The sequence below is a fragment of the Rhinoderma darwinii genome, chromosome 10 (genome assembly GCF_050947455.1).
Source record: "Rhinoderma darwinii isolate aRhiDar2 chromosome 10, aRhiDar2.hap1, whole genome shotgun sequence".
In the NCBI taxonomy this organism is placed as follows: Eukaryota; Metazoa; Chordata; class Amphibia; order Anura; family Rhinodermatidae; genus Rhinoderma; species Rhinoderma darwinii.
Window position 1 is genome coordinate 57,948,332 of NC_134696.1, and position 72,089 is coordinate 58,020,420.

Consider the following 72,089-nt stretch of genomic DNA (forward strand, 5'->3'; position numbering starts at 1 on the left):
CTGGCTGTAGACCTAGAAATACATAGGTCCAGCCAGAATGAAGAAATGTCAAGTTAAAAAAGCAAGACGGATGCGCAGCACACATAACATGTGCATGACAGCTGCGGACTTCATTGCGGAAATTAGAATCTCCATTGAAGTCAATGGAGAAATTCCGCCATGAGTCCGCCACTGCTCCGCAACAGACAGAGCATGCTGCGGACACCAAATTCCGCTCCGCAGCCTATGCTCCGCAGCGGAATTTTACGCCTCGTCTAAACGAACACTGCTAAATTAAAGTGTAAGTCAATGGACAAACGGCTCCGCTGCGGATTAACGCTGCGGAGTGTCCGCAGCGGAATTTAAGTGAAATTCTGCCACGTGTGAACCCAGCCTAAAAACAAAATGCATACCCTTATGGTACAGTAACATGCGGCAGATTTTTTTGCAGAAATTTCTGCGACTGAAAATCATTTCCATTCATCTGAATGTGGTTGTTTCTGCAGCAGGTGTTTGGATTCCTGCAAGTGCTATCCAGATGAAAGGAACCGATTTTTAGCTGCAGAAATATTTGCTACAAAATCTGTACTTTTAAAGTTAAACAGCAGTGGTGTCGCTAGCATTGGGCATCTGGGGGCCCAAGCCCTGGATTTTTGGCCTGATGCCCAGGGCAATTGCCCCAATCAATTGTATCTGTGTCCTCAGGTCGCAGGTACAATTGAATTTTATGGCGGAGCATGGAGCTATCAGCTGAGATTCCCGTGCTCAGATTCACTAGGCTACAGGCAAAGTCCAGCCCCCTAGGACAGGATGCCTGCGCAGGCCGATACGATACCCTCACTGGATCACGCCGGCCTACGCAAGGGTCCGTCTCTGCGTCTCACAGGCTTCAAGACTGAGGAGACTGAGACTCTGCAGCTCCGTTCGTCGTGGGAACGGGGCTACGTTTGTATAAGTTTTTTTTTTAAATTTGTCTACTGGGTGTGCTATATACAAGGGGGGCTGTGTGGCACTATCTACAAGGAAAGCTGTGTGGCACTATCAACAAGGGGGCTGTGTGGCACTATCTACAAGGGGAGCTGTGTTGCACTATCAACAAGGGGGCTGTGTGGCACCATCTACAAGGGGGGCTGTGTGGCACTATCAACAAGGGGGCTGTGTGGCACCATCTACAAGGGGGGCTGTGTGGCACTATCTACAAGGGGGGCTGTGTGGCACCATCTACAAGGGGGGCTGTGTGGCACCATCTACAAGGGGGGCTGTGTGGCACCATCTACAAGGGTGTGTGGCATCAACTAGCTTAACAAAATGTGACAAATGCCCCTTTCTCATCTATCAGCTGAATCAGACCCCCATCGATCTGATATTGATGGCCTAGCCAAAGCAAAGTTCATCAATAAAAAATGTCCGGACAACCCGTTTTATCACCAAGGGTCATTGCTGCTCCTGTATCTTTGCAACCGCTTTGAATATCACAACAAGTTTTACTTTGTTTTTTTTTACAAGACTTATGAGGCTTTCATTTTCTAGATTAGTTTAATTAAGTCCGTGGTTTTAATTTTTATTTATTATGAGCAGACAAAAATTTGAAAAAAAAAAACTTTTTGGGTAATTTTTTATATATATTTATCTATGTTATATATATATATATATATATATATATATATATATATACATACACTGTACAGCTCTGTAGCAATTAGTCTTCTTCCCCCTCCGTCACCCTGGATCGTTGTGAGGGGAGAGTGAAGAGGGCTATATACACACGGATCAACTGTCAGTTTTTCATGGCTGTTTAGCATCAATGTGTCTCAAAATTTGAATCCATTTCCGGGCCGTCTGAACTTTTTTAACCGCCATTTGCCATCCGTTTTTCATGGGCGTTAAAAAAATGAAAAAAAATTATGAATTTTAATTGTTAAGAGTTTTTTTGTCCCAACCCCCGGAAAACAGCACAGTGCCCACGTAGATAGTGAAGCAATACCACTGTAGATAGTGCCACATTGTCCACATAGTGCCAGAGCCCACATAGATAGTGCCCACTGTAAATAGTGCCACAGTGCCCACATAGTACCACAGCTCTCCCTGTAGATAGTGCCCACAGTGTCCACTGTAGGTAGTGGCAATATAATGCCACAGTGCCCATGTAGATAGTGCAACACACCCTGTATATAGCACCCCCTGTAGATAGCACCACACCGCCTGTATATAGTGCCACCCCCTGCAAATAACGCCCCCCCTGTAGATAGCGCCGCCCCTGTAGATAGCAACATCCCTCCTATATTTAACAACATCCCCACTGCAGATAGCGGCACCCCCTCCCCGTAAATGGCACCCCCATCTTGTAAATAGCACCACTGTAGCTCCCTGTAGGAGCAGAATCCTTCTGGCTGGAGATTTCGCTCCTACAGGGAGCCCTTGATGTCACTATCCATATATGGACAGTGACGTCAGGGGTTAACTCTAAAAGCAGAATCCCTGACCAGTGCGTTCTGACACCGGGGAATCCACTCCTAGAAGGAGTTCAAGTGGCGCTATCTACAGTGGGGGGTGAACGGGTTAAACTCCCTGCACACAAGATGTAAATACTCCGGTATTTCCATGCGGAAATTCCACAGTTTATTACAATAAAAGCGAAGTGGATGAGATTCGAACTAATTTCATCAACACGCTGCGGAAAAAAATATGTAGAAAACAAGTGCAGAAATTGACCTGCAGTGCATATTCTCAATTTGTAGCTTGCCAATTTATCTACCATAGACGCCAAGGGAACTTCTGTACGGAGTTTTCACAGCATTTCCGTCCCGTGTGCATGTAGCCATAGGGTACATTTACATGAGACATTTTTGGCGGTGTTGTAAAGTGTAAAAACCTAAAATTGTGCCTAAAACCGCATTGCAAAATCTGCAGCAATTCGGGCTAAAGTCACGTGCGGTTAACCTGCAGTTTTTAGGTCTACTTTGTACTTTCCCCCATTCTCATCACTCATTGCAATTGATGTCAATGCTATATAAGGCCTCATGAACACAGAGGACTGTCAGCCGCGAGCCGCACGCAAATCGTGGGCCATGCACATGGCCGCGGCCATTATTTTCAATGAGCGCAGAACACGGCCGTAATGCCCATTCCTTCTGCGGTCCAGGCTCCCGGGCCATGCACGGACCGTGAAAACCACGGTCGTGTGCATGGCCCCATAGGAATGAATGGGGCCGCGATTCTCCCGTGGATTCTCACTAAGGCTCCATGCACACGAACGTGCTTTTGCAGCCGCAATTCCCCCGAAAATCCACGGGAGAATTGCGGCCCCATTCATTCCCTTTGGGGCCATGCACACGACCGTGGTTTCCATGGTCCGTGCATGGCCCAGGAGCCCGGACCGCAGAAAGAACGAGCATGTCTTATTACGGCCAGGCTCATAGCAAATAATGGCCGCGGCCATGTGCACGGTCCGCGATTTGCGGGTGACACTCCGCCCCCGGCCAACCCGAAAAATCACAGCCGTGCACATGGCTACGGTCGTGTGTATGAGGCCTAAGCCTGCTATGTGTGCTAAAATTTCGTATTACATTGTTTTAAAAAAAACAAAAAACCCTGAATAAAACGTGAATAAAGAACGTGAATCCTTTTTATGCGTTTCTAAACCTCAGGTACAGTTACGTCATTGCAGCTATTGACTTTGCGCAACATCACGTAAGTGGCGTGACAGGGATGGAGCAGGCTCAGAAACTGAGCCAGCGCCATCACCAGCGGGTGTCAGCTGTATATTACAGATGACACCCTGCTGTAAGGCCAGGACCGGATCTAGCCTCTGATCCGGCCGATTAACCCGTTAGACGCAGCAATCAAAGGCAATCGCGGGGGTGCCGATGGTTGCTATGGCAATCAAAGGCCTAATCATGGCCTCCTGGTCTGCCATGTACGGAAGCCTATTAGTGCGCGCCCAGAGGCAGAGCCTAATAGACTTGAAGTCTGTGTATGACTGACACCTCTCATACACTGCACAATGCAGGTAGTGCAGGGTATTAGAATAGCGATCAGGGCTTCATGCTTTCAAGTCCCCTAGTGGGACAAAAAAAATAATAAAAAAAATTATTAAAAATGTTGTACAAAAGTATAAAAATAAAGCTTCAAGTTAAAAAAAATCTATAACTGCCTTTTTTCCCATAATAAGTCTTTTATTCTAGGAAAAAAACGGAAAACATTAAAAGAAGTACACGTATTTGGTATTGCCGCATTCGTAACGACCCAAACGATAAAACTATCATGTTACTTTTCCCGCACGGCGAACACCGTTAAAAAATAAAATAAAAAACAAATCCAGAATCTATTACGTCCGGGTGCGGCGGGTGATGTTTGGAGCGTGCTCACGCACTGAGCACCCTCCATATGCTGCGGGTGTCGGCTGTATTTTACAGCGGACACCTGGGAATAACAGCCGGGAGCAGCGATTGCGCTGTTCCACCCCTCAAATGCTGCGGTCAATCGCGACCACAGCATCTGAGGCGTTGAAAAGAGGGGGGCGGCCCCCTTCGACAGTTCATCGTCACCCCCCCCCCCCGCAGTGAGATCGGGGGTGACGAAGGTTGTTATGACACCCCAGGACTTACTTCACTCTGCCTCCGATAAGCCTGTAAAGTAAAAATGGCAGCCTATGAAAGTGTATGAGCCCGTACTCCGATACATCGGCTTTCCAGAAAAAGCCGAACAGACACGAAGCGGCTGAGCGCTCACACGAGCACTTTAGCTGCTTCATTTTAGCGATCGGTGGGGGTCTGAGGGCTCGGACCCCCGCCAATCCAAACTTCTGACATGTTACTATGACATGTCAGAAGTTTGTCAAACGTTTAGCTACACTAAATTACATTAGTAAGTGACTTCTTTCCACATAAAAATATAGATCCAAAGGAATTTTTGGTCGCCAGATAAAAACCCTGTTCACACAGAGTTTTTTGACGAGTTTTTTTGACGCGAAAACCGCGCCAAAAAACTCCTCAAAAACCGCCAGAAAATGCCTCCCATTGATTTCAATGGGAGTTGGATGAGTTTTTTTTACCGCGAGTAAAAAAAACGCGTCGCGGTAAAAAGAAGCGTCATGACCCATCTTGAGGCGGTTTCCACCTCCAAAACCCTATTTCAATCAGTCAGATAGAGGAAAAAAAAACCTTGACGAGTGTTTTGACGAGTTTTTGTCAAACCACTGTGCAAAAACCTACTGGAGCAGTTTTTGCAGGAGGAATTTTCCTCCTGCAAAAAACTCAGTGTGAACACAGGGCTGACATGAAGCCGCTCCTCAGCGCAGTTACTTCAAAGTTTCCCAACTATTCCAGCTATTGTGAAGCTACAACTCCCAGCATGCCAGATGTGAGGCAGGAGAACCACTGTGTCACTACAATGTACGAGCTTCAGAGAACCGTCCGCACATAATACCTCAGCTTTCCCTCCAGACTCCCTGAAGAATAGATGTTGCTCGTGTAGGGACAGTGGGTAATTTTACTCGTACGTACAGCGCTGAAGTAACGGCAGCAGTTCTCCGCTCTGTGTGTGATGAGTGATTGTCCCAGTCCCTGGGCTATGTGTATGTGCCTAGTAACCGCACCCACTCAGCCGCAGGTTCTGCTCATTCTCGTCTTCTCCTCCGGCAGTGAGCACGTTATCCGGGCGCAGGACAAGCAGGTAAGTCCTCGGTATCCAGTTGTGGCTTGTTCTAGACTCCTGATGTGCGGAGAGTGCTGACAATGTGCGTCTAGTGTATTACAGAGAGAACCTAGTGCTATGCCGCACTTCTCTCCCGCCATGTGAGCGCCAGTGGTTTCTAGGTGCGGCTACCAGTGTCGTACAGATGTTGCCAGCTGGTAGAGTGGCATGCGGACTCACCCTGGTAGAACTTTAAGGGGTTTTCTAGGATTTTCATATATTGTTGTATGGACCTAAAATATACACTACATTCCCTCACAACCCTTCTCCTGGGACTTCTGCCATCCTTCTGGGACTACCGCAATCCTGACTTCTGCCACTCTTCTCCTGTGACTTCTGCCACTCTTCTCCTGGGACTTCTGCCACTCTTCTCCTGGGACTTCTGCCACTCTTCTCCTGGGACTTCTGCCTCTCTTCTCCTGGGACTTCTGCCTCTCTTCTCCTGGGACCCTCGCCTCTTTGGAATCCTGCATTACAATGTGATTTCACATGACCGTGCCATCGTTTCACCCATCACAAGTCTTGCGGCCACGGTCATGGGACACCACTTTGAATGTCGATCGTCGTGCAGGATTTCAAAAGAAGACAGGAAAATCGTGGACTACTCCTCAAGACTCCATGCGCACGGCGGTATAACGTTTCCACGCGGCAGTCGTATATTTCATGCCAGTGAGTTATCTCGTCTTGTCTCCTATACGGCACACGCGTGGAGCCCTGATACAGCCGTGTGCATGAGCCCTTGGGTTACAATCACACAAGCAGTTTTTTTGGGCCTTAGCAAGAAGTGGCTCCAACAGGACGTTTCTAAGTCCTTTCTTAGGCTGGGTTCCCACGTAGCGTAAACCTGCAGAATTTCCGCAACGGAATTCTGTGCGGCAATTCACTAGCGTTTATAGTAGCGGCAAAGTGGATGAGATTTTGAAATTCTCATGCCCACGCTGTGGAAGAAAATGCAGTGTAAACGTTAATAAACGTGGGTACCCAGAACTCTCTCCTTCTTCCTGCAGTCCGGCCTCCTGGCATGACGTAAAAACCGCAGCAAATAGTGTGTTTTTGCCGCAGCGGAAAGTCAGCAATTCCATTGTGTGTGGACAATCCCTTATTCTGCGTATTTTGATGTGGTTTTATTTTTTTTTAGATCTAGTCAGATACAATTTGCAAGTGGAAACGCAAGATCAATTGACTTGTTGCAGATTTTATAATCCGCACCGCAGGTCAATTTGCGTGCAGAAAAATTCTGCAATGTGTAGACGAGATTTCTTGAAATCTCATTTACTTTGCAGGTACAGTACTACACTGCGGATTTTCTGCACGAAAATACGCGTGTCAAATCTGCACGTAATACGCATGGAGTGCATTTGGCCTTTCGCTATTTTTTAGACCCACTCCTTGCTTTGTCTCCAAAACTTCATGTGTGACCCTTACCTAATATTGAAAGCTGCACAGAGACTTGTCTTATGTTAATGTAATAAGTTGTACAAATGTGGCCAAAAAGCGCACCAAAAAGTCTGTAGCATTTCTTACAAGTCATTATAAATTGTTGTGTGACTTCTGCTGGGAGAAGAAGACATTTAAATAGCGTGAGATATATATATATATATATATATATATATATATATATATATAAACCATGTGGGAAATCCTAGCTGTAGCCTCTGGCCTGCCCACTTCCGTTATTATCTTCAGGGTGCTATCCGTTTTTTTTAACGGATAGCACCCTGACATTCATTTCAATGGGGCCATTCACACTTCTGTTGTTTTAATGGAACCGTGCGGCAGTTCCGTCAAAAGTAGGGCAGGTCCTACTCCTCTCCGTTTTTTATGGAACAGTCTCTGCCTTTTCATTGATTTGGTCCGTGAAACAACGGACTGCACACGGATCCGTCATTAGCGGCCGTGATCTTTTTACATCAGTGACCTGAAACTGGCTTTCTGGCTATGGACGTTGGGGCATGCTGGGAGTTGTAGTTTCAGAATGGCTGGAGAGTCACCTGCTCTGAGATGTGAGGGTTGTATTATGTCCATGCACTCGCACACTGTCCCTCTGTGGTATTATAACCATATGATACAGCCCGGCTATCAAGCGCCGTCGTTCGGACGAATAGAGTAAACCGTTCCCGGAGCATATTTCCTGCTGCATACAAGTCTCTCCATCACACACGTCCGTCTGGATTGTTAGCCCTGTCTCTGAATACGATTATGACCATAAGTGGACAAGTAATGTGATATGTCCCTGGCAGCCGGCCACAGCAAGTCCCGTAATAGGGATATTACACTGGTCATGTACAACTAGAATACACATGTTATTATCTCTTTATAGATGGCTGATAAACAGGAGGTAATCTGCCTCCCAAATAAACCCTTGTTTTGTAATCTATTCATATCATGTGATCCGTAACTGAACAGAGGGAAGATTCTTAACATATATTAAATGATACACTTTGTGGCTTAAAAATATCCTTCGTCTATCTAAGCTGAAAAACATTACAAAGCTGAGGTAACGTGGATGCTAGACGTCCGCATTGGACTGGAGGAGTACATTGGGCACACCCTGGAGCAGTCGCCCGTAGAAAACAATTGCGGCTTTTATTTAACCCTTTAATGACAGGACACTTTTTGTATTTTCATTTGCGTTTTTCGATCCACGACTTCCGAAAGCCCTAACTTTTTTGCATTGACATAGCCGTATGAGTCTTTTTTTTTTTTTTTTTATAAAAATTATTTTATTTTTTTGCAGCACGAGTTTGTAGTTTTTAAAAACACCATTTGATATACTACATGATGTACTGGGAAACTTTGAGGCCGGATTCCGACGGGTCGGCTAAGCTGCGTAAAAACGACGCAGCTTATGCGACCTGGAATCCGGAAAAAAGGAGCGCTGTGAAGAAAAAATGTTCATACTTACCCATTTCCTCTTCCCTGCACGTAGTCCGGCCTCCCTGGATGACGTTGCGATTCTGCCGCAAAAGTCGCAACATTTGGCTTTATGTTGCGGGTTTTGCATTCCCATTGAATTTAATGGGGAAAACCCGCAGCAAAAAATCAACAAAAACACAGCATAAATTGACTTGCAGAATTAATTTCCACACCGCAGGTCAATTTATTAACGTTTATGCTGCGACTTTTTTCTGCAGTATAGGCATAAGGTTTTCTTAATCTCATTCAATTTGCTGCTACTGTAAATGCTGTAGAATTTCCACACACAATTCCGTTGCGGAAAATAACTATTTTGTGGGGTTGAATGGAAACAAAACAGCAATTTTCCCCTTGTTTTTTTGGGTTTTGTTTTTACGGTGTTAACGCAGTGGTAAAAATAACATGTTCTGGTCAATACGATTACCAAATTTGTGTAGTTATTTTTATATTCTACTGCTTACACAATAAAAACTATTTGTTAGAAATAAAATTTTGATTCGTGGCACCATGTTCTGAGACGTTCAGTCAATGGAACTGCGTGAGGACTTGCTTTTTGTGGGACGAGCTGCTACCACTTTGTTTTGCTACATATGACTTTTTGATCATTTTATTCCATTTTTTGTGGGAGATAAGGTGACGAAAAAACAAAAATTCTGGCGTTTCTATTTATATTTTTTACAGTGGTGACCGTGTGGGGGTAAATCATGCTATGTTGTAATAGTTTTTTTACATTATGTTTTGTAGAAAACCAAAAAAAAACTGCTTTTTCACACGTTATTTTATAGTTTGTATGTAAAAAAAAAAAAAAGTTCATTTTTTAAATTATTTTTTTTTATTAGTCCCCCTACTTGAACAAGCGATCTTCGGATCGCTTGCAAAATATACTGCAATACTTATGTGTTTTTTTTATCGGCCCCTATTAAGCCCTATCTCCAGCAGTGCTTAGAGGGGTTTACCAGGTACAAAATATGTATTAGCCGCTGTAACTGTTTTAGGGTGGGTACTTGTACATGGACGCTCCGTCTGTCAGATTTGTAACTTCACAGTTTTTAGTGTCTGTCACGTGACCACATCAGCGCTGCACTTAAATGGTAGTCAGTGGTAACGACCATCTCTTGCCTACGTCACCAGGCTAAACACATCCTGAGTGGTCGGCATGTCACAGCCGCTTGAGACCTCTTTTGGCGCTTCAGTTGTGTGGGCTAAAAGGGAGGGGGTTCAGGCTGTGCTGTCGGGATGCAGAGGGAGGGGTTCATGCAGTGTGGATGGACAGGGGGGGTTTTGGCCAAAAAAGACAAAAAACTAACCTACCTGCCCACTTAGTCGGCCCAACACTGAGTTTGATGCTCACGTGACAGCCGCTAAAAACGGGGGGATCCAGCTGGTGGGGAGTCATAAGGGCAATGCTGTCTGTGTATTACTGTCAAATATAGTATTCGTGCCTATACAGTGACCAGACATCAGTACATGTTTTGATCATCTGGGCCCTTTACCCCCTCTACTGACATACCGGGGGGGGGGGGGGGGGGTTATGGAGATCTGTACTTTGGTAAACAATAGTAAACCTGATAATAAAGTTAGAAAAGACAGTTTTTACACCAGAACTGGAGCCATTTGTCCTGAAAAGTTCATTATACAGGGTGATTCAAAAAGGATGGTGCAAAATGATAGCCTCTATATTCAGAACCGAGAGAACATAACACAAATTTATTAATCTGAAAAGAAGCTTGACATGAAGTAGAAACTCCACTGTTTCCGTGATGCATTGTCACAGGTCATTCAGGTCCTCTGGCCGGGGGGGGGGGGGGGGGGGCGGCGGATACACTTCGTCCTTGATGTAGCCCCATAGAAAGAGGTGGCAGGGTGTTTTATCTGGTGATCGTGGATGCCAGCGCAACATTGGTGAATCGTTGTTTTGGCACAGCCGATCCAGAGTTCCGGTAGTTTTATTGAGGTATCGGCGAACATCCAAATGGAAATGTGGACGTGTACCATTCTGCTGATAGTCTACATTTGGCAGGTCTTTCTCTATCTGTGGTATAAGCCACTCGATTAACATGTCCAGGTAGGAGTGGCCAGTGAGTGTAGCCTCGGCAAAAAAAGAAGGGATCGTAGACTTTGTGCCAGCTCAATGCACAGAACATTCTCGATAAGGACACATGTTTTTTTTGAGCCCCAAATTATAACGTTGTGGCGATTGACCTTCCCACTGCAGTGGAAAGAACCTCATAGCTGAACACCAGCCTGTCGAAATATTTGTTCGCTTCCAATCGGACCTGCAAGTCAATGTAAATGTCACCACGTTTCGGGTTGTCTAGTTTTAACTCCTGAAGGCTATGTAATCTATATGACTTACAACGCAGACGTTTTCGTAAAATACGCAATACCGGGGTTTGTAGCACCTGTAGTTCCATACTAGTTAGCCTGGTCGACTTTCTAGGACTATTCTTATACACGGCTCGAATACTGTTCACTGTCTCTTCCGAAGTCTTTGGTCGGCCCAGACTTTTCCCATGACATAAACACCCAGTGGTTTCAAATTGCTTCACCCAATGCGAAATGCAGTTTCTATGCGGAGCATATTTACCAAATTTATTCTGAAAGTTTCGCTGTACTGTCACAACAGACCCTGTTCTTGCAAATTCCAACACGCAAAAAGCTTTTTCTTGCTTCGATGTCACCGTCTTATGTCACACTGTGTAAGCACATTTCACACTTGGATCTTGAAAATGAAAGCTGTGCTGTTATTGGTTGCCATGGGCAACTAAGCCAGTTTTACCATTAATGTTATTTAAACTACAGCCTTTACTTTTTCACCGTCTTGTTTGAGTCCCCCTGTACTACTCCTCGTATAATGTTTCTGTAATCTCGTACTGTGATCTGATTGGGTTTACTGTGTGAGGTTGGTAAACAATTTCCAGATAAGAAGTCCTAGGGCCCATGTTTTCTAGTCTATTAATTGGTACATTCTTTGGTTCACAACTGGCAGTTAAAGGGGTTATCCGGGGACCAAAAATTGCATTGCAATAATATGTTTATGTGAAACTAAGAAACTTACTAATATATTTTAATTACAAATTCTGTACAAAATGGTGCAGTTCAAACCTCATGAATTATTCAGGAAGTGCTGGAGCTTTTCTAACAGTGATGACTCTTCGACACGGCCCCACGTGACTGAGCTCTTCCTTCATGTGCTGTTCGTGAACATGACCGCATGGGCTATCACATTGCCTATTGCTTGAGTCCTGAGCAGAGCATCAGCTAGCGCTTTGCTCGGGACTCCATCCCTCTTCTGACCATCAATATTTGGTCAATTCAGGGGTTTCCTATCACTGGATTCCCCGAGCAAAGCAACTTCTGCCGACGTCACTGTCCATATATGGACAATGACGTCGGTAGCAGTAATGGAGTCCCCGAGCAGAGCATCAGCTGATGCTCTGCTCTGGGACCCCAGTACTGCTACAGATGTTTAGGGTTCCTTTTTTTTTTTTTTTTTTTTTTTTTTTTTTTTTTTTTAGTCCCACCAGGGGACTTTACTATGCGATCACTAGATCGCTTTTATAACACACTGCAATAACTCTGAATTGCAGTGTATTATGCATGTCAGTGTGGCCTAACAGGCATTCACTACAGGCAGATCTGGGGGCTTTTGTTGGACACCCGGCTGCCATAAAAACCATCGGCACCCTGCAAAGGGGTGAGAGCCCCCTCTAAAACCACTGAGACCACAGTCACTATTGACCGCCGCATCTCAGGGGTTTAACGCGCGGATCTGTGATCAGTGTGTTTGTTGCAACTTTCTAAATATTTTTTATTCTAAATGATTTGAACTTTTTGAGATGCAGTTGCTTTGTATCCTGTATACAGAGCAGCTGTATCTAGCACTTAAACCTGTATCTGTTAGGTCAGCGGCACTAACTGGTTCAGTGTAAGCGGGTCCTGTGTGTCTCAGACATGCAAGACCCGCTGACACTGAAACCGTCAGTGCCGCTGACCTAACAGATACAGGTTTCAGCGCTAGATACAGCTGCTCTGTATACAGGATACAATTTAGCTATATCGTAAAAACAAAATTAATAAATGTCAATTAGAAAAGTGATTAACAAACAGTAATTTGATTTAAAAAAAAATCATTCAAAGGTGTACATAGCCTTTAAACTGTTGCAGCTGCTGCATATGCAGAGACCGTTTTATTGCTTGTATCGTATTCTTTAAAGAGAACCTTTCATCTTCCCATACATGTGCAGCATGTAATAGGCAGGGCTGCACAAACCCTGTCTCACTATAATTTTTTTTTGCTATCTTTCTCCATTACACACGTATGAGCAGCTGAAAGGTTCTCTTTAAATCTTGAGGAATATATTGCTGACGATATAAACAATTCCGCAATGCGAGGTGAAAATGATGATGATGATGATGATATAGTAGTACATATGGGAGCGCTTCACTTCAGGCAGCGTATTTGCCTGCCCCTACAAGAACAGCCAGAACATTAAATTACAGCTTCTTGCTTGAAACTTACTAAATAAGGGCCTGTTCACATCACGTTTTTTCTTTCTATCGGAGGTATTTGTTGGGAGGAGTCATGACGTATACCTCCGATGGAAGGCACTGACGTATCCCACTGTATAGGCATAGAGTGGGATACATCGCTCAAACACCCCGGGCACAGCGTCACATTAAAGAGGCTCTGTCACCAGATTATAACTTGACTATCTCCTACATAATCTGATTGGCGCTGTAATGTAGATAACAGCAGTGGTTTTTATTTTGAAAAACGATCATTTTTGATCATTTATGCTAATGAGTTTCTCAATGGACAACTGGGCGTGTTTTTACTTTTTACTAACTGGGTGTTGTACAGAGGAGTGTATGAGGCTGACCAATCAGTGACTAATCAGCATCATACACTTCTCATTGTTCCAGCCCATTGTTACAGTGTGATTGTTCGGTGAATGAAGTTGGGCTGGAACAATGAGAAGTGTATGACGCTGATTAGTCACTGATTGGTCATCCTCATACACTCCTCTGTACAACACCCAGTTAGTAAAAAGTAAAAACACGCCCAGTTGTCCATTGAGAAACTCATTAGCATAAATCTAAACTAGCTCATAACTTGCTCAAAAATGATCGTTTTTCAAAATAAAAACCACTGCTGTTATCCACATTACAGCGCCGATCAGATTATGTAGGAGATAGAGCATTTATAATCTGGTGACAGAGCCTCTTTAAGGCCACGATCACACATACAGTTTTGATGCAATTTTTTTCCTGTTTTTTTTAAACAGACGAGTGAACACAAAAGAAAGGAGATGCATCAATTCCTTCTTTATACTTTTCCTTTATTTTGGACCCATTTCTGTCTTAGACTACAAGAATTGAGCCAAAAACAGCATCAGAACTCTGTGATTCTGGCTTAAGCGTTGAGGCCGTGGAAGCCCCTGACGTCACTGTCCATATATGGACAGTGATGTCAGGGGCTTTCAGTTATGGAGTCCCTGGCCAGAGCAAGGGCTTTCACAAAACTCTTGTCTTGGGAAAGCCCATGATGTCACTGCCTATATATGGACCGTGACGAAAAACCTGGAATCCATGGCCAGAGCATCGGCAACCCTCTGGCTGGGGATTCCGCTTCTGTAGGAGGCCCTGACGTCGAGGCTTTAGACTGGATTCACACGAGCACTTTACGTCCGTAATGGACGGAACGTATTTCGGACGCTAATCCCGGACCGAACACACTGCAGGGAGCCAGGCTCCTAGCATCATAGTTATATACGATGCTAGGAGTCCCTGCCTCGCTGCAGGACACCTGTCCCGTACTGTAATAATGTTTTCAGTATGGGACAGTTGTCCTGCAGCGAGGCAGGGACTCCTAGCATCGTACATAACTATGATGCTAGGAGCCCGGCTCCCTGCACTGTGTTCGATCCGGGACTTCCGGCCGAAATACGTTCCGTCCATTAAAGACGTAACATGGTCGTGTGAACCCAGACTTAGACTACGGAGTCCCTGGGCAGAGCATCGGACATGCTCTGGCCGGGGATTCTGTAGTTGAAAGCCCTTGACACCACTGTCCATAAATGAAAAGTGACATCAGGGGGTTCCCCAGGGCAGGAATACCCATGCCGAGAGCTACCTGATGCTCTTTCTGGGGATCCCGGCCCTGGGAAAACTCCCTGAGCTATACGTTCTACGTATACCTGTGACGGAGGCCATACAGTAAGATCCATTACACGTAGGTTTCCATGTTAAAAAAACCTAATATATAATTCTCGGCACGATTCTACGGCACATACACCTATCCGTAGCGGTACGGAAAGGTGTCCGCAGCCGATAGACCTGGGCTGGTCCGTAAAAAAAAAAAATGTTTTATTGTTTAAATCCAAAAATAAAAATAAAAAAAAACACCTTGCAAATCCTCCTAATTAAATATTTCCTACTGTTTCGTGTCTGCTTCTCCTTTACGGACCAGTAACAGACCACAAACAAACCTGTGTAGTCTGATCCTGTAGTCATATTGCTGTCCGTCAATCCCCTATTTCTTCTAGCATACATTTGTAGCAAGAAGTAAGGGACAGATGGACAGCAATATGACAGCAGGATCTTGTGTGTTACCATTGTTGCTAATGTATACAATCCTCTATAAGACCCCTCCAGAATGTGTCCAAGTCAGGTTGCCCATAGGGAGTATATGTGGACTGGGATATTTTTTAATTTTTTGTCATTCACTATAGATTGCTCTGATGATGTAATCCGACTCATGTAATTCTTCCTAGCAGTCCCTAAGAGGAAGTTGTCTGAGCTCATATGGTCAATGCATGGTTTTCATAGAGACCTCAAATGCAGAAGTCCCATGGTTTACCAGGGTTGTGACATGGGACACACAAAAAAAAAAAAGTTATCTATTAAGTTCCAAGGCTAGATTGCATTAGAGGATGATCTGGTTTCAGCAAAGTCCAGTCGGAGTAGTGACTGCAGTGTTTACCTAATGGTATGTCATCAAGTTGTTAAAAAAAAAAAAAAAGTACCATTTTTTTTTTCTTGTCCTTTTAAACGTAGATTCATGTGTCTAGTAAACCGCAAGTGAACCTACTTTTTGTGTATTAGGGACATGCATATATCATACTTGTCAAGAGTCCCGTGAACCAGACCACAAAAAAGGTAAAGTTTATGAATATGTGCTTGAAAAGTGGGTGTTTCTGGTCATTTGTGGGGGCATTCACAGTCAGAACGGTGATGTGGCTTAAAATGTTTCGATTTAGATGTTGGATGATATATTTTTTTAAGAATCTGGGGATTTTTAAAATCCAATTCACTTAAATTTTCACAGTGTTTATCCATAGCGGATTTTTACCTCTTCTACGTTGAAAATAATGAGATCTGCAGTATGCTCGAATTTCCTTGTGGAAAGAGTACCACATCTTGTGGCTTAGATTTGTTCAGAGCTCATCCACATGGCTGGTACTTTGATCCGCAGCAGTTCCGCAACGTGTGCAGTGAGCCTCTTGTGCTGTGTTTTTTGCAGGCAGAAAAAATCTGCCTCAGAATTCCTTGGAAACGAGCGCCGCAGGTTTTTTTCTGCCTCCTATTTATTTCAATGGGAGGTCAGAGGCGGAACTGCAGCAAGAAAGGACATGCCGCTTTTTTTTTTTTTCCTGCGAGCGGCTAAAAGCTGCCCGGGGGGGGGGAAAAAAACTCCTGCCTCCCATTGAAATAAATAGGGCGTGATTTCGGCCATTTATTTTTGTGCGGTTCCAGTGTCAAAATCAGCACCAAGAAACTCAGTGTGAACACTGGAATCCACACAATCTGCACTGCATCCTCCGCATTAAAACAAGTGAAGTAAAATAAATCTGATAAAGTGAAGATTATGTCCCCCTGCGTTCAGATATTCCAGTCAGTTGTGCAGCTTGTTTTTTAGAGGTTTCCAAACACCAGAGGTAAGTGATGTGTAGCCACTTTTTCAGAAAGATGTGCGACTTTTCAAAGAAAGATCCCGTTCTGATGGATACACGTGATGATGCACAGCGCTTGTAAATCCACTTCCAAGAATATTCATGAGGTCATTGGCAACGAGCGGCGATCCAATGCAGAGGTTGATGGCAGTTTCACAATTAATAGTGCTGTTTCATGAACTCTATGACATCGCTTTTATTCATACCAGCCATAATAGGCTGGAGTGTCTTCTGAAAGATGTTGAATCGTTTTAAGGGCAACTAAAAATTACACTTAAAGAGGCTCTGTCACCACATTATAAGTGCCCTATCTCCTATATAATGAGATCGGCGCTATAATGTAGGTGACAGCAGTGCTTTTTATTTAAAAAAAACGATCTGTTTTCACCACGTTATTAGCGATTTTTGGTTTATGCTAATGAGTTTCTTAATGCCCAAGTGGGCGTGTTTTTACTTTAGACCAAGTGGGCGTTGTACAGAGGAGTGTATGACGCTGACCAATCAGTGACCAATCAGCCTCATGCACTCCTCTCCATTCATTTAGTCAGCGCATAGGAATCCTTTTAGATCGCTATGCGCTGTCTTATACTAACACATTAACGATACTGAAGTGTTTAGACAGCGAATAGACATTCCACGGGATGTCTATTCACAATCTCTGCACTTTGTTACTGTTTCTGTGGTAGATACAGCAGAGGAAGCGTAATCTCGTTGTAACCTGTCATTTACAGCGTGATCTCGCGAGATCACGCTTCCTCTGCTGTAACTACCACAGACAGAGTAACGAAGTGCAGAGATTGTGAATAGACATCCCGTGGAATATCTATTCACTGTCTAAACACTTCAGTATCGTTAATGTGTTAGTATAAGACAGCACAGAGTGATCTAAAAGGATCCCTATGCGCTGACTAGATGAATGGAAAGGAGTGCATGACGCTGATTGGTCAGCGTCATACACTCCCCTGTACATAGCCCACTTGGTCAATAGCAAAACACGCCCAGTTGTCCATTAAGAAACTCATTAGCATAAAGCTAAAATCGTTAATAAAGTGGTGAAAATAGATAGTTTTTCTGAATAAAAAGCACTGATGTCACCTACATTATAGTGCCGATCTCCTTATGTAGGAGACAGGGCACTTATAATGTGATGACAGAGCCTCTTTAATGAGGGAGATTTATCAAGCTATCTTAGGGCTTATTTAGATAAATGTGATATACGTCCGTGATTTTTCACGCGCCTCACACGGACCTATGTTAGTCTATGGGGCCGTGCAGACTGACCTCTGGTTTCCATTCGTGTCTGTTCAGGGGTCCCGTTCTGACGTTCCGTCTGAGCTTTCCGTAAGAACGAGACCCCAACGCAGATGTGAACAAAGCCTAAATTTTGGTTTCTATGTAATGGTATGTTCACACGCACTGTTTTCAGATGTAATTCGGCCGTTTTATGCCTGAAAAAACTGCTCCATTACGCCTACAAACATCTGCCCATTGCTTTCAATGAGTTTTACGATGTTCTGTTCTCACGAGGTGTAATTTTACGCGTCGCTGTCAAAAGACGGCGCGTAAAAAGACGCCCGCGTCAAAGAAGTGCATGTCACTTCTTGGGACGTTTTTGGAGCCATTTTTCATTGACTCCATTGAAAAACAGCTCCAATAACGTCCGTAAAATACGGTGCGAAAAACGCAACTTGCTACAAAAACGTCTGAAAATCAGGAGCTGTATTCGCCTGAAAACAGCTCCGTATTTTCAGACGTATTTTGCTAAGCCGTGTGAACATACCCTAATTGTAACGAAATCCAAAATAAAGTTAACGTGCCATTTTTACTGCACAGTGAACATAGTAAAAAAGAAACCCAAAAAGCAATTGCGGGTTTGTTTTCTTTCTATTCCTACTTTTTAAAAAAAAAAATAAAAAAATAGTTGATCCATTTTTTAGTAGGTTATATGTACACCACAATGGTTCTATTAAAAAGTACAACTAGTCCTGCAAAAACAATATGTACCCCAAAAAATAGCCACGTCCCCGAGGCTGAAAAGAGCTGCGTCCTGAAGGGGTTAACCTAAAAAATTGAGCAAATAGAAGCAATAGTGCTACACTGCAGGTAAACCGGGAGCATCATTTATTACACTGACAAGCAGTCAGTCATTTACTGTCCGCAAATACGGATAAGACGGCTACAGATCCTAAACTTCTATGGGCGAACTCGTGCCGCAATTGCGGACAAGAATAGGACATGTTCTATATTTTGCGGATCATTTCTATGGCACAGACACATCCGTAAATATACTGAAAGGTGTCTGTGGCTTATAGAAATAAATGCGTTCGTAATTACGGATGAAAACTATGGTCGTGTGCTTGTGGCCTTAGGCCTCATTCTCATGGTAAGTCCTTATTCACACAAACGTGTCCGTAAAAAAGTGACACGTTTGTCATGCGTTGCAGTTCCGTGTGGCATCAGTCGGTGATGTCACTGTTGGTGCACATTTCTTTTAAAAAAAATGTTTTACTTCATTTGTTATGAACTTGTGCGTGAATCACGGACCGCACACGGATGTGTCATTTTCACGCACCCATTCACTTCAATAGGTGTGTGATGCACAAAAATAGTATATGCAGTGAGTTTCACGCAACGGAAACACGCTGCGTGAAAAACACTGCATGTCTGAATGGCCCCATTGAATTACATAGGTCCGTGTGGCAGCCAATGTTTTACCGGCTGTCACACGGACGTATTACACATTCGTGTGAATAAGGCCTAAAGTTGTGTGCAGAAGGCTGTTTGGCGGTGCACAGAACTCCATATGCTGCTGTGTAGCTCTCTGTGCGCCACTTTTTGTCCTCTATAAGCATCGCTCCCAATACAGCGTCTGATTGAACATGCAACAACTTTTTTTTCTGTTGAATTCATACAGAATAATTCTGAAAATAAGGTCTTGTTCAAAGTTTTTTTTCAGGCAGAAAAAATCTGCCTCCATATTCCTTCAGGAATTTTCAGGCAGATATTCACTTGTCTGCACTTTTTTTTGCTGTATTTTTCGCTCTGCAAAAAAACGCTCAGAAACCAGCACCGCGGGTTTTTTCTGCCTACCATTGATTTTAATGGGAGGTCCGAGGCGGAAACTACGGCTAAAAGCCGTTCAGGGAACAAGAAACGCATCTGCCTCCCATTTAAATCAATGGGGCGATTTCAGAAATTCTTTTTTGGTGCTGATTCTGCGTCAGTCAGCACCAAAAAACTGTGTGAACAGGGCCTAACATCTGTATGCCTTTTCTCCCTATAAAATCTTAAGCACATGTATGTACAGTATGTATGTACAGTAGACCCTATACATTTCTAGGTGCCCTAATATAGCTCTGTAAAACTCTGAGGTTGTACCGCGCTGTAAACGCCACCATGTGCTTGTGGCCTACAGGATATTATACAAATTAGGAGCCGCCTCTGACATGTACTCAGATTTTTACTCATAAACGGAACTGAAATTTTTGCAACTGAATCTACCCTTAGGTAGTATGGAATCCTCTATGGATTGAAAGCGTATCTGGTTCCTCCCATTGGTTTAAAGAGCATCATCAGGTCCTAACATCTCATTTACATATATATGACCTTTTAACCAGCTCCCTCCCTGTTTCCGTTGCCTTTTTATTTATTTATTTTTTTGTTCTGCCCCCCCCCCTGTTCCTGAGTAATTGCGCTCCGTACTTTAGGCGCCTTATATGGTAATTCACTGTAGTTAGCCAATGGGGTGTGAATCTCTCTGGGTGGAGCCATCTTCCCCGCCTCTGATGCTGTCCAGTCAGCGCCAAACTGCTGATGACAATTCTTGCCCAGCGAGACCACTTCTAATCAAACACATTGTATAATTGCTCAGGAACGGAGGAAGCAGAACAAAAAAAAAATAGCGATGGAAGCCGGTAGGGAGTGGGCAAAAGGTACTATATGTACATTAGATGTTAGGACCTGGTAACAGGTCCTCTTTAAAATGTAAAAGTTTCATATTGACTATATGACTACTAATATAACACTTGCCTGGAAGCAGAAGTTATTGAGTACATACCCTCCTCCTGGTCAATGAGTCATAAAGAAAATGTGTGTCATGGAAAACTGAGATTTGTTGTAGGTGTTAGGAAAATGACTTCATTGCTCAGGGTCATGGGGATTAGAAATAAACAACAAATTCTAGAGTTCGGCACCCCGTTGGTTAATGGTAGGTACGAGTGAAAGTCCAATAAGGTCCACTGTAGTTCCAATAATTTCCAAACACTCCATAGGTGGCTGCTAAACATTGTGTTAGGCCTCATGCACACGAATGTGTATTTTTTCCCTCCCGTAAATACTGGCGTAAATACGTGTCCTTGGTCACACGTATTCGACCCGTATTGCACCAGTATTTACGGGCACGTTTTCGCTGCAAAATTGCACTGCACTAATCGGCAGCCCTTCTCTCTATCAGTGCAGGATAGAGAAAAGGGACAGCCATTTCCGAGGTAAAAGTAAAAGAAATTCATACTTACCCGGCCGTTGTCTTGGTGACGCGTCCCTCTCTTGACATCCAGCCCGACCTCCCTGGATGACGCGGCAGTCCATGTGACCGCTGCAGCCTGTGACTGGCTGCAGCGGTCACATGGGCTGAAACGTCATCCCAGGAGGCCGGACTTGAGGAAGAAGCAGGGAGTTCTGGGTAAGTATGAATGTCTTTTTTTATTTTACAGGTAGATCTATATTGTGATCGGTAGTTTCTGTCCAGGGTGCTGAAAGAGTTACTGCCGATTGTTTAACTCTTTTAGCACCTTGGACAGTGACTATTCACTGACTTCGCAGAGCAACGCTCCCGTAATTACGGGTGCACACAAATAGTCACCCGTAATTACGGGAGCCCCATAGACTTCTATGGGCCTGCCCGTGCCGTAATTACGGCCTGAAATAGGACATATTCTATATTTTTCAATGGCACGGGCACCTTCCCGTAAGCATACGGGGAGTTTTCCCTGTGGCCAATAGAAGTCCATGGGCCCGTAAAAACGTGCCGTAATTACGGGCGTTTTTACGTTCGTGTGCATGGGGCCTTACAAGTTGTTTTATTTCACAAGATGAACGTATAGACACTTCTACTTAGTCGCATATATAGAACCGGTCCGTTGTAGGAATTTAGAAGAAAACACATACTCCATTCCACTTTGGTTTAAACACATCGTTTACAGATCCCGTAATTCGCTGAGAAAGGTTCGGGAGGACCAAAACTTCCGGATCAAATTTATTACTGAGTTTCCATTTAACAATTCCTACAAGGGTCCGAGTCTGTATATGTGACTAACTAGAGGTGTCAATATGTTCTCTATGTTCATCTTCTTGTTTTCTAAATAAAACGTCTTATGACAGAACAGTCCGCCTAAATATTGCGTAAATTTCTGCAATGGAATTATGTGCGGAAATTCCGCAGTGTTTACAGTAGCAGCAAAGTGGATGAGATTTAGAAAATCTCATGCCCACGCTGCGGAGAAAAAACGCAGCGTGATCGTTAATAAAAAAAGGGGTTAACATGCTCACTATACCTTGAGGGATGTAGTTTACAAAATGGGGTCACTTCTGGGGGGACTCCACTGTTTTGGTCCCACAGGGGCTTTGCAAATGCGACATAGTGACCAGAAACCAATCCAACAAAATCTGCACGCCAAATGCCACTCCTTCCCTTCTGAGCCCTACTGTGTACCCAAACAGCAGTTTATGACCACATATGTGGTATTGCCGTACTCGGGAGAAATTGCATTACAAATGTTGGGGTTCTTTTTTTTTTCCTTTATTTGTTGAGAAAATGAAAAATTTTGAGCTAAACCTACGTCTTATTGAAGAAAAGGGATTGTTTTTATTTTCACTGCCCAATTCTTATAAAATCCATGAAAAACCTGTGGGTTCAAAATGCTCACTACACCCATAGATGAATTCCTCAAATGGTTTAACTTTTTGGGCGTTTTTTGACCGACTGCTTCTGCCCCTCAGGGGCATTGCAAATGTGACATGGCCTCCGCAAACCATTACTGCTAAATTTGAACTCTAAAAGCCAAATGGCGCTCTTTCCCTTCTGAGCCCTGCTGTGTGTCCAAACAGCCGTTTATGACCACATGTGGGGTATTGCTTTAATCGGGAGAAATTGCTTTACAAATGTTATGGTGCTTTTTCTCTTTTAATCCTTGTGGAAATGAGAAAAAAATTAGCTAAACGTACATTTTCTTAGAAAAAAATTTAGATTTTAATTTTCATGGCCTACTTCCAATAATTTCTGCAATAAACCTGTATGGTCAAAATGCTCACTACACCCCTAGATAATTTCCTTGAGGGGGGTAGTTTTCCAAATGGGGTAACTTTTGGGGATTTTCCACCGTTTTGGCACCGCAAGAGCCCTTCAAACCTGACATAGTGCCTAAAATATATTCTAATAAAAAGGAGGCCCAAAATCCTCTAGGTACTCATTTGCTTCTGAGGCCTGTGCTTCAGTCCATAAGCACACTAGGGCTTATGGACTGAATCACTGCTGTTCTGTAGTATCTCTAGGCTGTAAATATTCAGCACAATGCATTAAAGCACTGAAGTCTTTACTGTACATTTTGTGGTATGGGAAGGGGTTAATAGAGCATAGAGTTTCTTATCACGGTCCTCAGCGTGACCCTGGTCTGCTTTGAGAGCTGTCCACATGGTAGGAGCTAGCATAAAAGATATTTTGTATGTGTGTATGAATGAGACCATTAGTATTATATAGATAATTTCGTGGCTAAGAGTTGTAGAATGTTCTAAATTTATTAAAGAGGCTCTGTCACCACATTATAAGTGTCCTATCTCCTATATAAGGAGATCGGCGCTGTAATGTAGGTGACAGTAATGCTTTTTATTTAAAAAAACAATCTATTTTCACAACGTTAGGAGCGATTTTAGTTTATGCTAATGAGCTTTCTTAATGCCCAAGTGGGCGTACTTTTACTTTCGACCAAGTGGGCCAACATTACTACAGTGTCCTGAATACACATGACCATCCAGCCTAGACGTCATGTGTACTCAGAATCCTGACACTTCTGAATCTGTGAAACCAAATCTCGTTTAGCTCCGTAATCTCGCGAGATTTGGTTTCACTTGCCGGAATCTCACAAAAAAGATTCAGAAGTGTCAGGATTCTGAGTACACATGACGTCCAGGCTGGATGGTCATGTGTATTCATTATCAGGACACTGTAGTAATGTTAGGGCTTGTGTATGTAGCTGAACATAGTGATATAACTATATCGCTAGTGCAGTGTAAATGAATGGAGAGGAGTGCATGATGCCGATTGGTCAGCATCATACACTCCTCTGTACAACGCCCACTTGGTCGAAACTAAAAATACGCCCACTTGGGCATTAAGAAAGCTCATTAGCATAAACCAAAATCGCTCCTAACGTTGTGAAAATAGATTGTTTTTTTAAATAAAAAGCATTACTGTCACCTACATTATAGCGCCCATCTCCTTATATAGGAGACAGGGCACTTATAATGTGGTGACAGAGTCTCTTTAACATGTGCCATTTTTTGTGCAAAATACTGCTCAGAGCACCAGTGATGAGGTAGCGTAAGGAAGAGATGTTTTATGTCACACTGTGGTGAATGGTCGTGTTTCAGGCTATGTCAAAAGTAGTTTTGCAAATACCCTCTCTGTTTATGTTATATAGAGTGAGGATTGGGAACCACAAAGGTGTATACCACCAGTATTGTGCAATTATCAATTGAGGGAAGGGGTAAAGAGGGATAAGGGTTGTGGTTCCTTTGGAAAATTGTAAATTGTAAAAAAATATAAACTTTATTGAAAATCTCTTTTAATTTTTATTTTTAATTTATTAATTTTTAAAAACTTGTATAAAATTCTTACAAATTGATTTAAGTGCAGATGACCCCTTGTCATGCACTGTTGGGACAAAATTAGCCCTATGTGTAGTAAACTATCATTCATTACTGTCATGCACTGATGCAATCAGAGCAGCCTATTATCATTGAGTGTGTTACTCTATGATGAACTATAATGTTGGCTCTATTGTGGGCTATGTCTGATTTGTCAAAGTCCGGTGGTGGTGGCTCACTGGCCCTTGGTCCTGGTGTGCTGTGATTGAATGTGTTTCAGGCTAGACTTGTGCTTCTGATGATCTTACTGCTGCCCCATCTGCAATATTCCACTTGTATATTCAGGTGTGCATGTGTTGGGCTTGGCTGGTTTATTTCCCCCTGGACTTGAGACAAGCGGAAAGGAGAAGGAGAATTTGTCTACTCACAAAGTTTCTGATGGTTTGCCAAGAAATATGTGATTGCTGGGCTTATTACAGTTCTTAGCAATGTCAGACAGGAGCTTGTTCCTTTGTCCTGCCTGATATGTGTATTGTATCTAAATGTGACAGTCTGTAGTACCCTCTGATTTCAGTGGGACTGGCACTGGCCGTCTATCTAAGGCCCCATGCACACTTCCGTCGGCCGTTGAACGGCCGTTATTAACGGTCCCGTCACACACGGGCTGCACACAGATGGCTTCCGTGTGTAGCCCGTTTCACGGACCAAATTCAATCAGAAGGCAGAGACTGTTCCGTAAAAAACAGGCAGGAGTAGGACCTGCCCTACTTTTGACGGAACGGCTGCATGGTTCCGTTAAAACAACAGAAGTGTGCATGGCCCCATTGAAATTAATGGGTCCAGGGTGCTATCGTTGACAAAAACGGATTTCACCCTGAAGAAAAAAACAAGTGGGCATGGGGCCTAATGTCTATGTGGGTGTCCCGACTCTCCTCTGATGGCAGATGGGGGGGGGAGGTGGGGGGGGCAAGGATTGGTCATGTTGGATTTCAGTATGTCTGATTCTTTGTTACAGCAGGAGATAAGCTTCAGCGTGCATGTGTACGGGGGAGTCGGAAGTTCAGTGGTCGGTCTAACTCTATAGACAGCTATCTATAGTATATGGTCACCTAAAGTGTCACAAAGCAGCTAATCATTTGCTACACATATTGGAATTTCAGACTGGTAGCAGGAAATGCCCCACCTTTGTTTGGCTGCTCTTTTAAGTTCTGTAGTTGTAATTTTTTTTACAGGTTACCTCATAATTTCCAGTGCAACAAGAAACGTCTGTGATTCATGTTTTGAAGCTGCTAAAATTTGTTCCTATTTTTTTTTTTTTTTACTTTGGGAATTCTAGAATTACAGGCAACTTAACCCTCTAAGGGTATGTTCACACGGCCAAATTTCAGATGTATACGAGGCGTATTTTGCCTCGTTTTACGTCTGGAAATACGTCTCAAATACGTCGTCAAACATCTGCCCATTACTTTCTATTAGTAGAACGCTGTATTGTCCACACGACGCGTAATTTTACGCGTCATACGGCAATTACGACGCGTAAAATTACGCCTCGTAAAAAGAAGTGCTGGACACTTCTTTGGAGTTTTTTGGAGCTGTTTTCTCATAGACTCCAATGAAAACAGCTCCAAAAACGGACGTAAAAAACGCAGCGAAAAATGCGAGTTGGTAAAAAAACATCTGAAAAGCAGGGTCTGTTTTCCCTTGAAAACAGCTCTGGATTTTCAGACGTTTTTGTTGACTACGTGTGAACATACCCTTACAGTCAAATTAAAATTGGAAAAATGATCCTGAAAGTGTCACTTTTTTATTGTAAACTTTTAATTTGTGTCTTATGTATATATAATTTGAGCATAATTCGGGTCCCTAGTGCATAGGGTCAAGGGTACTTGTCTGTAGGTTTGGAGCCACTAAATCACCAACGTGCTGTTATGAAGCTGGGGTTTAGTGTTCCAAACATGTTCATGTCTAAAACGGCTGATTAGGTAAGAGTTAATAAAATAACTTACAAGTTACTGAGAGGAGTCTGCGTCATCAAGAACGTGAAACCGAGGACAGGACACCCCGCTTAACTGCACATGTGCAGTGTAGTGACCTCGAGGGGGGGGGGGAGTATGGAGTTTGCTCACATGCTGGTATTGCGCTGTTCGTAAAAGTCCAAACTATTGTAACATTATGTAACCCGCATGATGAATGCTGCAAATAAATACCGCCAGAAATGTTGATTTTTGCTCCTTAGATCCCCCCCCCCCCCCAAAAAAAATTTTTTAAAAAGTAATCAAAAAGTCGTATTTACCCCAAAATGGTACCAATAAAAACAACCGTTCGCCCTGCAAAAAAACAAGCCCTCAAGCGACGGAAATATAAAAAAAGATATGGCTTTCAGAATGTGGCAACACAGTAAAACATTTTTTTTTATTTTGAACAAATATTTTTTTTACAGGCTGGATTCACACGACCATGTTACGTCCGTAATGGACGGAACGTATTTCGGCTGCTAATACTTATGTACGATGCTAGGAGTCCCTGCCTCGCTGCAGGACAACTGTCCCGTTTTCAGGAGAAAACCGCTCCGTAATTTAAGACGTAATTGCTCGTACTCGCATTTTGCGAGGCGTCATTGACGGCCGTAATTTAGAGCTGTTCTTCATTGAATTCAATGATAAACGGCTCAAATTACGTCCAAAGAAGTGCCCTGCACTTCTTTGACGAGGCAGTTATATTACGCGTCGTCGTTTGACAGCTGTCAAACGACGACGCGTAAATTACAGGTCGTCGGCACAGTAATGAATGGGCAGATGTTTGCCGACGTATTGGAGCCGTATTTTTAGACGTAAAACGAGGCATAATATGCCTCGTTTACGCCTGAAAATAGGTCGTGTGAACCCAGCCTAAACATGATTACAGTACGGGACAGTTGTCCTGCAGCGAGGCAGGGACTCCTAGCGTCGTACATAACTATGATGCTAGGAGCCCGGCTCCCTGCACTGTGTTCGGTCCAGGATTAGCAGCCGAAATACGTTCCGTCCATTACGGACGTAACATGGTCGTGTGAATCCAGCCTAAAAGTGGTAAATCATAAACTATAAATTTAGTATCTCCATAATCGTATCAACCTATATAATAAAGTTACCTTGACTCAACGAAACCCAAAAACAAAGACGAAATCATTTGGGTTTTTTTTGCACGTTTTACAGTTTGTTTCCCTGTACGTTATATGGTACATTAAATAATGCAGTTGAAAACTACTACTCGTCCCGCAATAAAAACTAGCCTTTTTTTACTGCTATATTAACGAAAAAATAAAAAAGTTATGCCTTTTCGAAGGCAGTGGGTAAAAACAAAAATGAAAATGCGAAAATTGGCTGCTATCGCTAGAGCCGTTACTTAGAATAGAGAGTGGCACCGCGACTGCCGTGCCATGGGAGTCAAACCTTGGTTTCTTGGTCATGCAAGTTGCATGACCGAGATAAAAGGTATGTTTAAAATGCCCTCCGCCTCCCCTATATCAATCGGTCTGTAGTTTTGAGGCAACATAACTGCTGACAGGTTCCCTTTACAGTGTCTGCCGTAGGGAACAACGGAAGTCAGTGTCTTAATGCAAGTCTGTCAGACTCGCATCGAGGCTCCTACGAGAGCCTCGATGCGAGTCTGACAGACTTGCATTAAGACACTGACTTCCGGTCTCTACGGCAGACGCCGTAGGATTCATAAAATCAGAATGAAGATCATGTGACCCCTGGGTGTCTAGGAACAGAGTGGCTACTGGTAAAATAGAGAATTGGGCAAGTTGTTACACAACACTACGCTACATTTCACCACGTTATAACTGGAGAGTGCGGTAAATGTTATTTTCTGGAGTGTTTCTTTAAAGAGGCTCTGTCACCAGATTTTGCAACCCCTATCTGCTATTGCAGCAGATAGGCGCTGCAATGTAGATTACAGTAACGTTTTTATTTTTAAAAAACGAGCATTTTTGGCCAAGTTATGACCATTTTCGTATTTATGCAAATGAGGCTTGCAAAAGTACAACTGGGCGTGTTGAAAAGTAAAAGTACAACTGGGCGTGTATTATGTGCGTACATCGGGGCGTGTTTACTACTATTACTAGCTGGGCGTTGTGTATAGAAGTGTCATCCACTTCTCTTCACAACGCCCAGCTTCTGGCAGTGCAGCACTGTGACGTCACTCACAGGTCCTGCATCGTGTCGGCACCAGAGGCTACAGATGATTCTGCAGCAGCATCGGCGTTTGCAGGTAAGTCGATGTAGCTACTTACCTGCAAATGCTGATGCTGCTGCAGAATCAACTGTAGCCTCTGGTGCCGACACGATGCAGGACCTGTGAGTGACGTCACAGTGCTGCACTGCCAGAAGCTGGGCATTGTGAAGAGAAGTGGATGACACTTCTATACACAACGCCCAGCTAGTAAAAGTAGTAAACACGCCCCGATGTACGCACATAATACACGCCCAGTTGTACTTTTACTTTTCAACACGCCCAGTTGTACTTTTGCAAGCCTCATTTGCATAAATACGAAAATGGTCATAACTTGGCCAAAAATGCTCGTTTTTTAAAAATAAAAACGTTACTGTAATCTACATTGCAGCGCCTATCTGCTGCAATAGCAGATAGGGGTTGCAAAATCTGGTGACAGAGCCTCTTTAACTACTTTGGGACCATATTTGATTTTCACTTTTTTTTTTTTGGACTTTTTTTAATTACTATTTTACTACAAAGACCGTATTCCTGATCTGGTGTCCCTGACTATATCTGAACATATTGTTATATCTACATAAAGGCTAGAATTTTGAGATATGTGCATATTGAATCCTTTACTAATGTCTGCTATTTGAATGATCACAAGTGGAATTCTGCTTCCTTATAAGGTCTCCCGCCCCGCGAGGCCTGGCACCGCTCCACATACTTCAGTCACTCTCCTACCGTGTAACTCATGATGAATATGTTTACATGTCACTAATATACTGGACTTCCTTCCCAATGGGAATTTTGGCAGTGTGAGAATGCTTTGCTTTGTTTTTTCAGTGCAGTTTTCAGCCGAGTGGCAAATCTGCACCATGTGGATACACCCTTACATATAGCACCCAATATAAAAACCGCAGTAGCAAGTCTAAATAGTTTCTTTGCTTCATCTCCTACAATAACAATTTGCTTTATATGCAGTACAATTAATTTAACAGATAAGCAGTATGAATAAATACCTGCTCTACAGTTTACTTAGGGCCTGTTCACATCAGCGTTGACTTTCCGTTGAGGGGTTCCGTCTGAGGTTTCCGTCGTGGAACCCCTAAACGGAAAGGCAAACGGAAACCTTAGCTCCCATTTGCATCACCATTGATATCAATGGTGACGGAAACATTGCTAATGGTTTCCGTTTGTCACCATTCTAGCAGATTTCCGTTTTTTTACGGAATTAATAGCGCAGTCGACTTTGAAAATCGCGAGTGGCTTAAAAACGTTTGAAAATCAGGAGCGGTTTTCCCTTGAAATAAGCTTCATATTTTCAGACTTTTTGAGTTTGCGTGTGAACATACCCTAAGGGTATGTGCACACACACTAATTACGTCCGTAATTGACGGACGTATTTCGGCCGCAAGTACCGGACCGAACACAGTGCAGCGTAGTTCCACAGCGAGGCAGGGACTCCTAGCATCGTACATCACTATGATGCTAGGAGCCCGGCTCCCTGCACTGTGTTCGGTCCGGGACTTGCGGCCGAAATACGTCCGTCAATTACGGACGTAATTAGTGTGTGTGCACATACCCTTACACAGAAGGTTTTACCAGAGAAATACAACTCAATATTTTTTTCCCCAGTTTCTGCAGTTTTTGGAAATATCCCACATATGTCCCTAGTGCGCTAATGGACTGAAGCACCGGCCTCCGAAGCAAAGGAGCACCTAGCGGATTTTAGGGCCTTCTTTTTATTAGATTATATTTTAGGCAGCATGTCAGGTTTGAAGAAGTCTCGTGGTACCAAAACAAAAGAAACACCCCAAAAATTACACCATTTTGGAAACTGCACCCCTCAAGAAATTCATCTAGGGGTGTAGTGAGCATTTTGACCCCACACGTGTTTCATAAATCATATTAGAATTTTGACATGAAAACAATTTTTATTTTTTTTTCAATTTCACGCAGACTTTTTTAATTTCCACAAGGACTAAAGGAGAAAAAGCACCCCAACATTTGTAAAGCAATTTCTGCTGAGTACAACAATACCCCATATTTTGTCCTAAACAGCTGTTTGGAAACACAGCAGACCTGAGAAGGGAAAGAGCGTCATTTGACTTTTGGAGCTCAAATTTAGCAGAAATGGTTTGCGGAGGCCATGTTGCATTTGCATAGCCCCTGAGGGGATAAAACAGAGGAAACCCCCACAAGTGTCTCCATTTTGGAAACCACACCCCCTCAAGGAAATTTAGGGGTATAGTGAGCATTTTGACCCCACAGGTTTTTTTACGGAAATTACTGGAATTAGGCAGTGAAAACAAAAATCTATATTTTTTCAATAAAATGTAGGATTAGCTATTTATTTATTTTTTTCATTTCCACAAAAACTAAAAGAGAAAAAGCATCCCAACATTTGTAGAGCAGGTTTTCCCTAGTACAACAATACGCCATATGTGGTCATAAACGGCTGTTTGGACACACGGCAGGGCTCAGAAGGGAAGGAGCGCCATTGGAGTTTTAAATTTAGCTGGAATGGTTTGCAGAGGCCATGTCGTATTTGCAAAGCCCCTCAGTGGTCAAAACAGTGGAAACTCCCCAAAAGTGACTACATTTGGGAAACTACAACCCTCAAGGGAGTTATTTAGGGGTATAGTGAGCATTTAAATAAATGATTCAATTAATAATCCTCGGATGTGTGATATACTTTGAAGCACTCCTTTATGCATAGGTCAGGTTATTCGGGGCAGGTTTCGCAATGATAAGTTGTCTCGTATTCTCCCCCTTTTGTAACACACTTTGCACCTTTTTTGGGTCCTTCCCTTTTTACCAGTAAAGGGGATTTAGCTGGTGTAGTGTTGCCCTGGTACAATACGTGGACCATCGTTCTAGAAGTACTGGGGCCCTCCCCTTCCTGGTTCCCAAATACAAGAGCCTTGATAACCACCTATTGAAACTGAAGGAATGTCCCTGTCCAGCCTGCACATTGGTATAGCACGTAAGAGTTATACAATGGCATCTTTACCATGTGCACTGCCAGCTTTTTGTACCACAACTTTTGTTTTCCGCATGGCACTATACGGCATCAGTACTTGATTAGAGACATCAACCCCTCCCATGTACTTATTGTAGCCTAGGATGTAATCTGACTTGGGGGTCATTGTAGTGCTACCTCAGACAGGGTTGCTGCTGCTACTGTGTATTGTGGTCAGCATAAGGACATTCCCCTTGTCCTTATACTTGACCAGCAGCATGTTCTCACTGTTTTTGTGCACGGTGCTGTATGCTGTAGTACTTCTGGTGGAGGGGCAGTTAAATAGTGGGATTCTGGTGTAGAAGTTATCCACGTAAAGGTGGTAACCCTGGTCCGGCAGTGGGTGCACCAAATCCCACTAACTCCCAAGTCAGGGGGGCATTCTGTAGGTTCTATCCTGGTGTCCTTCTCTTTATAAACCCTAAACCTGTAGGTGTACCCGGAGCTGCTCTCGCACAGCTTGTACATCTTAATTCCATGCCTCACCCTCTTACTTGGTAGGTATTGGTGGAATTTTAGTCTTCCCTTAATATGTACAAGGGACTTGTCAAATGCAATGTTATTTTCGGGGGGGGGGGGGGGGGGTCTATGATTGCTCAAATGTAGTACAAAAATTATGAATGGCTGGTCATATGTGGGGTCATCACGGGCCGGGCGCTGTGCATTGTAATGCAAAAATTTCAGAATTATTTAAAAACATGTCTGGGGCATTGCCATGCGGTAAGATAGGGTGCTGTATAAAATGTCTGTACTGCAGTATTGCCTAATCTCTGGGTTTATTACTAGGCCCATATGTAGCACAAGGCCCCAAAATGTCATAATCTCTGCTGCCTCTATGGGGGTCCACCTAGCAAATGATAACGCAGGGTTTTGGGCTAAAAAGCGTATAAAGTTGTCTGGGCCACCATTAATTTAACAAAATCCTCAGAGAAAAAGACCTTCCAAAAGTCAATTTCTGTGAGGCCTTAAGTCTCAAACTAAACTCCTGAGTGGCCTATGAAATCTTGAAGGTGAGGCTCATAATTCTCAGGGGGTGCGATCCACATAGTATCACTCATTTGTGGGGTTGCCTCAGCTGTTGTCCTGGGGCACCTTTGCGGGGGTTCCTCATCACTGGATAAGGATGACGACGACGAGGAGGAGAAGAAGAATGGGGCAATTTCCTCTTCTCCCTCGCTGGCAAAATCGGTGTTAGAGGCCGGGATGGTGTATGCCTCCTCGGCTGATTAGACCTTTTGGGATGATTGGGACATTTTTATTAGGGGGTAAGTAGTGCTTCAACATGTGAAGCATGTATGTTGTGCTTTTACACGTGTATGTCAAATGGAAGAAAAGAATAAGATAAATGTTTAGGCTACAATTACACTGCCGTTTTCAGAACAATGATGGTCTATGGATGTATTCACACGGCCGTTTTTTTTAACGGCCCGTGAATATTGGCCATCAAAATATAGGACATGTCCTATTTTTGTCTGTTTTCACGGCCAGACAGCCCCCATAGAAGTCAGTGGATCCGTTTTTAACGGCTGTCAATACATGTAACAACTGTTAAAAACGGATCTGTGACATGGGGATTGGCAAGGGAACTACTAGTTCCTTTGCTGGCTATCGGCGACATACTCACCGATGCAGCTCCGTCTTCTTCAGGTGTGGTCTCTGGTCTTCACGGGTTCTGTGAAGGCGATGCCATGACGTTGTCGCGCCGCCTTCGCAGATCTCGTGCAGACGAGAGACCACACCTGAAGAGGACGAGAGACCACACCTGAAGAGGACGAGAGACCACACCTGAAGAGGACGAGAGACCACACCTGAAGAGGACGAGAGACCACACCTGAAGAGGACGAGAGACCACACCTGAAGAGGACGAGAGACCACACCTGAAGAGGACGAGAGACCACACCGCATCAGTGAGTATGTAGGACAGCCGAAAGTTAAATGTAGTGTATTGTTGCGCTCACTACAAGGGTAGTGTGGCGCTAGTACAGGGGGCATTGTACATAGTGGTCAACTGTAGTGAATTTTCCGGGACTGTTCTGAATTTACAGAGACATTCCCTGAAAATTCCTACAGGGAGGGGTGGTTGGGTGTGGCATCATGTACAGGGCGTCTGTGTGGCGTCCTCATCAAATTGCCTAGAGATCAGCCAATGCAGAAGTACACGGTCTACAGGTACTGAGGAAACTAGGGAATCAACAAAAGTCTCTATGCTGTGAAAAATAGTGTCTAGGTGAACATGTGACCTTCCTTTGGGTGTTTTCAGGGGGCTGAGACAATAAAAGCCGATACATGAAATTCATCAGTTTTTTTTAATGGCCATGAAAAAGGGATGCAAAATTGATGTCAAACGGCCATTAAAAATAGACAAACAGACTGGAAATGGATGAAAATTTGCAGACTCACTGATGCAAAATGGGCATGAAAAACTGACATTTCATCAGTTTTTAATGGCCATTTTTTTTCACTGTCGTGTGAATGTAGCCTTAGGAGAAACATTTTTACTGAAAGTCCAATATAAAACTGTAAAAAATTTCTATTTCACTAACAAATTAACCCGAATTCTGGAAAAAACTGTAGAAACAATTAAGCTACAACTGTGTCACTACGCTTTCAAAAATGTAGTGAACAAACTTCAGTTAAAAGAAATAAAAATTGAATGTCCATCACTAACTGACGATAACTACAAGGCCCCATGCACACAAACCTATTTTACCTACGAGGGGGGCTGTGTGGCGCTACCTACAAGGGGGACTGTGGCAATATCTACAGAGGGCAGTGTGTGGCAGAAAACGTACAAATGAAATTCATCCGTTTTTAAAATGGACAGGGGAAAAAACTGATGCAAAACGGGCCAAAATCGGTCGTTTTTATCGGCCAACATTTGGACCCTGTCGTGTGAATAGAGCCTTAATGGGAATAAAGGTATAACTCCATATCGGCATGGGTTTATGAGGGATTGGTCCTCTCAAAATAATCTGATCATCTATGAGGAGGTTGGTGCTAGATTGGACCAGGGTGAGTCATTGAATGTCATATATATCTTGATTTTTTTTTTCCAAAGCATTTGATACTGCACCGCATAGAAGGTTGGTACATAAAATGAGAATGCTGGGACTGGGGAAAAAGGGGGGTAAGTAACTGGCTCAGTGATATAAAACAGAGGGGAATTGTTAGGGGTACATACTCAGATTAGGTCACTGTTACTAGTAGGTTACCACAGGCGTGAGTACTCTAATAGATTATAAAAATTAGGGTTATTTAGTTTAGAAAAAAACAACTGTACAGGGGTGACTTAATAACAATAAATATATCAAGTGTCAATACAGAGATCTCTCTCACGATCTAGTTAAAACCAGGACTGTAACTTTAACCCTTTCAAGACCAAGCTCATTTTGGCCTTCAGGACCAGCCCCATTTTTTCAAATCTGACGTGTCAATTTATGTGGTAATAACTCTGGAATGCTTTTGCCTATCCAAGCGATTCTGAGATTGTTTTCTCGTGACATATTGTACTTTATATTAGTGGAAAAATTTGGTCAATAAATTCATTGCTTATTTGTGAAAAACACCAAAATTTAGAGAAAATGTGCAAAAATTATGATTTTTCTAATTTTAAATGTATCTGCTTGTAAAACAGATAGTAATACCACACAAAATAGTTACTATTTCACATATTCCATATGTCTACTTTATATTTGCATCGTTTTTTTGAACATTATTTTATTTTTCTAGGACGTTACAAGGCTTAGTACTTTAGCAGCAATTTCTCACATTTTCAAGAAAATTTGAAAAGGCTATTTTTCAAGGACCAGTTCCGTTCTGAAGTGGCTTTGAGGGCCTTATGTACTAGATAGACCCCATAAATCACCCCATATTAAAAACTGCACCCCTCAAAGTATTCAAAACGGCATTCAGAAAGTTTCTTAACCCTTTAGGCGTTTCACAGGAATTAAAGCAATGTAGAGGGGAAATTGACAAATTTTTTTTTAATTTTTTTTTTGCTGCAATTCATTTGTAATACATTTTTTTCTGTAACACAGAAGCTTTCACCAGAGAAACGCAACACAATATTTATTGCCCAGATTCTGCAGTTTTTAGAAATATCCCACATGTGGCCCTAGTGTGATAATGGACTGAAATACCGGCCTCAGAAGCAAAAGAGCACCTAGTGGATTTTGTGGCCTCCTTTTTTTTAGAATATATTTTAGGCACCAGTTTGAAGAGGTCTTGTGGTGCCAAAACAGTGGAAATCCCCCAAAAGTGACACGGTTTTGGAAACTGCACCCCTCAAGGAATTTATCTAGGGGTATAGTTAGCATCTTGACCCCACAGGTCTTCTGCTATATTTATTGGAGTTTGCCTGTGAAAGTGAAAATCTACTTTTTTTCTGAAAAAAAAAAAAAAAAAAATATTTGCAAGGAGTAAAGAATAAAAAGCACCCCACTCCCGATTACAGCAATACCCCATATGTGGTAGTAAACTGCTGTTTGGACCCACGGCAGTACTCAGAAGGGAGGGAGCGCCATTTGGATTTTGAAGCGCAGATTGTGCTGGATTGGTTTTCAGTGCCATGTCGCGTTTGCAATGCCCTGGAGGGAGCAAAACGGTGGAAACCCCCCAAAAGTGACCCCATTTTGTAGGCTACACCCCTCAAGGAATTTTTCTAGGGGTATAGCTAGCATTTTGACCCCACAGTTTTTTTGCTGAATTTAGTGGAATTAGGCCGTGAAATTGAAAATCTACTTTTTACTGAAAAAACATAGAAATGTTTAATTTTTACAATGAGTAAAGGAGAAAAATCACCCCAAAATTTGTAAAGCAATTTGTCCTGATTACAGCAATACGCCATATGTGGTAATAAACTGCTGTTTGGACCCACGGCAAGACTCAGAAGGGAAGGAACAATATTTGGCTTTTGGAGCTCAAATTTAGCTGGAATGGTTTTCGGGTGTCATGTCGCATATGCAAAGCCCCTGAGGTACCAAAACAGTGGAAACCTCCCAAAAGTCCCTTTAGGGGACTGGAACGAGCGATCATTAGGTCGGTGGTACAATACACTGCAGTACTAATGTATTGCAGTATAATATCATTTTTACAGGCTCCTGTAACAGCGCGATCGCTGTTCCTGTCCATTAGTCCCGGGTGTCGGCTGTAATACACAGCGGACACCTGCAGAATATGGAGCAGGCGCAGCGCATAAGCCTGCTCCATATATTAAGTCGTGGTGCGCGAAGGCGTTAATGCGCAGCGGATGGTGCAAAGTGAAAATTAAAATTTTCCACTGATATGCCATTTTAGTGCACAATATGTTGTGCCCAGTTTGTGCCACTAAAGACAAATACCTCATACAATGTTGAGCGGGTTCTCCCGGATATAAAATATCATATATGTGGACGTAAGCTGGTGTTTGGGCACGCTGTGGGGCTCAGAAGGGAGGGAGCGCCATTTGGCTTTTGGAGCGCAGAGTTTTGCTTGGTAACTGTTCTGTTTGGGGTTTTGCTGGTATTTCAGTTTATGATGTGGGGGTATGTGTAAATTGGGCAGAGTACATCAGGACATAATACGAGGGTATAATAATTTGGTAAATAAATAATAATCCGCAGATATGTGGCCAATGTCGCACTGATAAATGGCGCCCAATCTTATCCGCTTTTGGACACTGCACAATTTCTGTCGCTATATTCTGAGAGGCAGAACTTTTTTTTATTTTTTCTTCACCGGAGCCGTGCGAGGGCTTATTTGTTGCGGGACAATCTGTAGTTTTCATTGGTACCATTTTAGGGTACATGTGATTTTTCATTTTTTATTAGATTTTTTTTTGGCAAGCAAAGTGACAAAAAAACAAATTCTGACAATGTTTTTTGTCTTTTTTTTTTTTTACACTTTTCACCGTGCGCTATAAATGACATTTTACTTTTATTCTGCGGGTTGATACGATTACGGAGATACCATATGTATATAGTTTTTTTATGTTTTGTGGCATTTGCGCAATAAAATCACTTTTCGATAACACATTATTTCTTTTTTGTGTCACCATATTCTGAGAGCCATAACTTTTTATTTTTCAGTCAAAAAAGCTGTGTAAGGGCTTGTTTTTTTGCGGGACGGGTTGTAGTTTTTATTGGTAGTATTTTAGGGTACATGCAACTTTTTGATCACTTTTTATTCTAGATTTTTGGAGGGTTGATGACCAAAAAAATAGTGATTCTGACAGTTTTTTAATTATTTTTTTTGCGCTGTTCACCGTGCGGGAAAAATAATATTATAGTTTTATAGTTTGAGTCGTTGTGAACGCGGTCATACCAAATATGTGTACTTTTTTTTAACATTTTCATTTTTTTCCTTTAATAAAAGACTTATTAGGGCAAAGCCCCACGTGGCGGAATTGCTCTGGAATTCCGCAGCAGACACTCCGCAGCGGATCCGTTTCTACATTGCCTTCCACTGCTTTTTAGTAGGGTTCGTTTAGACGATGTAGAAAATTCCGCTGCGGAGCACAGGCTGCGGTGTGGAATTTGGTGTCCACAGCATACAATGGATGTTGCGGACATGTGGCGGACTGGTTGCAGACTCATTGCGGAAGTTCTCCATTGACTTCAATGGAGATTCTAAATTCCGCGATGAAGTCCGCAGATGTCATGTACATGTTATGTGTGCTGCGAAGCGTATTGGTTTTTTAACATGACATTTCTTCATTCTGGCTGGACCTATGTATTCCTAGGTCTACAGCCAGACTGAGGAAGTCAATGGGGCTCCCGTAATTACGGGTGACTACGTATGTGCACCCATAATTACGGGTGACTACGTGTGTGCACCCGTAATTATGGGAGCGTTGCTAGGCAACGTCCGTAAATAGTCACTGTCCAGGGTGCTGAAAGAGTTAAGCGATCGGCAGTAACTGTTTCAGCACCCTGGACAGTGACTACCGATCACAATATACATCAACCTGTAAAAAAAATAGAAGTTCATACTTACCGAGAACTCCCTGTTTCTTTCTCCAGTCCGGCTTCCCAGGATGACGTTCAGTCTAAGTGACGACTGCAGCCAATCACAGGCTGCAGCGGTCACATGGACTGCCGTGTCATCCAGGGAGGTCGGGCTGGATGCCGAAAGAGGGACGCGTCACCAAGACAACGGCCGGTAAGTATGAAATTCTTTTACTTTAACTAGCACTGATAGAGAGAAGGGAAGTACTTTCACCTCAATACGCAACGGCCAGTCCGCATCAATTTACTGCACATTTTGGGCAGATCCGCAACAGAATCTGCAGCGCAGATTCTGTGCGCCATTGATGCGGACAGTTGCGGAAGAAATACGCCACGTGGGGCCATGCCCTTATAGGAAAAAAAGCATTTTTTGTTTTGTAACTTTTATAACTTGTTTTTACACTTTTATAAAACATTTTTATTTTATTTTTTACTTGTTTTACTTGAAGACTGGCAGCACTGATCGCTGCTATAATACATTACACTACCTAGGTAGTGTAACGTATTATAAACTGTCAGTGTGATGCTGAGAGTCACACTGACAGGAAGCTTATGAGGACCTGCCTCTGGCTGGTTCTCATAGGCTGCTCTGCATGGCAGACCCGTGGGCTGTTGTATGGCCCCCGGTTTTGCCTTTTAACCGATTGCAGCACCTGCAATCGGTCCCCGGGAAAAAAAATTTGTAGCAACAAACTTTCCAGTTTGTTGTAGTAACAAACTTTCCAGTTCGTTGCTACAACAAACTTTCCCTGCGATCAGATGACCGGGACCTGAACCAATTAGGTCTCGGTCATGTCTCCGGGACCAGAGGCAGGGGTTATCAGCGCGATCCGGGTGTCAGCGCTGCTCTGAGACACCCGGATCGTGCTTTTAACACCCACCGTGAATTCACGTCGGCGCTGCACAGCAAGCACCGACGTGAATATACAGTGGGCGGTCGGGAAGCGGTTAACAAGGGGGCATCTACTACGTGTAAAGGAAAAAAGGTTTATAAACAAACATAGGAGGGGGGTCCTTTACTGTAAGAGCGTTAAGACTATAGAACTCTTTGCCAGGGGAAGTTGTTATGGTGTTCACTGAGTTCCAGAGGCTTGGATGCCTTTCTTAACCCCTTCCCGCCCCAGCCCTTTTTCAGATTTTCATTTTTGTTTTTTCCTCCCCACCTTCCAAAAGCCACAACGTCTTTATTTTTCCGTCGATCTAGTCCTATGAGGGCTTGATTTTTGCAGGATGAGTTGTAGTTTTTGGTAGCACCATTTATTTTGCCATATAATGTACTAGGAAACGGGGGAAAATTTTAATTGTGGGGTAGAAAATGAAAAAAACAGCGTTGCGATTCCTCCATGGTTTTTTGTGCGCCATTTTTACGGAATTTACTGTGCAATTAAAACATGTTAACTTTATTCTGTGGGTCAATACGATTACGGCGATACCAAATATATATAGTTTTTTATATATTTTACTACTTTTACATATAAAAACGTAAGTGTAAAAAAGAAAATTTATTTTGTCGCCAAATTCCGAGAGCCATAACTTTTTTATTTTTCCGTCAATTAAGTGGTACGAGGGCTTTTTTGTGGGATAAGCTGTCGTTTTTAATAATACCATTTTGGTGTACATGCGACGTTTTGATCACTTTTTATTTCATTTTTTGTGGGAGATCAGGTGACCAAAAAATAGAGATTCTGGCGTTTACAATTTTTTTTATTTTTTGTTTTGTTTACGGCGTTCACCGTGCCGGTTAAATAATGATATTGTTATAGTTTAGACTTTTACGTTTAGACTTTTTTTTTTTTTTTTTTTTTTACATTTTTTTAATTTTATTTTTTTACTTTGCTCTAGGGGGAAAAGGGGGGTTATTTGAACTTTTAATTATTTGTTTACATTAAAAAAAAAGGTTATTTAACACATTTTTACTTTTTTTATTAGCCCCACTAGGGGACTCCAACCAGCGATCGTTAGATCTCTTGCACGATATACTGCAATACTAATGTATTGCAGTATATCGTGATTCTGACAGGTATCTATTAAGCCCTGCCGGAGGCCTCCAGGCAGCCATAGCAACCATCGCCCCTCCCCCCGCGGTTGCGTTGTGGGGGACGCGATGAGCTGTTAGAGGGGGTCGCCCCCTCTTTCTAACAATTTAAATGCTGCGGTTGCTATTGACTGCAGCATTAAACTAGTTAAACGAGCAGGATCTCGCTCAAGCGCGATGCAGCTCGTTATTCTGAAGTGTCGGCTGTAACAAACAGCCGACACCCGCATCGTATGGAGCGGGTTCACTCCGTGAGCCTGTTACATACTTCCCCTACCCGACTTTGGCGTATGGATATGTCAAATGTAGGGAAGAGATTAAAGGGGTTGTCCAGTCCCTAAAAATTGGTGGCCTATCAATTGAAAATAGGCCATCAATTTTTAGGGACTGGACAACCACTATAAAACTTGTAATATTATTTAAAAAAGGCTGCCTGCCGGCAGAAATAAGCCCTGTTTTCCAATCATTATTAAAGAGTAAAAATAAAAAAGTCTTTATTCAATTTGCAACAAGGACAGACTACATGAAATTTAAAAGTTAATGTCCATTTCTGACAGCAATTAGCACAGCGCCAGACGTAAGAGCTCTGTCTAGAAAGGGTTAAGTACCACAACCACAGAGCGCTACATGCAGTTAGTTATTAGTTAGATTCAAAGGTGTCAATAGGACAATTATTAAAATAAAGGTAGAAGCCCCCCCGACATGTTTCGCTACGATGTAGCGTCCTCAGGGGTCCATTGGCCCCGATACCCCTGAGGACGCTACATCGTAGCGAAACATGTCGGGGGGGCTTCTACCTTTATTTTAATAATTGTCCTATTGACACCTTTGAATCTAACTAATAACTAACTGCATGTAGCGCTCTGTGGTTGTGGTACTTAACCCTTTCTAGACAGAGCTCTTACGTCTGGCGCTGTGCTAATTGCTGTCAGAAATGGACATTAACTTTTAAATTTCATGTAGTCTGTCCTTGTTGCAAATTGAATAAAGACTTTTTTATTTTTACTCTTTAATAATGGTTGGAAAACAGGGCTTATTTCTGCCGGCAGGCAGCCTTTTTTGAATTTAACTGTTGCACGCCCACCAACTATTGAGGTCCGCTCCATTGTATTTTTTGTAATATTATTACACTCCTTTTTACTAGATTACTGTAGCTGGGTAGTTGAGCTAGGAATTTATTTGGATTGCCATATTGGAGTCGGCAAGGAATTTTACCCTAGGATGAGAAAAATTGGCTTTTGCCCTATGGGAGTTTTACTTTCCTCTGAATAAACATTGCAGAATAATAGGCTAAACTGTGGTTGTATTTTTTTGGCCTTCCAAACAGATACTATGATCGCAGCTCTGTGGATTGTTGTCCTGACACGAGTGCTTGGTGTGTTTGCTGCTATTCTTTGATCTGTTGTCTTGTGTGCTGTAATCCCCCAGTCAATCAGAGGGCAACATAGTCTCGGGGGGGGGATTGGGTGTGGATGTCGTCTCTGTGTAGCGTCTGACCCCTCCCTGGCTGAGTGAGGCTATCAATTGGAATTCCTTTTGTCTTAAGATAACAGTAAACCATCTCCCGGTTTATTTTTAAAATACGGCTGGTTCTAGAGGTTAACGTTATTACTGGCTGCTATACACACTGGTACTGTATAAACCCATATATAATACACACAAGTATATATATTACACACCGGTGTGTATTATATATAGTTATATACTGTGCCTGTGTGTATTATACCATATATAGGTATATTCTGATTAATTGCTATAGGCAGCTTCTTCTCTTTTGCCTTACAAACGTCAAAAAATGCATAAATACTAAAAAAACACAGATTTAAACTCCGTGGGCCGATGAGCTGTCGGAGGGGGCCGTCCCCCTCTTTTCAACGCCTCAGATGCTGCGGTCGCGATTGGCCACAGCATTTGAGGGGTTAAACAGCCAGGAACAGCGCGATAGCTGCTCCCGGCTGTTAGTCCCGGGTGTCCGCTGTAAAATACAACTGACACCCACAGCACATGTAGGGCGTTCAGCATGTGAGCACGTTCCAAATATCACCCACCGCACCCGGACGTAATAGCACGTCAGGGTGCGCGAAGGAGTTAAAGCCCCCTGCACACAGCCATGCCCATAATCGCAACCGGTGATTGCAGGCACAGCTGGCCGCGGACTGTCACCCACATTATGGGAGCACGGTCCGTAAAATAAAAAAATAGAATATGTCCTATTTTTGGCGGGACATTTCTATGACTCGGACACCTTCCTGTCAATATACGGGAAGCTGTTTGTGGGCAACAGAGATGAATGGAGCCGTATTTTGATCTGAAATTAGTCCATAATTGCAGACCAAAATTATGGTCGTGTGCATGGGGCCTTAGATTCATATTCCTTAAGATAGTTAACATGTCGTGAGGTTCATATGCAACTGTTTTGATAAAAAATACATCAACATCATATTTTATATAATGTGACTATTTAATAATACAGGTTTTATATTGTATTGTTATAAGGCCTCATTCACACGACAGGGTTTCCCGGCCGGGTGCCGGCCGTTCATAAATCGGCCGGCACCCGGCAGCATTAGGAATAATAGACCCCTAATGGGGCTATTCACACGACCGATTTTTTGACGGCCGGGAAAACCGGCCGTCAAAAAATGGGACATGCTCTATTTTCGGCCGGGTACCCGGCCGCCCGGCTCCCATAGAAGTCTATGGGGCCGAGTAATACACGGCCATCACCGGAATGTGTCCCGAGTGATGGCCGGGTTTTCCGTCGCTTGCGCTCTATCTCCTCCTCACAGCGCAGAGTGCATGTGAGGAGGAGGAGTTGATGCCATTCGGACGAATGGCTGTGCGCTGTACACTGTGTGGCAGGGCCGGGGTGTACAGCAGGTGGAAGGGAGCACTGCGCTGGCTCCCTTCCCCTGCTGGTTTTAAAAGCGCCCTGGCCCGGCGACATCTTCCATGGCGCCGCTAGCAGCTGCTGCGGCTGCTACTACTGTAGCGACGCCACTATAGCAGAGCATGGAGGTATCTCCCCACTCTGCTATGTGCTAGCCCCACTTTAGCTCCTTGAAGGAGCGGAATCCCCGTGTTTTCGGGGATTCCGCTCCTGAACAGAGCGCTTGATGTCTCTGTCCATATCTGGGCAGTGACATCAGGGGAAACTCCTGAAGCGGAATCCCCGAACACATGGGGATTCCCCTTCAGGAGTTGCCGCTGATGTCACTGTCCAGATCTGCCCGGCCCGGAACGGATGCAAAACTTTATGCAAGCCGGCCGGTCAAAATGGCCAATTTTACCGGCCGACACTCGGGCTCGGGCGGAACCCGGTCGTGTGAATCCCGCCTAAGTATCTGGCAATCCGTTGCATTTGTTGAATCTTTTCTGAACCTGTTTTTCTTTGTTTTTTTAGGTGTAGAAAACAACCAGTGCACTCGATACTCCAGCCAGGTTTGAGTTTTTGGTGAGTTACAGAAAAATATAACAAGACAACTTGGGTATCTTATTTAGTGTTTACACAGATTGTAGACCTGTCTTTTATGCAGGTTTGTTTTTTAGGTGGTTTTAATTAAATGCAAAAACCGCAGGCAGATTTTTTATTTTTTTTTTAAATGCGCCAAATAATGCTTCAAACGTGTGATGCGTTTTTTCCTGCCCCCTGTTGTTTTTTTTAATAAATTCTTTTATTTATCAATTTTCCAAACATAACACGTTAATGCAAAAAGAATATGCAAGCATATAGCACTTCGGCACGCAGGCCGGTAAATGAGGTCATCTTGTATGATGTGTGTGCAAACAGAGAAATATCAACATTAATTGGGGCTAGGCCCATGCATCCCGAACCTGCAGACATGCACTAAGGCCCACAGTGAAGCATATCTTAAAAGGGGGTAAGATCACGGAGAGGAGAAAAAAGGAAAGACCGGGGAGGGAGGGTAAGGGACGAGTTCTGGTATTATATGCCCTGCAAAGAGTACAAATCAGGAGGCTACGATGTTCCTGAACTCCAATGATGATTTAAACCTGACCCAATGATAACAGGTCTTCATGAACTTGGCATGAGTACCTCTCATGGATGCCGTGAGATCCTCCATCCTCATGATCTCCTGTATCTTATTAAACCACATGCTGAGCGACGGCGCAGCAGATTGTCTCCACCCCTATTGGTTTTAATGGAGGTTCAAATGCGGAAACCGCTCCAATATGGCGCATTCTTCTTCTTTTTTTTTTTTTTTTTTGCAAGCAGTTAAAAACCACCTGGGGGAAAATTCCTCCGCCTCCCATTTGAAATCAAGGGGAGTTTTGGGACTTTTTTTGGAGCAAATGCAGAAGCAGATTCCGTGTAAAAATCTGCGCCAAAAAGTTTGTGTGAACTGGGCCTTAGAGGAAATTCTAAACAAATTCGAACAAAAGGAAAACCTTTGTATTAAAGGGGTTTTCCAGGGATACAATATTATTGTACTAATACTCTGTCAAAATTAAATAAACTTCCTAACATGCATTGTGTCAAAAACCAGAACACTTTTGTTCCTATTCCCCCTACCTCTGGCCGGCCGGAAGTTCTGCTATTCATTCTAGTGTTTTTTTTTTGCTCCGACACACGCTCGTGCATTATTATCGAGCGTTATTATGCAGACAGACCTGAGTATCGACACAGGTCTGTCATTGCAGCATAAGCAGAGCATGAACGGCCTGGGCATTGAGGCTGTGAACTAATAGGAACCCGGGACTTCAGACGTAGACCCGGGTTTGAGGCATCCTATTGGTCCACAGCCTCAATGCCCGCCCCGTTGATTCTCTACTTATTCTTCAATGCCGGCACCATTTACTTCGCATTCGTGCTATGCCTCCAAGGAATAGCATGAAAGCGAAGGACATTGTGCCGGCATTAAAGCATAAGCAGACAGCTCGGACATTGAGGAGGCTGTGGACCGATAGGATGCCTCAAACCTGGGACTTCTGACGTATACCCGGGTTTGAGGCATCCTATTGTCCACAGCCTTCTCAATGCCTGCCCCGTTTGTTCCTTGATTATGCTTTAGTGCCCGTCCTGTTCTTTTGTGTTCCTTCATATAACTCAGTGCTCGTGCACTTTCCTTTGCAAAAATTGTGTCTCTCTGGAAAACCCCTTTAAGCTTATAGTGTTAAGAAATTCTCTAATTCTTATATACAATTTCATGCACTAATTTATATATTATATGTGCTTTATCTGAATATTCTATTTGGGGTGCTGCAAAGTAGTCCTAGTCATACCTGATAAGTCTCCTTACACCCCAGCGGCACCACGGCTGCTACTAATACTATAAACCAGTGGTCCTCAACTTGTAGCTGTTGCGACACTACAACTCCACGGTGCTGTTCTGCGATATTCATACTCCAAAGTTAATGTAAATCTCATGCAACAGAATTTACTTTTATTAGAGTGGGAGTCTCACATCTTGAAATCTGTCAAAGTTGTCACATTTATTTTTACTTGTTGTGATCATTTATTCTTACTTCTAAATCCTTATAAAATCAGCTTCAAGTGTTGCAATTCATTCAAACTGCTGCTCTGTTTTAATTAATTGCGTTCTTTTGGTAGGTACATCAACCATGCCAGTCCAAAAAAGGACCGTGATGGTGGGCAACGTCAACACCTTGAAGTCACCTGTTGGAATTGTACGCATTCTTGCAGCGATCTTCGCCTGTGTTACTTTCAGCTTGGTTGTCCACAATGGAATTTGGAGTGGCAGAATTGGCGATTTGTGCATGTTTTCCTGGTGCTTCTGCTTCGTAGTTACTATAATTATCCTCATTGTGGAGTTTGCTGGAGTGCAAAACCGGATGCCAGTGTCCTGGAAGAACTTCCCAATCACTTTTGCGATGTTTGCTGTCCTGATGTGCCTTTCTGCTTCCATAATTTATCCACTGTACTTCCTGGAAGACCGAAGCTATGGTGGTAATCGGCGCACCTACGAAATTGTGGCCACTGTGTTTTCGTGCCTTACCACCTTGGCCTATATCATCGAAGTGTTCTTAACCAGAGCTCAGCCAGGAGAAGTTACTGGGTACATGGCTACTGTTCCTGGACTTCTTAAAGTCATAGAAAGCTACATTGCCTGCATAATTTTTGTCTTTATTTCAGATCCACCTCTGTATGAAAAGCATGAGGCTCTGAAATGGTGTTTGTCCGTATACTGTATCTGCTTTATTCTTTCTGTTCTGGTCATTATTCTGTGTGTCGGAGAGTGCACTAGCTGGTTACCCTGTGCTTTTGAGAAGTTCCTCAGTGCTTACGCCCTCATTGCAGTCCTCTTCTATGCTTCTGCCTTGATCGTCTGGCCCATCTTTCAGTTTGATTCCAAGCATGGTGGCGACCCTAGAAGGTCTTCTGGTTGCGGACAAATTTCGGGTAGATATGGACTATGTATTTATGATAAATCGGTAGCCATTGCTGTTCTGACAGCTGTCAATCTTTTAGTTTATATTGGTGATCTTGTTCATTCTGCCAGACTTATTTTCATCACTGTCTATTAAAACATCAGGGTTTCATGTAGCTCTGTTCATACTTGCTGTAATAATTCCAGAAAAAAACAACTTTAGCCTAAAGGTCCGTTAATTCCTTCCATTATATCATGTTATATCCTAATATATCGATTATGAAGGTTTTGTGTTTTTTGTTTTTTTTTAAATAAAGGGTGATTGTAATTTCAGACGGCCGTCCTGATTGTCCACACTGCACCCTTTCACACAAGTTACAATGTACTGTAAGAGTTTTACATAACCATCCAGTAGACAGGCTTGATTTTTGTTTAATCTAGCTTGACACTACTGCTATATTTTCAAGACTTTTGGTCCAAATTTCCAATAACAGTGTTAAGTCCATTAGTTCTTATTTTATAGTGTACATGTAATGCTATGGACACCTTTGCACTATTTTTTATATATATATATATATATATATATATATATATATATATATATATATATATATATATATATATATATACAATTTTTTTTACCTCCTTTTTCTTCCTAATTTCAAAGACGAGCAACTTTCTAAATAGGCTTCATGCATCTAAGTGTTCAGGGAGGGCAGATCACACAGGTTGTCAGTATCAGAGTGTATCTAGATGAGGAGAGCAAAGGAGGAATCACACAGGCTAGTGGAGAGACAAAGCTGTGCTAATGCATGAGAACTAGTGAAGGCAGCAGCATTCTGAAGTCACACTACTTACGTCCAGCATGTATTACTGGCAGGGACACGTCTACATGAGAAAAATCTGAATCTAGGGCAGCTTGCAAACTGAATATCATGGGTTGGAAAATAAATGGAGTGAAGATTGCAGCCTAAAAACTGAGTGCAACATTTTAAGTCCGGGTAACCACGAACATACAAAAAAAATATTTTTTTTACCATTTCAAATCTTTCCATAGCTTTTAATGTCTAATAGTACAGCATGTTTAACTGCTTAATACCATTGATCATTGCTATTAATAGTGCATGTCCTTTGAAAAAAAACCAGTGGTGTCAGGATCTCCCCTAGGATCGGAGACATCTGCCAGAGCGCTTCCGATGGTCTGACCAGGCACTCCGGCGTTGAAAGCTCCTGACATCGCTGTCCATATATGGACAGTGACATCAGGAGCTTCCCCATGGCCAGAATCCCTCTCCCAGGCCAGGCGACACTCCCCGACAAATACGTTTAATGTATACCTGTGACGAATGCAATACAGTGGCATCCGTCACACATAGGCTCCCATGGTTAAAAAAAATTTAAAAAATGCATACGGCCCAGAATATGATTTTTTTTTTTTTTTGTTTTGCTCCAGGGTCCCTCAGGATGGAAAGCTTAGCCTAATTTGCTATTCAATCCTTCAAAAAAAAAAAAAATTATATATATATATATATATATATATATATATATATATATACAAGCCTGATGAAAAAAGCCCTATGGATACTTTTAATATTTTACGTTAGGAGCTTTCCTGACGTACATACTAAACTTAGGAATTTCCATGCAGCAATTCCACAGCATATTACAGTAGCAGCAAAGTGGATGAGATTTCAACAAATCTCATCCACATGCTGTGGGGAAAAAAATGCAGAAGATAAGTGCGGAAATTGACCTGCGATGCGGATTTCCAACTTGCAGCATGTAAATTTCTCTTGCGAAAATGCCTAGCAATTTCTGCACAAAAGAAATGGTCAGAACCTCTGCAGTATTTACGCTCTACGTGTGAATGTACTCTTAAACCAGACAGTCTAGTACTTTCATTTTTATAGTCGACAATGTAATAACATATTATACATATATTCTTAAACGTTTGAGAAAAGCTCACTGGGCATCATTTCAGTTACCATCTAGCTATAGTTTACATAGGAGTATGCCGGTCTATGTCCTCTGTATTATGGTGTTCAAAATTGAATCTACAACTAAAAATACAATAATTTGTTCTGTAACGATCACCGACAGGAAGTTCATTGTTTGGCGGAAACATCTTCCCACAATATTCAGTATCTTCATTGCTGGTTTTGTCTGAATGTCGTGAACATTTCATTTAATGGTTGTTAATTATTTTCTGGAAAGTTGATTGTATTTTACGTTTAATGGTCTCCGTTATGGGAAAAACTGTAATGGTATTTCTGAGTTGTTTAAAAGGAAAATCTGATTATGATGTGGTGCCATGTTATGGAAAGCTACAGGATATTCAGATAGAAATGTGAAAAAGGTAGCATAATGACCAAGCTGGAGTTTCATAAACGCGGATATCCATATATATATATATATATATATATATATATATGAAGATATGAGGCAGATTAAAAATGTGTCAAATTATTTACTTCATAACCGAGAATCGAACCCAAAAAATGGAGTATTTAAATTATCAATCTATTCATTCCCAAGTTTTAATGTGGCAGAAAAAGAGAAACTATTCCGTTTTTTTCATTGTTGTAAATCCGAACCAATACAATGTGGTGCTGGAATAAAAACCTATGACCGATGTATCGAAACAGAAAAATCAGACCGGCTAACTGTGGACTACGGGCATCTTTTACATTCCCACAGAGGTTCTACACCTGAATGTCTTTTTTTTAGAGAAATATAGTTCATAAAGCAGGCTGAGATGGGGAATAAAATGGCCTGACTACTGACAAAGAGTTACAAAAGGGGTACAGGATTGTCAGGCAGCTAATCCTTGTCAACCAGTCTGTTCCAGACTACGGGGTTCTTCAGCTCAAATCCAAAGTGGCAATGAATTGAGTGCAGAGAAGGAAAAAGTGTCTTCACACTCAGACCGCACTCTTCTTAATCTGATCTTCTGTGGATCTGTGATCGCTCGGCTTTAACAGTTCTCTTAACTCAAGTCAGTACTTAAACTTTTTAGTATTTTCCTCTATTAATATTGATATACAGTTCTAGTTGTTAACCCTTCATATAACAAACAAGCCTGTGCCTGTGTTGATATATATAGGTGGTTTTAACTGTAACACTCCCTTTACAGTATATCAAATCCGTATCTGCTCCTTATATAATCCATTTAGCTCCAAATATTTTTCATTATGTACCAAGTAACTATGCATTTATTTCTCTGTCAAAAATGTTTATTTATTTGCATATGTAGCCATTTTGTGCTTTATCGAGTTATGCAGTGGCAATAAAATATGTTTAAAAACATTGACAAATATATTTTTGCACATACTGTATCAATAGCATGCTCTGTGCTTTTTATACCAAAGTGCCTCCTTTCTTAACAGTATTGTAAACTACTATGTAAACCTGAGATTGTTTTTATGTGGAACAACTCCTTTTGCTTTTTGCTTTTTTACATTGTAATAAATACTTTTGGTGTACACTATTTGAAAGTTGCATCTTTATTTACGCTAACCAATATGGCAACTCTTATCTGGTAACTTTTTATTCAAAATGGAGCATAAAGAAAGGGGACTCCATTCTCTCAATAGGATATGATAGAGATATATATATATATATATATATATATATATATATATATATGTGTGTGTGTGGATGGCTATATTTATAACAAATAGCCCTTATAACACAGCCACCATATAAACCAAAAAAGATGTCATTAAATTGAGGTATTCCGTGTGTAGTGTCTCTAAGAAATTGTAGTATACATTTACCTGGATCTGGAAGGTCTAACTACCAAGTCAAGACATCTCTTAACCCCTTGCGTACCTTTGACGTAATAGTACGTCGCTGGCCACTTATGCCAGCGTACCTTCGACGTACTATTACGGCGCAGGAATAAACTGTCACTATGTGAAATCACATAGTGACAGAACAGCGGCGGCAGCTGTCATTGACAGCTAACCGTCTCTGCTACCGGCCTGGGGACCAATTAGCAGTCCCCAATGCCGGCGATTGCTGTGATTGGTCAGTCTCTGAAGACTGACCAATCACAGCCGTCTGTGACGTCGTCTGCAGGAGAAAGCTCCTGTCACTTTCTCTGATCTCCTCACTTCTGTGAGATACGTGAGGAGATCAGAGAAAGCAGTGTAAAAAAAAAAAAAACACTTTTTATTAACCCCTTCCCGAAAATGGGCGTATAGTAACGCCCTGAGGATGAAGCGGGCACAGGAGCTGTGCTCGCTCCATCTTCATCGGATGTCGGCTGTAATATACAGCCGACATCCCACTGCAACTACAGCGATCACTGTCCTCTCCGATCGCTGTAGTTTAACCCCTTAAATGCCGCTGTCAATAGCGACAGCGGCATTTAAGTGATTGATACAGAGGGAGGGGGCTCCCTCTGCACCCCATTGCCCCCCCCCCGCGAAAAATCGCGGGGTTCTGATGGTTGCAATGGCAACCAGGAAGCCTAGCAACGGCTTCCTGGTTGCCAGGTACGGGAGCCTATTAGGTCCTGCCCAAGGCAGGACGTAATAGGCTCAACTGTCAGTTGTAAAGTGACAGTTACAATACACTGCACTACATCAGTACATACAGAAGTAGTGCAGTGTATTGTGCAGGGGATCAGAAGATCAGATCTTCCAGTCCCCTAGTATGTGTAAAATAAAAAGTGAAAAAAAAGTAAAAAAAAAAGTGAAAAAAAAGTAAAAAAAAAAGTTTTAGATAAATAAATAAATACAAGTTTTACGTAATAAAAACAATAATCGCCTTGTTTCCCTGATCAAGCCCTTTATAATTAGAAAAAAAATGAAAAAAAAGACAAAAACTAGACATAATAGGTATCGCCGCGTTCGTATCGGCCTGACCTAAAAAAATATCATATTATTTATCCCGCACGGTGAACACCGTAAAAAAAATACCATAAAAAACAATGGCAGAATTTCCTTTTTTGGTCACGTTGTTTCCAAAAAAATGGAATAAAAAGTGATCAAAAAGTCGCGCGTAGCCAAACATGGTACCAATAAAAACGACAGTGTGTCACGCAAAAAATGTATGTACTCCGCACAGATTACATATGCCCCCACATTATAAACTGAAACACCAGTAAAACACTAAACAAAAACTACTACCAAGCAAAATCTGCGCTCCAAAAGCCAAATGGCGCTCCTTCTGGGCCTGGCAGTGTGCCTAAACAGCGGTTTATGACCACATATGGGGTATTACCGTACTCTGGAGAACAGTTTAACAATTTATGGGGCGTATGTCTCCAGTGGTACAAGCTGGGCCCAACACATTGGGCACTGAAATAGCATATATGTGGAAAATGTCAATTTTCAATCTGCAACATCCACTGTGCACTAATTTCTGCAAAACCTTTGGGGGTCAAAATGCTCACTACACTTCTAGATGAATTCCTTGAGGGGTGTAGTTTCCTAAATGGGGTCACTTCTCGGGAGTTTTCACTGTACTGGTACCTCAGCGCAATGCAACATGGCGTCAAAAACAAATTTTGTAAAATCTCCACTCCAAAAACGAAATTTCACTTTTTCCGTTTAGACCCTTGCCGTATGTCCAAATAGCCGTTTACAACCACATATGGGGTATTTCCGTAATCAGGAGAAATTGTGTAACACATTTTGGGGTGTCTTTTCTCCTGTATTCCTTGTGGAAATGAAAAATTCTGAGCTAAAGCTACAGGTTATATTTCACGGACCAATTCTAATAAAATCTATAAAACACCTGAGGGCTCAAAATGCTCACTACACCTCTAATTTAATTCTTTCAGGGGTATAGTCTCCAAATTGGGATCACATCTGGGGAATTTCTACTGTACTGGTACTTCAGGGACTCGCGACATGGCCCCCAGAAACCAATTCAGCAAAATCTGAGCTGCAAAATCCAAATGGTGCTCCGTCCCTTCTGAGCCCTGCCATGGGTCCAAACAGCAGTTTATTACCACATATGGGGTATTTCCGTAATCAGGAGAAATTGCTTTACAAATGTTGAGGTGCTTTTTCTCCTTTATTCCTTATAAAAATTAGAAAATTCTGTGTTTTTTCCAAAAAAAAGTCTCTTTTCATCTTCACAGACTAATTCCAATAAATTCAGCAAAAAACCTGTGGGGTCAAAATGATAACTATACCACTAGAAAAATTCCTTGAGGGGTATAGTTTCCAAAATGGGGTCACTTTTGGGGGGATTCCACTGTTTAGGTCCCTCCAGGGCGTTGCAAACGTGACACGGCACTGAAAACCATTCCAGTAAAATCAGAGCTCCAAAATCCAAATGGCGCTCCCTCCCTTCTGAGCCCTGCTGTGGGTCCAAACAGCAGTTTATTACCACATATGGGGTATTTCCGTAATCGCGAGAAATTGCTTTACAAATGTTGGGGTGCTTTCTCTCCTTTATTTCTTGCAAAAATTAGAAATTTTTACGTTTTTCCAGAAAAAAAGTAGATTTTCATTTTCACAGACTAACTCCAGAAAATATAGCAAAATACCTGTGGGGTCAAAATGCTAACTATACCCCTAGATAAATTCCCTGAGGTGTGTAGTTTAAAAAATGGGGGTCACTTTCGGGGGTTTCCACTGTTTTGGCACCACAAGACCTCTTCAAACCTGACATGGTGCCTAAAATATATTCTGAAAAAAGGAGGCCCCAAAATCCAAGAGGTGCTCCTTTGCTTCTGAGGCCTGTGTTTCAGTCCATTAGCGCACTAGGGCCACATGTGGGATATTTCTAAAAACTGCAGAATCTGGGCAATAAATATTGAGTTGCGTTTCTCAGGTAAAACCTTCTGTGGTACAGAAGAAAATGTATTACATATGAATTTTGTAAAAAAAAATGAAATTTGAAAATTTCAGCTCTACTTTCCTTCAATTCCTGTAAAACGCCTAAAGGGTTGAAACACTTTCTGAATGCTGTTTTAGATACTTTGAGGGGTGCAGTTTTCAAAATGGGGTGTTTTATGGGGGTTTCTAATATATAGGGCACTCAAAACCACTTCAGAACTGAACTCGTCCCTGAAAAAATCGCTTTTTGAAATTTTCTTAAAAATATGACAAATTGCTGCTAAAGTTCTAAGCCTTGTGAGGTCATAGAAAAATAAAAGAATGTTCAAAAAACGATGCAAACATAAAGTAGACATATGGGATATGTTAATTGGTAACTATTTTGTGTGGTATTACCATCTGTTTTACAAGCAGATACATTTAAAATGGGAAAAATCATAATTTCTTCATATTTTCGCTAAATGTTGGTGTTTTTCACAAATAAGGAATGAATTTATCGACCAAATTTTTGCACTAAACTAAAGTCCAATGTGTCACGAGAAAACAATCTCAGAATCAATTGGATAGGTAAAAGCATTCCGGAGTTATTACCACATAAAGTGATACATGTCAGATTTGAAAAAATGGGTCTGGTCCTCAAGGCCAAAATGAGCTGGGTACTCAAGGGGTTAAACAAGGTTCTTTCTCACTGTCTCGAGTAGGGTTCACAATCTAAATTTACTATCTGTGTGTGTGAGGAGTGTGCGAGGAAACCGCACATACAGGGAGAACATATAAACTCCATGCAGATGTTCGCATTGGTTGAATTGGAACCCAGGATAACAACTTTCTACACAGAAATAAGATTATATATCCGCTCCCCTGTCACTTCCTGGTCCCCGGGGGCTGTACTCCATCACTTCATGGAGACTGTAATAATCTATGATGATTCTTTCAATTGACTCCTAAATCACATCGGGGCATTACTAATGTGACTACACCCAGACCTTTTTGTAAAAAGTACCAAGATGTGGCTCCTTTCTGGTGAATAATTTTCCATCAAAGATCTTTTTATGAAGCAAATACACTAAAACCACAGATATTTGTGCCTCACTAGTGTAATATAGGCGGCTGGCCAAAAGCAGCAGATCTAGGCTTCTCTTCTCGTATAGCAATCCCCTTTCCGGGGACTAACCGTGTCTCCCGGTACTCCGTTATCCCCCAAGATTTACAGCAGAGGGCGAATTATGAGCCCTCACGAATGTTAAGGGAAATATGGATTACGTATCACAATACTAGCAGGCAATAGGATTACAAGAAACAGGATCTTGTCGATTGAAGACAGGGATGGTAACAAAATTGTCAGATGATGGGAACAAACCTGATCGGTGATGGTAAGGGCCTGTTCAAATCAGCGTCGCTTTCTGTTGAGGGGTTCCGTCTGAGGTTGCCGTCCGGGGAACCCCTCAACAGAAAGGCAAAATGAAACCTTAGCTTCCGTTTGCATCGCCATTGATCTCAATGGTGGCGGAAACGTAACTAATGGTTTCCGTTTGTCACCTTTGTGACAGGGGACCGTTGTTTTGGCGGAATCAATAGCATAGTTGACAGCTTCCATTTTGCAATGGTTTCTGTTTGCCTTACTGTTGATGGATTCCGCCGACGGAAAGGTCTGATTGAACCCATTAACGGAACCCTAAGGCTGGGTTCACACGACCATGTTACGTCCGTAATGTACGGAACGTATTTCAGCCGGAAGACCCGGACCGAACACAGTGCAGGGAGCCGGGCTCCTAGCATCATAGTGATGTACGATGCTAGGAGTCCCTGCATCGCTGCAGGACAACTGTCCCGTACTGTAATCATGATTACAGTACGGGACAGTTGTCCTGCAGCGAGGCAGGGACTCCTAGCATCGTACATCACTATGATGCTAGGAGCCCGGCTCCCTGCACTGTGTTCGGTCCGGGTCTTCCGGCCGAAATACGTTCCGTACATTACGGACTTAACATGGTCGTGTGAACCTAGCCTCACGCTGATGTGAACAGGCCCTAAGTTTACGCTGCCTAAGTTTTAGACAGCATTAATAATTCCGCCCTGCTATCTAGCAGACCGTATCACACATGGGCCCTGTATCTAAGCCTACAACATGTGTTACTAATGGGTTTTTTTTTATTGTGTGTGTTTGTGTTTTTTTCTACAGGCTCGGTCGTTGGACGATGTCTGATTCGAGGACTACTTCGATGACTGCTTTTTTTTTTTTTTTTTTCAATAAGATATTTTATCTATGTCTTTGTATTTTCTCAAACTTTATTACTACCTCCTTAGTAATGGCTGATTGATAGCGTCCATTACTAAGGCGGGGCTTAGTGTTAGCCGGTGCAGAGGCTAACACGAACCCCCATTATTACCCTGATACCCACCGCCACCAGGGGTACTGTGAAGAGCCGGGTACGATCCAGTAACTGATAATTTGTAGTGATGGTTGGGTGCTGGGGCGGCCCCAGGCTGGTACAATTAGGCTGGGAAAGCCCAAAACAGTGGGCCTTCCCACCCTGGTGATGCTAGCCTGCTGCTGTATTGTATGTGGCTGGTTATCAAAAATGGGGGGGAACCCACGTCTTTTTTTTTAATGGAAAAAATGCCAGGCCCCTCCCCATTTTTCATAACCAGCCAGATACAACATAGCAGCCTAGCATTACCAGGGTGGGAAGGACCGAGGTTTCTGGCCTTGAACAGCCTAATAACACCAGCCTGCAGTTGCCCCATCACTATAGATGGTCGGGTACTGGATCATACTCAGCTCTTCCCGGTACCTCTGGTGGCGGCAAGTACCGGGCTAATAAGGCCGGATTCACACGAGCATGTGCAAAAAATGCAGCGTTTTGCGCGTGCAAAAGGTACATAACCGCTCCATGTGTCAGCAGCGTGTTATGCGTGGCTGTGTGATTTTCGCGCAGCCGCCATCATTATGACACTCTGTATGTTTGTGAACAGAAAAGCACATAGTTTTTACTGCTGTTGCTTCCGTGTGCTGCGTGTGATTTTCACGCACCCATGGACTTCAATGGGTGCGTGATGCGCGAAAAATGCACAAATATAGGACATGTCGTGAGTTTTACGCAGCGGACACACGCTGCGTCAAACTCACCGACTGTCTGAACGGCCCCATTGACTAACATAGGTTCGTGCGAGGTGCATGAAAATCACGTGCGTTGCACGGACGTATATCACGTTTGTCTGAATAAGCCCTAAGGGTTAGTGCTAGCAGTTAACATTACGCCCCGCCTTAGTAATGGATGCTGCCAATCAGCCAGCGGCAATTACTACGGCAGTAGTAATAAAGTTTAAAAAAATCCAAGGACATAGAAAAAATATTTTATTTAAATTTAAAAAAACAAACCCCAAACCCTCATTAACCATTTTATTGAGAATTAAAAAGCTGTCATCTAAGTAGTCCAACAACCGAATCTGTAAAAAAACACAAAAATTAGTAACACAAAAAAGCAAAGCAATTCTTATACTTTTCTGGGTCCAGCGCTGGAGCCGCAATGTCAGGTAGCTGAGCCACTGTATCTAATCCTATCCATGACAACCTAACCAAAAACCTCGCACCAAAGAAATGGCATGTAGTGGGGTCCCCTATAGCAATTAAACCTAGAAACGAACCAATTGGGACATATCCCTAAAAAGAATATTGTACTCAATGTAAAAAGCACAAAAAATATCTTTATTAAATATAATGACAAAATAACACAATAATAGAAAAAGAGAAATGATACAGCATTAATGTCTCCGTATATGCTGTATCATTTCTCTTTTTCTATTATTGTGTTATTTTGTCATTATATTTAATAAAGATATTTTTTGTGCTTTTTACATCTAATCCTATCCATAGCTTTGGGGTTGTAATGCTATAGATATGCTGTCTCATATATATATATATATATATATATATATATATATATATATATATATATATTGTTTGATGCCCGATTTTTCATTGGTTTAAAATGGGGGAATAGCTATTTTTGATTGGACACGCGTTCCCCAGGTAACGGATTGCACTCACAGGCTCTGCCCCCTATTGATGACGTGGCAGCCCATAATTGGCTGCAACGTACATCATTCGATGACTTCTGGGACCTGCAGTAAGGACTAATCCCTATCACTGGTCATTTATAATCAAGCACCGCAGTAATACCGCATGCAGATAACACAGCGATGTCAGTGACATCTGTATAACGTGTTCTTATATAAAACACAGCTGCAGCAGAACCTCTTATTCAGATGTACAGAACTGTAGCTGTCCCATTCATATGCAAAATGCCACGACCACTACGTCTGAATAATCTCGTCAGAGATGAGACCCTCATGATTTTTAGCTACGAAAATTTTTTTTATTGAATTTGTACCTGACACCTTTGTTCCCAGGCTCTGCCCTCCATCATTGTGTGCAGCCGCCTCAGCTCCGTCATGTTGCCGCTTCTCGTGCGCGCCAAATGTGTCACGTGACGTCCCCAGTTTCCAACGCTGTCGCGTCCTCACAGGAAGCGGGTGAGTCGGGTCAGCGGCCGCCGCCTTCTCAGATTTGGGGTCACATTATGTGTGGAGTTTGAGGTACAGCGGGGGCTCCGCGTCTCCCTCCACTGCCGATGAATGTCATATCACTGCAGGACGCGGTCTGGACAGTGAATCCCGGAGGAAAGGATTACTAGGGGGAGTAGTGGTTACCTCGAGTGCAGTAGTCCTCTGGATCCTCTCACTGAGGGCATGCTGAGGGTTGTATTACCTCCTCAGGTGCAGAGAAGGTGCAGCCCGTTCGGGCAGAGTTTCCGCAGCGATTGAAAGTAAAAGAAGTTCATACGTACCGTTGTCTTGGTGACGCGTCCCTCTTGACATCCAGTCCGACCTCCCTGGATGACGCGGCAGTCCATGTGACCGCTGCAGCCTGTGATTGGCTGCAGCGGTCACATGGGATGAACTGTCATCCCGGGAGGCCTGACTTGAGGAAGAAGCAGGTAAGTTAACTTTTAATACTCTCTAATTATTATATAAAGTATGGGAGCACGGTCCGTAAAAAGCAAAAACAGGACATGTCCTATCTTTTGCGGAGCCTTTCTACGGCACGGACACCTTCCTGTAAATATACAGGAAGGTGTCCATGGGCAATAGAAGTGAATGGGTCCGTAATTACGGACGAATTCTACTGTCACACAGGGTCTGTGGACCCACTGGGCCGTACCGCCTTGGCGGTAAGGCAGCTGGCCAACAGGGCGCAGGTGAAAGTCTATAGTTCGTATAGGTACATGTGGCAGCTCAGACAGCAGCAGGGCAGGCTCGGCTAGGACTAGGAAGCAGGTAGATGTCAGGCGAGGTGAAGCAGGTCAGACGACGTGGAATACAGCACGACACGACTTTGGCACAGCACAGTGCTCGACCAGGATGGTATGGAATGCAAGAAACAGGAACTGGAATAGGTACAGGAAACACACTAGGAGGCCAACACATAGACAAACTAGGAAACATCAACAACGCTCAGGCATAGAAGCAGGGGGCTAGACCCCTCCTAAAGTCCAGGGTACTCACGGGTCAAAGTTCATCAAGAATGCCGGTACACGCACTACCCCTTTAAGAGCGGGCATGAGCGTGTGCGCGCACCCTACGGGATCCAGCTGAGGTGAGTGGAAGCAAGCGCTGGTGTCTCCTGAGAAGGAGGCTGGGGCCAGTGATTGCTGACTCGTGGCTGCAGGTGTCAGGAGGGGATTGGAGCTGACAGCCCGCAGCCACGGACATTACATCTACGGTCATTTGCATGGGGCCTTACAACACATAATTGAATATTTAAACAGTGAGCCTTTACTCTATCTATACCATAAGTCAACCTCCTGAGCCACACCGGGTATAAAAACTAGTATATATATATATGTACATAAAAAAATTTTTGGGGGGGTGAACATATGTTAGTACAAGGATACTTACTGCTGGAACCCTGTATCTAAGTCTATCGTGTGATACTGTCTGCTGAGCCATGTATCTAAGCCTACCATGTATGATACTGTCTGCTGAGACAAGGTGGAACTACCTACAGGCGACTGCATGGCACTGTGTACAGTGGGGATGTATGAGGCCATGTCTCATTTGCAAAGCCCCTAAGGGACCAAAACAGTGAATTCACCAAAAAAGTTACTCCATTTAGGAAACTACACCCCTTGAAGAATCTATCTAGGGGTGTAGTAAGCATTTTGAACCCACAGGGGTTTCATAGATTTTTTTAGAATTGGGCAGTGAAGATAAAAAAAATCCTTTTTTTCCAATAAGACGTAGCTTTAGCTCAAAATTTTTCATTTTCTCAACAAATAAAGGAATAAAAGAACCCCAACATTTGTAAAGCAACTTCTCTGGAGTACGGCAATACCCCATTTGTGGTCATAAACTGCTGTTTGGGCACACGGCAAGGATCAGAAGAGAAGGAGTGCCATTTGGCTTTTGGAGCACAGATTTTGCTGGATTGGTTTCTTGACACCATGTCACTTTTGCAAAGCTCCTAAGGTACCAGTACAGTGTAAACTCCCCAGAAGTGACTCGATTCACGAAACTACACCCCTTGAGGAATTCATCTAGGGGTGTAGTGAGCATTTTGACCCCACAGATGTTTCATAGATTTTATTAGAATTGGGCAGTGAAAATAAAAAAAATCCTTTTTCTTCAATAAGACGTAGTTTTAGCTGAAAATGTTTCATTTTCTCAACAAATAAAAGAAAAAAGCCCCCCAACACTTGTAAAGCAACTTCTCCTGTGTACGGCAATACCACATATGTGGTCATAAACTGCTGTTTGGGCACAGAGTAGGGCTCAGAAGGGAAGGAGCGCCATTTGGCTTTTGAGTACAGATTTTGCTGGATTGGTTTCTGGGCGCTATGTCGCATTTGCAAAGTCCCTGTGGGACCAAAACAGTGGATCCCCCCAAAATTGACCCCATTTTGGAAGCTATACCCCTCAAGGTATTCACCTAGGGGTGTAGTCTGCATATTAACCCCACAGGTGATTGGCAGAAATTGGTGTGCACTCGATGTTGCAGAGTGAAAATGGGATTTTTTCCATAGATATGCCAATATGTGGCGCCCAGCTTGTGCCACTGGAGACACACACCCCAAAAATTGTTGAAAGGGTTCTCCCGGGTATGCCGATGCCATATATGTGGAAGTAAACTGCTGTTTGGGCACACTGTAGGGTTCAGAAGGGAAGTAGCGCCATTTGGCTTTTGGAGCGTGGATTTTGCTTGTAGTAGTTTTGTTTGGAGTCTTACAGTTGTTTCCGTTTATAATGGGGGGTACATGTAAGCCGGGCGGAGTATATAAGGGACATACTCAGGTGGTATAATAATGGGGTAAAGAAAAACAATAAAATGATCCATAGATGTGTGTTACGCTGTGACACAATCCTTTCTGCACAGGCCGGTGTCGCACTAATAAATGGTCTTTACTTATTCCCCTTTTGGTCCACACTCGGGATCTTTGCAGTTTGAGGAATTTTGCTGGGAAGTGTTGTCCTGGTATAATACGGGCACCCTTCCAGCAGATATGTTTGGGCCCTCCCCTTCCTAGTTCCCTAATTTTAGGGGCCTTGATAATTCGCCACTTGAAACAGAAGAAATGTTCGCCTCGGGCCGGCACAACTGTATATTTTTATTTCCTGGCTTATTGGAGCCTTAACTAATTTTATTTTTTCATAGATGTAGTGGTATGATGGCTGTTTTTTTTGCGGGACGAGCTGTAGTTTTTATTGGTACCATTTTGGGGTACATGTGACTTTTTGATCACTTGTTATCCTTTTTTTTTTGGGAGGCAAAGTGACCAAAAAACAGCAATTCTGGCATATTTTTTAAATTATTTTTATACAGCGTTCACCATGCGTTATAAATTACATGCTACCTTTATTCTGCAGGTCAGTCAGATTCCGGTGATACCTAATTTATAGCACTTTTTATGTTTTACAACTTTTTGCACAATAAAATAACTTTTGTAAAGAGAATGGATTATTTCTGTCGCCAAGTTGTGAGAGCCATAACGGTTTTAATTTTTTCGTCGACGGAGCTGTATGAGGGCTTGTTTTTAGCGAGACGAGTTATAGTTTTTTTAGACACTATTTTTGGGTACATGCGACTTTTTGATTACTTTTTATTTCAATTTTTGGAAGACAAAGTGACCAAAAAATAGCAATTATGTCAGTATTTTTTAGTTTTTTTTTACCGTGTTCACTGTGCGGAATAAATAACATAATATTTTTATAGTTAAGGTCGTTACGGTCGCAGCGATACCAAAGATGTATGGCTTTATTATTTTTTTCAATAATAAATGACTTGATAAGGTAAAAAGGGCGATTGTTTTGTATTATTATTTGAAACTTTTATTGTATTTTTTACAACTTTTATTACACTTTTTTTTACACTTTTCTTTAGTCCCACTAGGGGACTTGAAGGTCCAACTGTTTGTTTGATGTTCTAATACATTGCACTACCTTTGTAGCGCAATGTATTAGAACTGTCAGTTGTTCACTGACAGCAAGTCGATCAGGCTCCGCCTCCGGGCGGGGCCTAATCGGCTTCCGTAATGGCAGATAGGAAGCCATTGTTAGGCATCCTGTTGCCATAGTAACAGTCGCCAGCCTTGTCATCGCATGGCAGGGCTGCCGATTTCATACAAACCACTTTGATGCAGCGATTCCATTGAATCGCTGCATTGAAGGGGTTAATGGCAGGAATCGGAGCTAGCTCCGGTTCCTGCCGATAGATCGGGGTGTCCGCTGTAATATACAGCGGACACCCACTGCTGATGACGCCGGCTAAGCTTCTGAGCCGAAAGCTGACTTGGCGCCATCTTGCCGATGGTACCTGAAGCTTCCTGGGCCCCGCCGACGACGGGGCATAGGAGGATTCCGTTACTGCCAGACCGGGAGGTAAGTATTAGCCCTCCGATCGCCTATGCAGCCACCGGCAACCCAGCGATCACGTTGCTGGGGTGCCGGTGGCTATAAACTCCTCACATGCTGCGATCTCTATTGAACGCAGCATGTGAGGGGTTAATCGGTCGGATCGGAGGCTAGCTCCGGTCCTCGCCGATACCTCAGGGTGCCAGCTGTAACATACAGCTGTCACCCGGCGGTGATGTCGCTGGCTCAGCTCTTGAGCCAGCTCCATCTGTTTCACGTACAGTTACGTGGAGTTGCGGGAAAACACCATCTCCCATCACGTATCTGTACGTGAAATGGCAGGAAGGGCTTAAAAAGCACTTTTCCAAGTATGACATACAGCTCTTTGCCGAGAGGTATGAACAACTCACTCTTAAAGCCCTTGATGAATTACTTAGGGAACAGAAACCAATTGTTGAACCCAAATTTCCACCAGGGGTTAGGGGGCGCTCCACCACATTCCCACCCATGTCATGTGTCCTGCAGTAGACACTTTTGTTAGATTGGTTACAAATGAATTGAAGAAGGTGTCCTCATATCATACTCATGACAATCTTAATGGGGCACAAAGAGAAGCCCTAGACAACTCAAAAAGATGAAATCGGTGGTTATTAAGCCAGTGGACAGGGGTGGTAATGTGGTGGTGTGGCCCATTAATAAATATGAAAGGGAAGCGTTTAGACAGCTCAATGATGGGTTGTGCTATCAAAAACTTGATGGCTGTCCCCTTGCTAATTTCAAGGCCCAATTAGATAGGATCCTGTGGAGGTCGTTTGAACTTAATATTATACCAAAAACTGCACTTGAAGGTTTAATTGTGGATAAACCAGTAATAGCAACCTTGTATCTACTTCCCAAAGTTCACAATAGCCTAGTGGATCCTCCAGGGAGACCAATAGTCTCCAGTAAAGGGAGTATTCATGGGACATGATGATTGTTTTGTGACATGTGATGTTGAGTCACTGTACACTGCAATCGAACACAAACATGGTATTGAAGCCACTAGGTTTTACTTAAATAGGACCAAATTAGAACCTGATTATTGAGTTGTTAATTCTATTATTGGACTTTGTATTACGTCACAACTTGTTCTTGTTCAAAGACCGCTATTTCCTACAGAAGAGAGGAGTGGCAATGAGGGTGACTTGTGCGCCCTCATATGCCAACCTCTTTCTAGGATATTGGGAACAGGGTCTACAACTACCTGATGCAGAAGATGGAGGCATCGCGATTTGTATGCGTTTCATCGATGACATACTATTTTTGTGGCATGGAGAGTTAGGAAAATTGGAAAACTTTCCTTGCGGGTCTGAATGTCAACCAGCTCAATATCCGGCTGACTTCCAATGTGAGTCGGACGGATATTGAGTTCCTTGACATCAGATTTATTAAAAACTACATCTGTCAACTCCTTCCTTAATGCTAAATCATCTCATCCCCCACAGACCTTGAGAGTAGTTCCAACAGGGCAATTTATAAGAGACCTTTGAAAATCAGGCGTCTGACCTATTGAAGAGGTGATATAAAACTAAGGGCATTGAGCAAGGATATGTGAAAGCAAAAAATACGCAGATAAATGATCTACTTATACCTAAACCAAAGAAAAAGGACAACAATGAACAGGTAAGATTCATTACTGGATATCATGCTCAATTGTGTGAAATGAAAACAATCTTTGAGAGATTTTGGCCGATCCCACATACAGATGCAGATTTGAGTTTAGTTTCATCAGATTTTCCTCTGATTACTTCACGTAGATCACGCAAACTTCGGGATATTTTGCTTAAGAACCACTATGTAGCCCCTACATCAGGGTTTATTTTTAATTCGAAGGGGCCTAAATGGGGATCATACCCGTGTGGTGATTGTGGAGCTTGTCCCCTGATGATCGGATCTCAAAATTGTATTAATTCTTCGGGGTCAAAGGAGTACAAGATCTGCCACAGTATCACCTGTCGTTTAACTGCTGTGATCTACTACGCGAGTTGCCCCTGACAATTGATATACGTGGGTCTCACATCTAGAACTTCATGTGAGGATCTTGGAACATGTAAGTGACATTAAAGAAGCCATGAAGACTGATGACCCTGAAAAAGTAAGTTTATTGAAACCAATACCTCATCATTTTCGAGAGCATCATCAAGGGAATTGGAGGCTCTTGAAGTTTAGAGATATTGATAAAATCTCGTGAGGAAGTAGAGGTTTCAATATCCAAAAAATTATTTCTCAACACGATTGTAAATGGATTATGAATCTACAGAACGTTTTCCCTAAAGTGTTAAATGAAATGGTCAGCTTTGCTCCGTTTTTGTAATAATTATCAGTGAGTGCCAACCTTTGTTATGTTTGATCTTATGTGTGTAGGAAGGATATCTGAGGAAGTTTCTTGTTTGTATTTCTAGAGTGGACCCTATGTTTTTGATATCAGATGTCTGTATAGACAGCAGTGATGCCCTGGATTTAACTGAGCTATGGAGTTCGAGATGGCTTAATCAGACTTGACCGGAGATGCACGTGTTTGTTTTTAAATATGTGTAGACAAGCGTTGACTTTTGTTTGGAAATATGCAATTTAAAAAACCTACTATGTTTGGGTGATATGCACCCCTATGAGGGGGGGATTATGCACGTATTTGTGGTGTTCTTTGGTGCACATTTTATATAGTGATGTGTTCTGTGTATTATCACATCTTTGAGAGTGATTTGTTTCACAATGATATGCCTTTTTTATACCCATATGAGTATATATTCACATTTATTTTTCACTTGTACGAGAGTATTTATATATAGTCTTGCATACCATGACATTAGTGCTCTTGTATTTTGGTACGTCTATATATTTATTCATATACACTTTATGTTTTTTAGCACCTCCACGTATATAATCTTTATTGGACCATTTGGTTTCCGAAAAGAGTATATTTTTTGGTATTATATATTTTTCAGTTTTTATTATTATTTTATTTTTTTATTATTTTTTATTTTTCATTCTTTATTATTATTCTTTCCGCACTCAGTCACTACACTTTTTATTCATTCTTTTCATTTTATTTTATTATTATAATTGTTATTAATTATGCATAATCTCTACATTTTGTGTAGCCATGTGTGCACACAGTGAGCATACATCGGGTCTCCTTTTGTACACACCTGGCACATTTATCTTTCATGCTGTCAAATATAGGTGATGCCTCCGGAGGATATATAGGGTTGTTCGTCTAATAATTACGCACATACTTATAGACATTATGCACTGAGGATGAGACGCTTGTCTTATACAGAATAATTATAGAATATTGTATGATGGATGCACATTTTGTGTATCCCTTACCGAGTGTACACTCTTACATGTGTGTTGAATGGCATCTCTTGCTTGATGGCACAGTGTATTGGCAGTGCCATCATTCAACATGGCTGCGGTAGGTCTATGGATGCAGTGCGCGTGCGTGTGGTGAGGGGCCATTCATGATGTAGTTCACGGCGCAACATGGACTTGAGTGTTGTGCAGTTGCGCACTACTCACTTCCGGACGCCGTGTACTGCGTTATTGACGTGCCGTCTCCTCTCTCGCATGCGCCAACAAACATCTTAGAAATAAGTTAACAGTATTACATTTAAATCTATTTAGCTTCAGCTGTGTGCTGACTATTTAAATCATCTTATCACACTAATCCAGCACCCCCTGACGAAGACAGGTGCGAAACGCGTGTTGGGGTGTTGGACAGTGTATTGGCAGTAAATATGGCTTATGGTGGGTGAAGTATCATGTGATATAGGGTCCTATGGTTCTTTGATAAGTATCTATATTAACTTTGTTATGGTGTAACTATGGTCCTATCATGGGAATTATTGTCGTGCATATAGTGGGTGTATATATAGTATGTCATTTCTTGAAATTGACTTGTGCTATCACCATTTTTTGCCCTGCCCCATGATATACACTGTCCTTGTATGTACTTTTTGTACATTTGTTTTTATCGTTGTGTTCTTTTAAAACGGTATGTACAACTGTTCGTGTGTCTTTAAATAAAGCTTTTTGTATTTTTTCTATACAATGATGGATATGGTCTTATTATAGCATCTAAGTGAAGTTTTCTCGGCTTACACACTACACTGATCATTGCCTCCAGTTGGCCAAATACAAATTCTGTCCTCCAATTCTGATTTGACCTTGACTCTTGTTGACGACAAGGCTAGATTTCGTCCTGTGGCCACCGCCAACCACCTGCTCTGGTGAGTGCTATATTTTTTTGGGTTCCTGCTAAATTATCCCCAGAAAAAAACCAGAGACACCCACCTTTCACCGAAGTCCTGGAGCCAACAAAGTACCAAGACCCAAATAGAAGTTGCGGGACAAGGGAGTCCTACAAGTCAATTGTTCATTTGGGTTTATCACTAGGACCAAGACCATTACACCTATGAGTATTATTGACCTGTGAAAGTATACACACAATTTCTATCTTTAGCAAAAATTAGACAGCATGAGACATGGTCAGGCATGAGAACGTCCCAGAACTGGAAAATTTATTGATTAAAAGAGATAAAATTCAACGGACACACCAGTTACATAATAAAAGTTACAGACGTCAACAGGAATGGTGGTCAGCCAATATAGATGGATGACTGTACAAATGGAAAATATCAATATCTCATGAATGAATAGTAAGAAATATTACAAGCTGATTGTGAGACTATAATGCAAAATAGATAGGGTAGCAAAATGAAGAACAAGTTTTTGAAGGAGAGAAGATAGGAAGCCTGAGTCTAGATATGGTTGTTTCAGCATGGAACGTTCCTTGTATTTTCTCCCGAACATGGTCTTCCACCTTGTTGCGGTGCTGGGGGAGTCAGAGGAGAAAACACAAACACGTTCAAGTCGTCGTTCCCTGAGACGTCGGTCAAGTCGTACCGCTAAAGCCATAACCTGATCTAGGGAGTCAGAAGAGCTCCCTTTGCTCCTCCGTTCTGAACTAATTCTGAAGCAGGGAGCTGATGGTTACCTGCTTCAGAATTGGGTTCGACTGTATCTGCGTCCTGGGGCAGAGGCGTAGCTAGGTTCTCCAGCACCCGGGGCAAAGATTCAGTTTGGCGCCCCCCCCAACCTCTTTCCCGACATCTCCCTCCCCCTCGCCGTGTTTGTTTTCTCTACCAATCGACGTGTCATTTCTTTTTATGTAACGCGAGCATAAAATTATTTGTACATTTCACAAGCAATATGGTCCTATACACAACACCAGAAATAAGCTCGGTACATATATACAGCCCCAGAACAAATACAGCTCAATTTAGTGCAACCCCTGCCGTATAGGTGTGTACGGCGTAAAACTACAGCTCCCAGCATAGACCGAACAATGATAAGGATATGCTGGGAGATGCCGTTTCTCAAAAAATAAATCCTATCATAATCATATCACCCATCATCTCGCTGCAGACCATACAGTGACTACAGTGCTGATTAGAGGCAGAGTAAACATTTACATTAAGTGACTCACCGGTGACGTCTCAGATTCTAGTTCTTTTTCTCCATTTGGTCCAGACCTCTATGACGACTTCTCCCGGTCCATTTCTGCAGTTTGCTGCTCACATGTCTTCAGCTTCTCACTTTTCCAACATTTCTGCACCTATAAATAAATATAAAGTTATCATTATACCACACACTACGCCCCTAAATATAATAGTGCCATACACTGCACCTCTAATTATAATAGCACCATACACTGTGTCCCACACACACACACACTGTGCCCCCTGTAGATAGTGCCTGCCATAGAGCCCCCTGTAGATAGTGCCCCCATATAGACCACCCCTGTATATAGTGTCCCACAAATAACTCCCCCTATAGTGCTCTACAGATAGCCCACCCCTGTATATAGCCCCCTGTAGATATAGCCCACCCCTGTATATAGAGCTCTACAGATAGCCCAACCATGTATGTAGCCCCCCTGTAGATATAGCCCACCCCTGTATATAGTGCTCCACATATAGTCCACCCCTGTATATAGTGTTCCACATATAGTCCACCCCTGTATATAGTGTTTCACAGATAGCCCATCCCTGTATATAGCCCCCCCCCCCTTGTACATATAGTCCACCCCTGTATATAGTGCTCCACTAGATAGTCCACCCCTGTATATAGTGCTCCACAGATAGCCCACCCTTGTATATAGTATATACAGGGGTGGGCTATCTGAGGAGCACTATATACAGGGGTGGACTATATGCACAAGGGGGCTATATACAGGGGTGGGCTTTCTGTGGAGCACTATAGGGGGAGCTATTTGTGGGATACTATATACAGGGCTGGGCTATATCTACAGGGGGACTATATACAGGGGTGGGCTATATCTACAGGGGGACTATATACAGGGGGACTATATCTACAAGGGGACTATATACAGGGGTGGGCTATCTACAGGGGGACCATATCTACAGGGGGACCATATCTACAGGGCTGGGCTATATCTACAGGGCTGGGCTATATCTACAGGGCTGGGCTATATCTACAGGGCTGGGCTATATCTACAGGGCTGGGCTATATCTACAGGGCTGGGCTATATCTACAGGGCTGGGCTATATCTACAGGGGTGGGCTATATCTACAGAGGGGGGCTATACACAGGGGTGGGCTATACACAGGGGGGCTATATCTACAGGGGTGGGCTATATACAGGGGGCTATATCTACAGGGCTGGGCTATATACAGGGCGACTAGATCTACAGGGGGGGCTATATACTGGGGTGGGCTATCTATGGAGCACCATATACAGGGGTGGGCTATATCTACAGGGGGCTATATACTATATAGCCCACCCCTGTATATGGTGCTCTATAGACCGCCCACTCCAGTATATAGCCCCCTGTAGATATAGTCCCCCTGTATATAGCCCCCCTGTAGATATAGTCCCCCTGTAGATATAGTCCCCCTGTATATAGCCCAGCAGATACAGTCCCCCTGTATATAGCCCAGCCCTGTAGATATAGTCCCCCTGTAGATATAGTCCCCCTGTATATAGCCCAGCAGATATAGTCCCCCTGTATATAGCCCAGCCCTGTAGATATAGACCTCCTGTATATAGCCCCCCTGTAGATATAGTCCCCCTGTATATAGCCCCCCTGTAGATATAGTCCCCCTGTATATAGCCCAGCAGATATAGTCCCCCTGTATATAGCCCAGCAGATATAGTCCCCCTGTATATAGCCCAGCCCTGTAGATATAGTCCCCCTGTAGATATAGTCCCCCTGTAGATATAGTCCCCCTGTATATAGCCCAGCAGATATAGTCCCCCTGTATATAGCCAAGCCCTGTAGATATAGTTACCCTGTATATAGCCCCCCTGTAGATATAGTCCCCCTGTATATAGCCCAGCAGATATAGTCCCCCTGTATATAGCCCAGCAGATATAGTCCCCCTGTATATAGCCCAGCCCTGTAGATATAGTCCCCCTGTATATAGCCAAGCCCTGTAGATATAGTCCCCCTGTATATAGCCCAGTCCTGTAGATATAGTCCCCCTGTATATAGCCAAGCCCTGTAGATATAGTCCCCCTGTATATAGCCCAGCAGATATAGTCCCCCTGTATATAGCCCAGCCCTGTAGATATAGTCCCCCTGTAGATAGACACCCCCCGTAGATATAGTCCCCCGTGTAGACAAAGTCCCCCAGGCAGATACAGCCACACTTCTATTACAATTTTTAAAAAAAAAAACATTTTTCAAACTCACCTTATTCCCGCTCCCACGCCGTCCGGCAGCCATGGAGACCTGCTCTCTTCTGCGCAGGTCTCCAGGGGGTTGAACACAGCATCTATGAAAGGCGCTGATTGGCTGGGCAGGATGACTTTCCCTGTCAGTCAGTCAGCGCCTTTCATCGACGGAAGCGTCACTGGTACAAAAGGTACCAGTCGCTTCATTCGTGGAGAGGCGCTGAATGGCCAGTCATTCATTGCTTCTAATTGTACCTGTGTCCTTGCGACACAGGTACAATTATAGTGCAGGTGGAGGGGGCGCTGGTGTCCCCCTCTGAACTGCGCCCGGGGCACATGCCCCGCTTGCCCCCCCCTAGCTACGCCCCTGCCTAGGGCTGATGTAAGACCTAGTTAAGGCTAGTGAGGGCTGGGACCCATTATTTTTTTGGGTGGGTAGGTGTCATGAGTAAAGCACAATTTAATAATTTTCCACAAAATGACAGGAGTCACTACAGACATTCAGTATTTACTATATTCTTATTTTCTTCTCAGTTTTCCAAACGAATCATTCTAGGAACTTTATTTTATGTGACGTTTAACGCCATAAGGAATAATGGAGATGATGTTTTAAATCTGTCTGATGATAAAGAAATATTTTAGTAATTGGTTTTGATTAAATTTTTTTCCTATTTTGCTTCTGCAGCTTCCATGTTCTACATTACATTACAAGCTGCTTTGTGTTGATGAGTGTCCATCCCGACAGCCGCGCTCCCTGTCAGCTCAGTCTCCAGCCCCTCCTGTCTTCTCCGTAACGCAAATCTAAGCTCAATTCTGATCACATTTGATTTGATATAAACAGAATCGGTTTATCTTCCCCGACACATACTTGTAAGATGTGAGCGGAGCCTAAGGGCTATCTACACCTTTGAAAGGCAATTTTTTTTTTTTTATTATAAATAATATATTGATTACATGAAAGATTGTTTCATTTGACGTACCTAACGTTATCTTGAATATTTTAGGACAGTATAAAAAAATATTTTCTTTACATCTGATTCTTTCGTTTGCTTCGTTTTGTAATGTGTCATAACATGTTAAAATAATAAAAACTTTAGATTAAAAAAAATCTAATTATACTCCTTTACTTATATATTTTATGAAAGTAGACCTCACTCCTTGTAAAAATGTCAGTCATGCAAATTAACATCAACGCGTAACACTGTGTAAAAAATACATTTTGGGCCAGTTCACACATTGCGAAAATACTGTAGATTTTCCGCAATGGAATTAGTTGCGGAAAATCTGCAGCAAATACAGTAGCAGCAAAGTGGATGAGATTGAACACGTCTCATCCACACGATGCATAAATAGTGAGCAGAAATACCGCTCAGAAATTGACGTGAAGTTCATTACGCAGCATGTCAATTGTCTTCACGTAAACGCTGCTTATATGTTGCGGGATTTCCCTATTGAATTCAATGGGGATGTAAATCCCGCATCAAATAGCAGTTGTTACTAAAGGTAATTAACCTCTCAAATATTGTACTATCACAAGCACAGATAGAAGTGTTAGGGATGGGTTTAACCTTTTGCCCAGTCTCTAATTTAGATTTTTTGGAAACAACTAAAGATGTGCATCTGTTTGCAAGGAAACTGCTTCTTAAAA

The 72,089-nt window shown here is 42.7% G+C and overlaps 1 protein-coding gene across 2 annotated transcripts; it reads left to right on the plus strand.

Moving 5' to 3' along the window:
- The first annotated feature begins 5,485 nt into the window (after positions 1-5,485).
- MYADM (myeloid associated differentiation marker) lies at positions 5,486-47,612 on the plus strand. 2 transcript variants are annotated; one of them, XM_075839968.1, is made up of 3 exons: positions 5,486-5,652; positions 44,048-44,098; positions 46,217-47,612. In XM_075839968.1, exon 3 carries the CDS (start codon positions 46,228-46,230, stop codon positions 47,149-47,151), a length of 924 nt encoding a protein of 307 aa, XP_075696083.1. In that variant the 5' UTR covers positions 5,486-5,652; positions 44,048-44,098; positions 46,217-46,227; the 3' UTR covers positions 47,152-47,612. The 2 variants fall into 2 exon arrangements, with proteins under 2 accessions (XP_075696083.1, XP_075696084.1); XM_075839969.1 differs by lacking the exon at positions 5,486-5,652 and adding an exon at positions 15,680-15,750.
- Positions 47,613-72,089: the final 24,477 nt, after the last annotated feature.

Excerpts from the sequence above, each read along its gene's own strand:
- MYADM (XM_075839968.1), top strand. The coding sequence starts at position 46,228 with ATGCCAGTCCAAAAAAGGACCGTGATGGTGGGCAACGTCAACACCTTG.